Raw genomic sequence first — 72089 nt, forward strand, 5'->3', positions numbered from 1 at the left:
TTGCGGATAGATGACATGTTCCAAAGTTACTCCTCAAAAGTAGCTACTTGCCCTGATAATTCCTCACACTCAATGATTGATTCTGTGGTCCTGTAGAACACAGCTTCTACCTATGTACAGAGCACTAACCAACTGAGGGTGGATCTCCTAGCTCACCTTTCAAAAAACCATCCATTTGATTCAACCTTTTTTAATGCCTATCAGAGAAGATCTGTCTTAGGTCCCTCTGTTCTTAGCCTATTGTACTACCAACAAATGGCTCATCGCTATGATACCTATCTTTCCCTTTATCAAACCAATTCAACAACAATCTTACCTCTTCTTTTCCAACCTCAATTTTTTCCTCAAATTCCCATATTTACCTATTGTTCTTTTATTGAAGATAGAGTATTTTCTCCTTCTCCACCATGCCCTTCTCCATCTATCCATATACCTTCTACTTTTCCTATTTATCAATCAACACCTTTCCTAACTGATTCCCTTAAATTTTCAGTCACTCCTTCTTTAACTTATTCTTCCTTTTATGATTTTGCCTACCCATCTCTTCATCCTCTTTTACTTATTCCACTTCCATCTCCTACCACTTCTATTTCTCAACCCCCTCAATTGGTTAGTGAATACGAAGGGTTTGATCAGCAAATTCCCAGAAGAAGAGGATGGAGCTCGATTGATTCTCTTACAGGACCTCATATAAACTGGCCAATAATTCCAGGGGATTGAACAACTGCCAGTTAAGCATACCAAAACTACCTTCATTTTGCTCACCATTATTCACAATCTCTAGATCCTTTAGTGAGATTGACAGCTCATTTTGCTTGGTAGCTAGCATACATGCATAGGCATTTCCATAATGATCAAAAGGCCATTCCAAAACTTTATATGAATGTCAATGTGAACATTGACTCCCACCAGTTGGATGTCCTGTATTTTCATGCCCTATGTCTACCTAGCAGATACCTTGTTTTGCTAGAAAGGATGTGCTACCTGCTTCAAAATCCTCCAAAGACATTTGTAGAAGAATCCTTCTCTATGGATCGTTTTTGAAACCACCAAGCCTTCAAAAGGGATCATCTTCATTTATGCCTTTGTAATGTATTTTGGATGATTCTTAATGATATATATCTCTTTTTGGAGGTGTCATTCAGATGCTTGTGTTAGTGTTTGTGTATGTGTAGTAATAATTGTATGTGATGAGTTCGTGCTGATTGAGAATACTTTGTTCGAGAGCTCTTTTCAAGCTATTGATGGTGGATGGAAAGCCTATGGTGGAAAGCTGACGAAAACCTCTCATATCCTTTACAAATTTGTTATGGCTTTTAAATGATTAATCATATGAGTTAATGAATAATGAAGTTTTCCTTTAGTAGTATTTTTCTATCAGATACAAGTGATAAGTTGGGGTCGTGGTTTAGCGAGATTATTGAAGATTTGACGGAAGATAAAATTGAGCTCTTTAGTGAACTTATATTATTCTTTTCCTTAGCTCGCGAGGACGCTTCCTTTCTAAGTGTGGGGATATGTTGAGAGTGGAAAAAGACTGAATTTTTGACTTATTTTTGTTGTTTTTGAGGTCTGAATGATTGATTTTTGATGGATTTAGAGTGGTATATGGTTGTTCATGGAAGTGTTTGAGAGTGTTTTGGATGATATTGATTATGCTTTGGAAGTTCATGATGATTCTCAATGGAGATATGAAGCTCTATGATGTTCTATGATGTTTTGATTGGTTCTGTATACCTTCTGTATAGCTTCTATTTTGTTCTTATTTTCTTCTGTATGAAGCATGGATTGATGATTGATGAAGATTGAGATCTTTTGAAAGCTTATTGAATGATTTTTTATATTATGGAATGGTTTGAGTATGAGTCATGAAGTTCTGATAACCCTTTATAGACCTTCTGTAGAGCCTCTGTCTCTGTACTGTAATTGTACTGTAGCTGCTCTGATACTGTACTATACCTGTTTTGTAGACCTTCTGTAAGTGTTCTGTAGAATGTATGTGTGACGTTGGAAAAGTTTTCTAACCTTTGGAAAGGATGAATCTAAGTTCAAAAGAGCTAAAACAAGTGGAAGAAGCAGCTGTTGAAGACTGAAGAGAAGACTAAGTGACATTGACAGTAGTGAGCTGTGAAAAGACATTGTAGTGGCTCTGGTGATTCTTCATATCAAACATACCTCTTGGGAGGTGCACCCACGACCTAAGAAGGATTATTGAGGGTTATTATGAGAGTATTGTAGTGAGGATATGATGTACTATTGATAGAGAGAGAGAGCTAGAGATAGCCAAATTCTATCAAAACAATGTAACTATATATGAGAGATTGAGAGAGAGAACTATGAAGACATTGAAGATGAATAATATGTGATTGATTTCCATTCAAAGATGGTGTATCCTTTTGTGTTCATTCTTCTATTGATGGATTCTATGAAGATGTTGAAGATTATGGTTGATTCTATCAAATCCATGGGAGAAATCTACTATGATGCTGCGTGAAGAATTGTTGTTTTCTTTGTTTTGATGATCAAAAGAATGAAATAAAAGCTTGTTGATGTTACAAGATAGATTTTCTTGCAAGAGAATTCCCTTTTCCTTGGTGTTCCTCTTGGGGCTCCAGCTATTATTGCAACTCCTCTTATAGATAGACTAAAGAAAGAAGCTTTCTTCCGTGATGATGTAGCTTATCAAAGTTTTAGTTAGTTAAAAGATTTGCTTACCTCACCTCCTATCCTTGTTTGTCCCTGACTTTTCTTAAGAGTTCACTATCCAATATGATACTAGTGGTCGAGGCATTGAGCAATTTTCTTGCAAGAGCATGGGATAATAGCCTTTGAGAGCCACAAGCTAAATGATAAGGAGATAACAATTAATATTTATGATCAAGAAATGCTTGCCATTCTTCATTCAATCAAGAAAGGGCATCACTATTTGTGTGGCAATCGATTCAAGGTGAAAAGTGATCATAGGGTCCTCAAATATTTCCTATCTCAATCAAGTTTCACTCCAAAGCAATGCAAAAAATTATGACTTTGATATCATATATATTAGGGGCAAAGGTAACATAGTTGCTAATTTCTTATCCAAGATGTGGGCATGCGAGGTTTTAGCCATTTCAAAACTTCATAATGATTGGATAGAGGAGATCCAGGAGGCTTATCTTTTAGATCATGACTTTAGCTCCATATGTAAAAAAATTACAACAAGGCATTATGGAAGAGAATTCCCAATCCTAGTTGAGAAATGGTCTCATATGGCATCATAGTAAGATTGACATTCCACATACTTTCCCATTCACACAAAAAACTATCCATCTAGGAGATGCATTCCTTGCCTACAATTGGTCATTTTGGTGTCTTTAATACCTATGATAGGATTGCTAAGAGTTTTCATCAGAAGGGCCTTTGGAAGGATGTTAAAATTTTCATTTCTAGTAATATACCTTGCTAGAAAAACAAGGACAACACATTGAAGCCAAGTAGTTTATTACAACCATTGCATATCCTTGAAGCCAAATGTATGCATATTACTATGGATTTTATCATTGTTTTATCTATCACTAAGAAATAGTGAAATAGCATTTATGTGGTGTTGAATAAACTTACCAAGGTAGTCATCCCACAAAAGTTCAATATATTGCTTCTCAAGTGGCCAATCAATTCATGGAGCATGTCTTCAAGTTACATGGATTATTGTAGGTCATAGTGCATCACAGATATACCAACTTTATGAGGAAATTTTGGCAAGTGGTATTCAACTCTATGGGAACCAAATTAGCTCCTTCTATAGCCTACCATTCTCAAATAGATGGACAAATAGAGAGGGTTAATAAGTTGTTGGAGACTTACTTGAAATACTTTTACCATGATGTACAGAATGCATGGAATTCATGGTTGCATTTGGTAGAGTTTTGATATAACACCTTCACTCATTCCAACATAGGAGTTTCACCTTTTGAGGCTTTATATAGCTACAAGGTACCCCTTCCCATGGTCATTTTCAATGACAAGATAAACCCTCATAGCAAGGAAGAATTGGATCGCATGCAAGCTCTCCTTCAACAATGTAAAGTGCATCTAAAGAAGGCTTGAGATTAAATGAAGCTTTATGCTGATGAGAAAATGTGAAATCTAAAGTTCGAAGAAGGGGATTGAGTGCTCTCGAATGCGCCCGAGTCTCATTATGGTACGCTCACAAATGGTTCTAACACCGAACTAGCTCATAGATTTTATGATTCTTATAGGATTTTGAAGCAAGTGGGTGGCTTGGCATATTGGTTGGCAATTCCCTCATCCACTAGGATTCATAATGTCTTCCATGTGACTTAGTTAAAGCCTTTCATTGGATCTACTGTGGATTATGTTGAGGAGCTTTCACCCATGGATGAGGAGAGCATCATTCAATATGTACCTAAGGAGGTCACTGGTCGGTGAGACAAGAATCTTAAATCTAGAATGATCAAAGAATATTTGGTCAAATGGAGAGGATCACCTTTGGAAGAAGATTCTTGGAGACCAGCATCGATTATGGAGGAGTTTCCTTATCCCAAGCAAGCAATCTTGGCTAAAGTCTAGTCATTTATGGCCCTCTTCTAGCTATATAGACAGAAAAATACAATCGATATGGGCTAAAAGCATTCAAAAAGAGCTTTGTTCTAATGCCTAATATGCCCCAATCGGAGATTTCTATCAAAAGTTATGTGAAATTTACTATAGCAAGGTACTGATAAACAACATGTTATTTCATGTCTGCAACCTTCATTTGGCCACAAACTTATGATCAAGTGATGGATTTTCACATTCCCACTAATGTACATGTAATAAACTTGATCATGGGTCCTTTATTCTTTCCACATTCTTGGAATATTCATTAATTCATCCATGAAACAAAGTAGTACTCTATTTTGCTCTATCCCATACTTTGTAATAAGTTCCAATTTTGTTTTTGGGGACAAAAACATTTGGCTAGGGATAGAATGCAAGGAACTAAGAATCATAATGTGGGGAAATACTAGCTACACTAGCTAGTATATAAGGTGTAAGAGACTCTTATTTTCCACCATTCAAATGAATACAAAAGTCTCTTCCTCTAAACTTCTTTCTCTCTTTACTTCCATGGCTTCCATCTCTTCTTTCTTATCTTTCTCTGTCTACTTTCAATCTTTCTCTCCTTGAATAGTCTTTCTCTATCCTATGCACTCTTCTTCTCTCTCTTTTGTAGTCATCTCTCTCCTCTTTCTCTCTCTTGATTCACTTCTTTACAATTATATTACATAATATTTTAATATCTGAGGAGAGTATAGATTATAAATCTAAATGTTGATTTAGCACCATGCAAAGATAATAACCCTTTAGGTATATTAAAAGATTTCAATTGTGAAGAATTACAATTTTCAACTCTTTTTTATGGCAAACAAAGATTGAAATTTAAATTAAGATATACATATTATGAACAAGCTAAATGAGAAAATCCATATTATAATCGAGGATTTGGATAACATATACCAAATTTTTCATTCTAAAATAAACTAACAAAAAAATTTATTGACTCAATATGGGTAAGAATGTGTAAATGCACACTTAACACAGTTCAAAATGTTAAAAAAAATATCAAATTGATACAAACTCATAAACATAGTTATACTTGTAACTTTAAAAAAGAAAATAAATGTAGATTTCACTTTCCACATTTACCTATGGAAAAAACTACTATATTGAAGAAACTTTCAATCACAAATAAATTAAAAATATGTCATTGCAAATTAAAATATCAAAAAATAATACATAAATTGAAAAAATTAAGTACAAATATTGAACTATGTTTCAAACAATAGAATGTGATAAAAAAGAATATTTTGTTAGCTATTAGAGCTTTTTTTTTAAGATGCTATATTTTTAAAACAATCAATTACATACACACACATACAAGTTTATTTGATTCAAAATAAATTTACTTTGGTATGCAAATATTGATATATAATATATTTTGAATATATATTGTGTTGCTTATTATTGAGGCTTCTTATTTAACAAAAAATGATAATACATTAAGCATGGCACTTTTAAAGCCTATTTCAAAATATACAAATCAAGAAAGTAATGTTTACTAAAGAACTAAAGATGTAGGAATTTCTTTTCTAAATACCCAAAAGATTAGCTCCTAACTAGTTAGTTAAATAATCTTAAGCTTATCCTTATCTTACACAAGTAAAAATTCCATTTTTATAAACACATCTCTCTATGACCAATAAGCTTACATTTTAAAATGTTAACAAGATTTTGAAATCTTACCGCCCTATTTTATGAATATAATGCATCATTTTATTATAGAGAAATATATTGACTATCCAATAAAATTAGAAAAAATATGAATTTGCAACTACATATAAAGTAATAAATAATTTTTATACAAATTTTAAATACATGATAATAATATTTTTAATATAATAAATAAAAATATTTTTAAAAAATTTATCATACATAGGTATTATTATATGTACCTTTTTACAACCATTAATATGAATAATTAAAAGATTAAAAAACTTCGTAAATGCATAACAAAAAAACATATATATTATTGTTGTTGGTAGAAGCTCTAACACATTTTTACGTCCATACATTTAAAGAACATTATGATATCAATCTTCCATTTAGTTCACTTATGGCTTATATAGAAAAATGCACTTATAACATTGGTAGACTACAATACATTCAGCATTACGCATCTTGATAAATAATAAAGAATTTACCTCCTTGAAAAGAAACTTTAAAGAAGTTATCCCAAATATGTAAACAAAGTAAGATGATTATATTTAATGAAATTTAATCATTTGGAAAAAAATATTTGATTATGCAAAGAATAGAATGAGATATATTAAACATAATTACAAAGAACATTTTGGAGATACAAATATTATTAAAGGGTGAGTTTTATCAACTTGGACTTGTAAAAGAAAAATGGATATTTGAACAAAATGATAATAATATAATCACTAAAATTCTCCACATATATAAAATGAAATACTATGAATTAACCTAAATTTTATGTTAAAAATATGTATCATTTATTAATATTTCAAATTGAATATGAATAAGAAACCATACAAAAGAAAATATACAAATCTTAAGCAATACACATTTACAAAAAAAGTATTTTAATATTCACATACAAGCACTTTTCTTTTTACTAACCTCACTACAAACAATCATAACAAAAAAGTTTATGAATCCTTAAGAATTTGTATTAGAAAGCTCAAGATATTTTAGCTTCTAATATACTTGAAAATATTACACTTACAGATGCTAACAAAAAATAAGTGATTTACTAAAACTATTCTTATTTTTCCAAAATGCTCATTGAAATATATACCACAAACACAAATATAGATGATGGTCTTCTTAATGGAAAAGACGAAAATCTCAAAAATGTGAGTAATTATGAAAAGATGAAAATAATAAATTTAGAAAATTAACCGAAGAAAGTAAATAAAAACTTATACACAAATGAAATCAACAAAAATTGAACCCCCATTTCCACTTAAACCATGTGCAAGTCAAACAATGCGCTTATTTATTACAAGGTTTCACACTAAATTTTGAAAATTCACAATTCTAGTAGCAAGGAACTTAATAGATTAAATAGCACCAAAAAATCAAATCTTGTCGTTTCAAATTTTATCATACAAAATACATATTTAAATTTATGTTATATAAATACATGCATATTAGATAAATATATACTAGATATTAGCTATTATCTTTATTTAATAAATAATAATTTATTTTTGAAGAAATAAAGACTTCAATAAATATAGATTATGTGAATACTTTTTCTAAGGAATTACCAAAAGTGATACTAATATGGCACTCTTTGTAAAAAAAAATATAACAGTTTCCCTAATGTGTCATTTGAAATGTTTCTTAAATTGAAATGTTGAACCTTAGAAATCAAGTTTGACCAATGAGCAGCTCACTTAGGTTGATAAGCAGCCCTAGGGCTATGTTTGGTCCAGTGAACAGCTATTTATGACAAGCACAGCCCAGTGGAGCAACTGGTGAGTTTTCAACATTTGGAGAGCTTTTGGAATGAGGGAATTGCTATTATTCAGCTTTATCTCACAAGTTGGCTGTAGCAGAAATTGGAAGTTCTGTAACTAGTTTTTTTCATTTTCAACTATGGAGAATTCTTGAACAGCAGCCATGTGCTGGGCTGGAAAACACCTGGCAGGTAGATGAAGTTTGTGAGAATAGTAGATCAAGAGAATGCATAGTGATCAGCTTGTGTAATGCTGTTCGCACCTTCCTATTGTGATGATTGACTGATTATATAAGGAGCTTTACAATCAACATGATATAAGTCAAATATATGTCTCTAATTATACAACAAAGATTACTATCTATATACTGATAAATAAGTATTTAAAAACCAAATGCAAATATATCTATTTTTTAAAGTTTTTGACATTATCTTTAGGAAGATTTTGCTATCAAAATACTTTTGTTATGAGACTTTAATATAATATTTAAATAAATCATTAATAATTTCTTTTTTAAAATAATGGAAAAGCATGACCTACTAAATCGTCTGCATTCAAAAACAACTATTTATTTCAACAAAAATATATAATTTATGGAAAACCATAAACAATGATTATATAAAAATAGATTCAATTCTAAGATATTGATTCGATCACTCAATAGTGTATGCAATAACTTAAAATCATAATAAGATTTAACATTCTATAGTAAGTCATATCTAAATATATGTGTATATTTAGACATTTAAATCTTCTAAAACAAAATATAAAAATTATATATTTTATAAGTCAAAGAGCATTGAAATTTCATATGATTTTATTAAAACATTAAATTATAACAATTTTTTAGATTTATATTCTACAATAAAATATAAAATTTATATATCTTATAATTCAAAAAGCATTTGAATTTTATACATTTTTATAAAAACATCAAATTATAATAATTTTTTAGATGTGTTTGTGTGTTACTTTATTTCAATAAAATTATTTTATTTGTAACCACTATCTTTAAAAAAGTTTAGATTTATATACATAAACACATTAGGAGATTGTAAAATAATCTTTAAAAATCAAATAAGTGTTATATGTATCATTTAAAAAATAATTTAAAAAACTCATTGATTTCAAATTTTATATTAATAAACTTTTGAAATGTTTAATACTTTGCAAAAGAAAAATTATTCATTAAACTTGTATTATTTCATTATAAGATTGTACATCTTATTTTACAAATAAAATAATAATATGAAACTTAAATGCTCTATTTTATAACCTACTAAGAATATTTCACTTCAAAAAAATTCAATTGTCAAACTTATAGAATCCCAAAAATGAATAGTAATATTTTAAAAGTTTGTTATTTAACTTTCAATAAACCTAAATATACATACTCTTCCAATACAATTGCTCAACTGATACACTATTTTTTAGGATCAAAAACAATGACAATCAATAATGGAATATCTAGCGTTTATTGAAGAATTAGAGAGAATGTAGAATTTATATTAATAAATTTTTGAAATATTTTATACTTTGTAAAAGAAAAATCATTCACTAAAATTTTTATTATTTTATTATAAGATTGCACATCTTAATAATAATAATAATAATAATAATAAACTAAAATACTCTAATTTATAAACCACTAAGCATATTTCACTTCAAAGAAATTTCAATTGTGAAACTTATAGAATCCCAAAAAGGAATAATAATATTTTGAAAGTTTGTTATTTAACTTTCAATAAACCTAATACATACTCTTCCAATACAATTGTTCAATTGATACACTATTTTAAAAGATTAAAAACATTGACATAATAAGCAATAATGAAATATTTAGCATTTATTGAATAATTACAAAGAATGTAAGGTGGTATATTATTGTAAAAATTTAAGAGTCTTGATCAATAGAAGATCGGTTTAAGAGTCTTGGTCAACAGAGAATAGAAGTCGAGATCTCTACATCAATGCTTTACAACAACATACATGGGACGCTTGTTGGTGCACAAATAATCTACTATTCATGCAATAAGCAATTTGTCGGAAGCTAGTGGACCATATTACATTCACAACCTCCATCACTAAAATTGTTAAAAGCTCTTACTACTATAATGATAGCACAACAAAAATCTTGAAAGAAGGAGATGAATTTAGAAGAAGCTCTCTATTGTAAAATAAAAGTCAAATTTAATGACTTGGATATACAAGAAGTGGAAAGACTGGCAAAAGCATATTTCTAGTACTTTTAAAAAAATAATATCTCTTCTGGTCATTTACATTTAATATTTGCATTTTAAATGAAGTAGAATCAAGGGGGGAGAGAGAAAGACAGAGAGAGAGAGAGAGAGAACTATTTAAAACTATATTAATTCAATAAATTCATTTGTACATAAAGCAAGAGCATATTCATTGTAAGATGATCTTCTCTTCTATTATATGGTATTTAACATTATATAAAATGTGTCCATATTTATTATACTATGGATTATATTGCATGCATCTATTTTATATTTATATATTATTATTCAATATGTTTGTTATATTATTGTTGTTTTATTATATGATATGATCATTTTACAAAAAAGGTTTCAGTGCGTGCGTGCGTGCGTGCGTGCGTGCGTGTGTGTGTGTGTGTGTGTGTGTGTGTGTGTGTGTGTGTGTGTGTGCGTGCGTGTGTGTGCGTGTGTGTGTGAGAGAGAAATAACATTTAGCTATTATATATTACATACGAGATACACAAACACACACACATGCATACACATACACACACTTTTTGCTATTATCTATGTCATTTTTTTTTTTTAATCTATCTTACTATTCCTTATTATGCCTTTCACAATTGGTTTCTTTGTGGCTCAACTAACATTAGCCCTCTTGCCACATGAAACATGCCTTAGGATGGGAACTACCCTAAGTGTTACTAACATCAATGCTTTGAATCCCAGTATAAAATACCAGTATGAAGCACTGGGAGAATCATGGCACAAAGCACTTGTTTGTATGTTTTCATTGTATATTTTAGGGACACCATCAAAATGGTACATGTATAATTGTGACCTATAATTTAAATTCAAATTTGTATTAAGGTAAGAAGCTTAACAGCAAAACCATAGTCTAGCTAGCTTTCACTACTTAACAAAGAATCAATAGTTATTAGGGTAGCAGTTATGCTACAAATATCGGCACATAAATGGAATCTCTCCCACATGAAGCGATCTATTGCACCTCTGCTAATCACAAATTTTCACTATCTAGAAGCTAATCATAACAATTTTTAGTACCACCTATGATCGTACAAGACAGTCCTACCATGAGAAAGATCATTGTATTGAGGCTCAAAAGGTCCAATGGAGCACCAAGTGAGTTATTAATGGAGATGCTCATTAGTTCTTCTTCTCTACAGAATAGTATCTCATTGATTCCAGATGAAGACCATGGCATAGTAAGGTCGAATGAGGATATTGCAAAGTTTTCTAAAAGCATTTGGTGTCTATTGTTGGGACTAACTACAATGGTGCAAAGAACCTAGAGATGCAAACTTAGATTTCTTTGAAGGTTCTTCTTCACACAGTTACTCCCTCTATTGTATTGCACTTGGATTATCCCCTTTCTCATGTTGAATGCATGGAGAGTATGAAGGAGGGGAAGCCAGTTTGTCTTGATGCACTCCCTACTAAGTTTTTCTTAGCTATGTCCAGCAAGAATGTGGAGATGCATCGACAATTTTAGATCATCTAGATCTTTGTCTAGCTTATGTCCAATTTGTTAAGCTTATTCCAAAGTCTTTGGACGCGGGGCAATGGAGACTATTGGCCATTGCTCCACATCTTCTACAAAGTGATGTCAAAGGCCTCATGCAATATGGACCAAGACAAAGCTTATGATAAAGTTAGCTGGCAATACATTTGAAGCATTCTCCAAAAACTTTGTTCTGGCAAGTACTTTTGCAACATGGCTCTACCCCTCTTTACCGATGTCTCTACTAAAGTTAAGATTAACGGATACTCCATAAAGGAGTTCCAACTAAACAAGTCCATTTGGTATGGATGCTCTATGGCTCTTCTCCTTGCAATGGTTATTGAACCTTTGTTGAGAAATCTTGCTTTGAGGATAAAGGCCAATCTATCCACGGACTTGTCATCCCTTATGGTAAGTCTCTTTTCCACTCGACTAATTGTTGATAACAACAATGTTATCAAACATGACCAACCCTCTGTTGGGGTCCTAGTATTAAGGGTTTATGAGCAAACTTCCCTATTTTCAAGTTCTATTATCGGCAAACAGAAGATTGAGATTTTCTATCCCATTTTGAATGGCATTCCACATTGGTTGGAGGATTTTAATCGAGGTAACTCAATCGACTACCACTTTGTACTACTTGGGACGTTCGTTGGGAATTTGAATCACCATGAAACAAGGTTTCGATGGTTTTTTTATTATCTTCAAAAGAAGTTGAGGAAGTGGCCTTATCTAACTTACGCTCTTGCAGGCACGATTTCTATTGTTGACGCCATCTTGGCTAAGCCACTTTCTTTGGATATATAGTAATCCAAACAATGGTATGAGATTCCAAAGCTTGATGATAGACTAGGTTTGGAACTTATCTCTTGACAAACTTGTTAGGCTCAACTTTTCTTGGTTCTAAAGACATGATTCTAACCAATCATGGGTTGTCACCTTAAAGCACCAGACTTCTGCAATTGGGGTTCCCTCTATGAAGTTAAGAGGCTTATCTTGGAGGGATATCATTTTCTTTCTAATCCCACTAAGATTAGACTGAACAACTCGATCACCCTTAAAAATCTTCATTGAAAGGTGTTCATGAAACTGATTCTGGTCTAGAAGGGTACATGTCTTTGAGGATAATTTTGTGCCTTACTTCTCTAAGCTCATCTTATCTCTAGAGTGGATACAATGAGGGGCTATAGAGGTGAAGAGAATGTTTGGAATCCAAAGGCTATGGACCTTAAGCATGTTGTGTCTCAAAAACCTCACTTGTGCTCACGGGTACATAGGTTGAAGCAAAATTCTTAAGGGGATGGTTTATTTCTCCTTGAATTAGAGTTTCTTGCGTGCAACACATGTGATTTCTAATAAGTGGTGTGCAACCGATGGGATGCGTCTGTGTTTGACGATGTGTGTTTATGTGGGGCTTGCTATTGCCATGCATAGAGCAAAGACGTAAATGTCAAGCGCACAGTTTTAGAGCCGATCCGAGTACAATAATAACAAGATCTACTTCTTAGTAAGTTGATCTACTGGCTTAATTTGTTCCTACAAATCTCACCGAGTGATCAATACATTAAGCAATTCAATTTTCATTGCTCTAACCAATGTCCTTCCTTTGTACAAAACTAACAAAGCACAGGAATAAAATAAGTTTAGTATATTTTTCTGTATAATACTAGACAACAAACTCGAGATTAAGTACTCTACTTTCTCCGCACGGGAAAAGGTAAATCACCAGTGAACAAAAGTTCTTGGTTGCCATCTCATTCACCAGTTTATAATTCATTTTTGTGCAATTTGTAGTTCCTAAGGATTCTTGTGATGAGCTTTACTAGGTCATATGGATTCTTGTGATAAGTTTCCTACATGCAGACCCAAATGGAATACTAAGGGAGGCATAATCTTGAGAGTGGTTTGGGATTACGTAAATTAAGGGGCTCTCGTGTACATCTTGACCTTAAGAAACAACACACCCCAACCCCAACCCAACAACAACATCAACCACCACCAAAAAAAAAAAAAAGGATATTGAGTGGGTTCCTCGTATATATCTTGGTACGAGGTTAAAAATGCATACGAGTGTTCTTTCCAGCACTACTGAGCTGAATCGCCTGAGTGACAAAGGGACTCACATGTGAGCTAAACTATCAATTCTCACAATTCTTGAGAGTGCATGCCACGCAGAGTGTTCCCACTTGGTCTTCAGCATTTGTGTTTTTAGAGAGTACCAGGTTGGTTTAATTCTGCATAGTGGGAAGGACCTATGCGAACTCGATCCTCAAGCTTAAGATTGCTCACAAATACCTACCTAACCTTACACCTTCTAAACAATTTACGACGCCTATACTGCCCCATGAATTTGCACATAGCTACTAACCCCTTTGCTTCTTTATGACGCTGCGAACAGCTAATCATTCCTCTTTGTTGCCACTGGTAGTTGTGTTGGGTTTACTTGGAGTTAAGCTATGTGGCGTTCGATTAACCGGATTATTGTGTGACGACTTTGTTGAGTGACCACCTGGTTAAAGGTGGAACTAGCTTTTTTGAACCCAAAAATCCATAATTTGCCGACTTATGCTGTTTGCTATGACATTTTTTAATGAAATTGAAGTGGAATTGATTATACAAGCTTTCAGTGGTGTGCTTGAGGGTGTGTGATTTCACTTGTGAGATTAAGAGTAACACTTTCTATTGTAATAAATATTCTAGCCAAATCTAATTACACTTTAATATCTAGTATCGTTAACTATGTGGCTTGTAGAGCCACTCATGAAGAACGTGCATTGTTTTTTAATACCGATATTAGACAATCAAGAATGCTTTTTGGACGCGCAAAAATAGTGTTAGTAATATAATAAATAAATAATCGCTTACAAGCTTGAGGCAGGTATTACTCACTTAACTTGGGACAGCTTGAGCATTGCCCTACCATCAAGTTTCCCTACATATCATACAGGACAATTTCCAAAATGGCTTGGCCCTGTGCAATACAGACATCCAAGGAAAGCCTTCCATTGGACCTGATATCCCAAATAGCCTACAAAGTTAATAGTCTGATATTTGAAGTCCTTAACATTTTAACACTGTCCTGAGAGTTAAGCCAAAGATACAAAATTGCAAACTATCCAGAGCTCCTGGTTGCAAATGCATACACGGCAGGATGAAGTTACAAGCCTCTCGGGCAATGCACCCATCCCAAAAAAGATGTCTAATTGACTCCAGCTCACCACAACAGCATTTACCATCAGATGTACTTCTGCTTTTGAGCTTCTCCACGGAGCTTTCAGGCTCCCACCCTATTACTCCATGCAATAACTCTCCATGCCTTTGAGATTCTCCGCGGTGATCAAGGATGCTTTTTGGAAGTATTAACACCTCAACAATTCGTGAGTCTTACATTTCTTAAACCATGAAACCATTAGTTACAGAGCACTCAAATGAGCACATAAAGTCAAGGTTTCGATGAGAACATATGCATTACTCCTGACACAAGTTGAGAGAATAATTTGTACCTAATGACTAGGTTATAAAAGGGATGCCTCCTAATTAGGGTTGAGAGTAGCCCCATTTTAATCATTCTCCGAACTCTTATACGTGAAAAAGAAGATCATGCTTGAATAGCCTACATAAATGAGGCTTCAGTAACAAAAAAATATCAATCAATCTCTAGTTCTACTAAAGCTTAATAAAATAGTGAATCAAATGTGTCCTGAATGAGACTTCACTACCAGTGATATTCGCGAACCAAAAGAATAACAAGAATAATTATCTTTACGCGTCAACACATGATCCAATAATAACGTTCAATCATGACACTTTTTAAGTTTACTATAATTTCTGAATGGCCTTTTATGCCTTTGGCAAGCCAAGAGATACAAAGCATTTAGCGAACGAGAGAGAGAGAGAGAGAGAGAGAGAGAGAGAGAGAATCCACCTCTGGATTTGCTAGTCCATTGCAAGGTTACAGATGTTATTCAGTAGATATGGCCATCATTTTAAAATACACTCAACGATGTCCCTCTTCTAAGAAAGCCTGCTCTCTTCAGCGCTGGCTTTTTGTCTACACGAGAAGCCGATGGCCTATAATTGCAGCTTATAAGTCTAAATTAACCATGGGGTAATCAGCTTGATTAAACCAACCAAACAGTTCGATGGTTCCATCTTCGTAAGGTAAAAAATTGAACCCAAGAAAGGGCACTCTTGACATATTGCGCATGCCCAAAACCTTCAATATAGTAAAGACCAATTGCTCCATGAGAACATGCTGGTTGACAGCAAATATGCTTCAAAGCTTGGCTGCCACAGGGCCTGCAAATAAATCCACTTGCTGGTCAATAAAGAAAATCACCCGAAAAATGAAGAGGCTGAGAACTGATGGCTTTATCAAATCTCACTTGTATACCTTCTGTGCATGTCTCATCGAAACGGTGTAAGTTATGAAGAGCTCCCATCTTATATAACAGTGTTGAATTGAGAAAGTGGGATGCCGGTGGTATTTAAGAAAAGAATTTTGGAAATGTCCACATCAAAAACTTCAAGAATGCATCTGTTTCCAGGAATTCTATGTGTGCAGTGCGACCGATGAGATTGTTCAGAGACCGAGCTTGAGCAGATGTATTAAAATTTACATCACAGCGTAAGAAAGCCCTGTCAACTGCAGAGGCCCTCAGGATTTGTTCCATACAGTTTTGGTGCATTGTAGAGTAAGTAGGCCCTTTCCTAGAGTCGCGGATGGCTGCTTGGCACATCTCAATCCGTGCTGAATGGTAAGGCACATACCGATCCTATGAAGTTTCACAGTAGAACATCATGTTCTTGAGATTTGTACAAAACACAACATGACTTTGAAAATTTGTTTCCTTACCTGAGGAGAGGACAGTAAAATGACGTTCTGAAAATGCTCAAAGGTCCTCTCCTGGAACAGCCCACAGGCAAGGTTATTCTTGAAAATGAGCAAGGTTCTAACAAACGAAGCAATGTGATTACAGCAGGCTCACACCTCACTGAGCTTGAAAAGAAAGCAATCTTGAATGCTAGCACCATCTGTGAATGTAAGTTGATGCATACAGGGAGAAGCCTTGAGCTTCTTAAGCAGCCATAAACCAGAATTGAACAAAGTATTTGAGCTGTACAAGTAGCCCAAATGAGGGCCTGAGATTGACAGGAAAGTATACAAGAACTGCAGATACGGTCTCATAAGAGGATCTGCATCATGATAGGATAAAATAAAGATCATGAATCGTTCTGTTCCTCTAACCAATGAAGGCTAAAAGAAGCTATTCATTGCTTACCAGCTAGAGCTGCTCTGATGATTATATTTCCCATAGAATGCCCAACAAAGCTCAGTCTGCAATGACCCAAAGAGGCTTTTCTCAAGAAAGAACCAAATTTAGTCTTCATGAAGGTTGCTACTTCTTCTGCAAGTCTATGCCCTAGCTCTCTGAAGTCACTAGTTGTACGGTCTTCATTTATCTCTGACATCAAGCACTCTGCAGTTGGATCGATGAGAAGCCACTGATTTCGAACCAACCGCAAATCCAAGTGGTGACCCTAAAAGTAGGAAAGATTGTTAAATGTTGAAAGTAAGCTTCAGCAAGTACTCGTAACTTCATTACAAAAACTGTGAGAAACCCACCTGGAATCCATGAACAAAAACCACCACACGTAGGACCTTTCCACGACTCTTCGAAGACATTGTTAGAAGACTTCCAGGATTCTCCAACAGACGTAACTCTGATCCCATGTTCTTGTTGGACAGTGTGGGATCAGAACCAACTGGTTCACATGGCACAGTATGACTTTCAACATAAATGATGGGCAAATGTGATGGGCTTGCAAAAACATGCATATCTTGAAGTGTATGACTGTCCATCTGGATGCAGACAAGCAAACCTGTGAGCTTGGAGAGCTGGTAGCTTGATGAGAAAAAGTATTAAGTTTATCTATCTACAATGCACACAGAGCTCTCACATTGATCTGCTCCAGAGTTTTACGATGCAGCTCTGCCCGCGAAGCTGACACTACAGATGCCTGCAAATCGATCTTACTTCGATTAGTAGCCAAGCAGACTTCGACCAGTCAAACAGTGACGATACAAAGATCTATTGCATCTGACAGAAAGATCATGCTTGCCACAAGCCCCAGAGGCAGATGTAATACAATTACCTCTTCTGTTATTTTTTTTGAGGGTTGCTTATTAGAAAGCTGCATGCCAGGAGAGAGCCCATATTCCTGGTTAGCACCATTAAGCTGTAAGTCCATCTTACAATGAGTGATCCATAATGACCATTCTGTGCTTCTCTCGTCAACCCATGCACCTCTTAAATATTCCCACAGCAATGATCGGTTTGATCTGGAACATTGTTTTGCTTTTACAATGATATCAGAGAGCAAAGACAAATTTAGAAGCATGATTAACAGCGCCAAATTTAGATTAGACAAACTTCGTTTACCTGTGAAATTTCAGGAAGGTGTTCCAAAGAAGAGAAAGTTCACTGCCTAATGCTTGAAATGCCTCCACTAACTCCAACTTAGTAAATGAAAAAGATGTGGCAAGCTGGTTGTTCCCGCCAGATTGGTTTAACTAGCGCCAGAAGCAACATATTTGCTCAGTCACTGCACTACAATAAAAAGATTGCCTTAAAAGGGCAACACAGTGATGAAATTTATATAACATACCTTTAAAGAATCGGCCACCTCCTGACTCCATTTTTGATTCTTTGGATGCCTTTTTCTATCTCCACTGTTGTTCCCTCCATTCTCAGTTGAAGTAAGATTCAATTGTTTTGCAATCGTTGCCACAGCATTATTCTCTATGGTTTGAAAAGGCACTTGTTGGTGAATTGATGTAACAAATACATCCAATTCATGCCTCAAAATATCACGAGAGGTATGAAGTGCCTTCCACAATGCAATATCTCTTGGATCTACTGCTGAACTATTAATAGCCTGCTACAATAACAAAAGGAAACAAATAAAAATGTAAAACTGCTGGCAGAAGTAAAGTTTGGTGAAGTTGCAAGCATAAAAACAAGTTTTGCAAACTAGGGACTTTGGAGTCCAACCAGAATTTACAAACATATTGCACAAGGTGGGGCAATCAGAATTACGAGTTTTTGGACCGTCTACAAAAAGTCAAGTCCTAGCATGCACAGGCTGACTGATTATTGTGTGCTATGATCACTTATGGCCTGCATATACAAACCAATGCTAAAGAAAATGTAATAGACAAACTTACACTAGTATATAATGGATGTTTGAGGAAAAGTTCTAAATAGAAATAGGGACGGCAGAAACCAAAATGGAAAACAAATGGAAAAGACAAATGAAGATGGTGCAATATCGAACATATTTCTTGCACCTTTCTAGGATGATGGAATCATCATGCACTGAGGATATGTGGGCATGCATCTTTTACACAGACTCAAATGCACCATTGGTCAAATCAGGACCTCATCATGCCATCTGTGGATGCAAACAAGGAGAGATGACTTCCAGTGGATAACTCAGTTTGTGGTGCAGCCAGCCCTTGCCTAGTCATTCTTGGGTGGATACCTCGTTTTTGGAGAATAATGACTAGTCATTCTTGGGTGGCCACGAGCCTTAGGCCTAAAGTGGCATGGATAAATCATGGGGCGTTGAGGCATGACTATTATTGGGAAAAATGCATGGATGTAGCAAAAATGTTACTTTGAAGGCTTCTCATAAGGAAGAAAGGGATTTTCTATTACAAGATAGTTTGGAGACTTTGCAGGCAGCATGTATGTATCTTGTAGAATTGAGAAGAGGATGTTGATGGAGATTTCATGACCAACAAATCAGCCTGTTTTGTGCTGATTTTCAGCCTGCTTTGATGATAGATTTTCAGCCTGTTTTGTGCGAAGGTTTTGGTCCAATCTGTAGTTCATGTCTATGTGAATTTGTGCAAATCTGTAGAGCCAATTTAGCTTCATCTGTGTTGTGCTCTTTTAACTTATTCAAATTGTTGAATTAAAGCAACAATGTTGATTTCTACAACTCTTTATTTACTGAAGACTAGTTTCACTGCATTCCATTGTCAAGAGCATCATCAAATCTCTTAAGGGGGTGAGCATGTGTGTTGGCTAAGTGCAAACCATTAATTCAGCATGTCAAAGAGCAAAGATATTGTGAGCATAGAATATTATCATATATTGAGTACTTTAAGAAGTCCATGAATGTACCATTGGCAATGGATCCTTACAGATGGCAATATCAGCAACGAATAAAGCATCAAGAGAAACAGACAAGTTAAGTAAGAAGTGGATGCGAATTGGAGTACGTTGAGTTCTTTTATATGCTCATGTTTATCAAGCACAGGTTCCATGAGAAAATAGAAGCAAGGTTTTGAGAGGAAATGAGTTTCTGATTTCATGTGGAAATAAGTATCAGTTCTTGAAGAGATGGGTTACATGCAACTCATATTTATAGTAAAGGACTTACCGTTTGGTACAACCTATTGCTCTTTGGGGAAGGGTTTATGGATCCACATTTAAGATAGACAGAACCATTAGAAAGGAGGAAAGTGTGATAATTTTGCTGGAGGAACAAGAACATTAGATATATCAAGATGTGTGCTACTTGTATGGTGAGACTCTAGCTACTTGTAATGACCTTAATCAAGGGAGAAAAATTCATGTGTGGAAGATTCAAAAAAATTCTCAAGCAAGTCTACATACACTTTTTTACGTAGTGACACAAACAAGGACAGGGACAAGCAATTGGGATTTTCAACAATTTTGAAATCCAAAATGTGCATCATCAACATATCATATTAAGAAACAACAATGCATAAAATTACTTCATTGAATTACATACCAATAATAAGATAGAATTACAGCCCTAGGGCAAGCAAAATAATGATTACCAAAGTCCAATAAATCGCAATCAATTGAAGTACATGTGCCATGAGTCATGTAACAAGTCATTGCTAATGATCAATAGTTACAAAAAATGGAATAGAAAAGGCTAACAAGATTTGAGTAGCCGCTTAACCTAATACCAACATATGGGGCAAATGAAAATTAAAATGGCAAAGCGGAAAGCATCACTCTGAATCCTAATACACTGCATCATGATCAAGACTAGGATCCTTCTCCTTCTCCTCATTCTATTGTTTTTTTCCCACTCCACAAGAGGATCCACTTTTGCAACCATACACTTGCCAACCATGCACAAAAGTTGGCACTCTTAAAAGCCAAGTCATTCACCTTTAACAACCTCAACCAGCCGATTTTTGATAGTCCTCCTAGTATCAAGATCAAGCACCATCCAGCTCTATCACTTGATTGCTACCTTCAAGGCACTCAAGTACAATCCATCCAATCCGTGGACTTAGTATGGTACCGAACATACACAAAAAAATCTCAGATAAAATCCGGTGTTTCGTAAGGTCATTAAAAAATGCATAGAAAATTAAGGGTTAAGCTAGTAAATATTACTTGTTTTAACATGAGAGTGGCTACCCATGAGATAGAAATAAGATTGAAGACGTGTATAATGGATTTAAAAAAGAGCTAGTTGCAAGGATGGATCATGGTTCATGGATCACCATATAACAAGTCACAAGTGCCAAGTGGCAAGTACAAAAAGTAGTAGATAGTAGATACAAAAAGAAACTTAAAGCTAAGACTTAAGGTGAGCTATGTATAATAGGAAGGCTTCATGAAGCGGCTTAGGCATTGTAAGAGAAGCAAAGAATATAGAGATATAGGTAAAGGCAAGGGAAGGAAAAGATGAGGAGGTGAAGGAAGAGGAAATAGAAATAGAGTTGTAGGGGATGGGACACGAGGAAGAGGATGTGGAGGTAGAGTAGAGAAGCTTGTAAGAGAGGTAGAAGAAGAGGAGGTGGTAAGTGAGGTATAGGTAGAGGTCAATGAGGAGAAAAAGGAAAAGGGTAGAGCAAAAAACAACTTTTCTTTGAACACAAGTCATGGATAGTGTTATATCTATTGGTATCAAGCTCTAAAGTCTCTCTATTATTATGTCCATAAATTCATAGATCTTACTTGACACCCACAAGCCTTAAAAAAGGTAATATTTATTGTATACACCATAGCGTCGATACACTTCACATCCCCCCAAAACATAATTTTTTTTGCCAACTCTTTGAGCGCAAGTCAATGATGAAGTATTGAACTCATTACTAACACATAGTTGCTTTAAAGCACCATAGCATTAGCTCAATCCTAACTCCACACTATCTACTCAAAAGAAATACTCATATAATAAAAGAAAGATAAGGTAATGGATACAAAGTGGATGAAAGGTAATTCATAGATCTTACTTGACACTCACAAGCCTTAAAAGGTAATATTTGTTGTATACACCATAGCGTCAATACACTTCACATCCCCCCAAAACATAAGTTTTTTAGCCAACTCTTTCAGCGCAAGTCAATGATGAAGTATTGAACTCATTACTAACACATAGTTGCTTTAAAGCACCATAGCATTAGCTCAATCCTAACTCCACACTATCTACTCAAAACGAATACTCATATAAGAAAAGAAAGATAAGGTAATGGATACAAAGTGGATGAAAGGTAATTCATAGATCTTACTTGACACTCACAAGCCTTAAAAAAGGTAATATTTGTTGTATACACCATAGCGTCAATACACTTCACATCCCCCCAAAACATAAGTTTTTTAGCCAACTCTTTCAGCGCAAGTCAATGATGAAGTATTGAACTCGTCACTAACACATAGTTGCTTTAAAGCATCATAGCATTAGCTCAATCCTAACTCCGCACTATCTACTCAAAACAAATACTCATATATAAGAAAAAAAGATAAGGTAATGGCTACAAAGTGGATGAAAGAGAGTGACTTAGCAAATTTACCTCACATTTTGCATTAATGGATGCAAAATGGATGGAAGAAAGTGACTTTGCACATTTATTTTGAGTTCTGCAACCTTAATTTAAAGCTTTAATGTTGGAGCCTACCATTGAAAGTGCTCATTCAAGTGCAACAAAGACAAGGTTTGGCATATCTTACATACTCAAAAGTTGAAAGTTGCCTTCAAACACCCAAAGGGCAGTAAAACACAGCAAATACTTAATTCGGCAACTTTAATCCACACACTTGGAGCTAGAATGCTCCTATGCAACACATGACACATGTTGGCCCCAAGGTCTAGCGCCAATTTTAATATTTGTCTAGACAATTGAAGAATACACCAAATTAGATACAATTGGCTGGATTTCCAACAGTTTCTTGCAATAGAATTAATCCATATATGCTCAATGACTATTATTTCTATTCTTGGACTCTAACTTGTAAAGAAACAATAGACTTTGCAAGGTGGAATACACCGTTTATGACAAAGAACTCCGAAACACAAAAAGCAAATGAAATAATGAATCGTGTACAATGTTGAGACAATGAAGGGCCTCAAGGTTCCATGTCTCTAGGATTGGCACAGAGGTGAGGCAAGTGGAATCAATGACCTTGAACCACGCTCCTAGATGATTGTACTATCTTGAACTAACCAAGCAGCAGTACCTGTGGATGAGAATGCTCTGTGGTAGGAGTGAAATGTAGTCCTCTAGGTGTTAGGGAGTAAAACACGGTCCTCAAGGTGACAACGAATATGACTGCTCTCGATAAATACAACTGCAATCTGTTGATGAAGCTACACATGGTGAACCAAGATTTGCACTTATTGTTGAAATCTTCAACAAAACAGCCATTTACATTAAGGGTGGGATGGATGGGATTGGAAATTGAGGTGTAAATGGGATAGAAATAAATGGAGATTCATGATTTTGGTAGGAAAATTGAAATGAAGATGAAGCAGCACAAACATCAAACTTACTTAGAGATGCAAAACTTGAAGGAAAACTAAAAGGAGAATTATATGATTTCTTCTTATAAGCACCTCTTCTTGTGCTTATATATAAGAATTTATCTTCTTTATGACTTTGACTAGTATGAACAAACTAAAGAGTATCTTCTTCTTGGTTATTAAGAAAATATTGCATGAAAGTAAGAAGAGAAAACAAAAGCATAAACTTATGCATCTAATACCACAATAAGAGAGGTAGAGAATAAAGGTTTGTACTCGGTGTCTTGTTCTCCAACCGAATGATCAATCCCAATTGGAAGTTCCATCAAATCTGCAAGATCTTCAAATTTGTACATGGAATCTAAAGGGAGATAATCAAATTTATCTTCAATAGCTTATTGGGCTCAATTCATAAGAATCAAATCATATTCAGCCCATGAGATCTCGTATGGTCAATTAGAACCATGGTAGTTAGATATTTATCTGCTTGTGTTAGAATCTTTGAAAGTGAGTTGGAAGCACCACTCCTATTCAATTTTCGATACAGATTCTTCAAGAGATTTAAGTGGTATGGAAGAGTTTGAAGTCATCTGTTCTTATCTTCCATGTCAAGCTTTTAAATCAAGGTTTAGGTTTCGTCAAAGAGTACCTAGCTTTGATACGATGTAAAGATATACTCAAGCACCGAAGATAAACACAAGTATACAACAAAACACAAAGTAATAACAATAGCTATCTCTCAATCTACTTCCATAAGAGATGGTTGTGATTAACTCTCGGACTATCTTCAATTATTATACATGAGTTTATAACAACAAACTTTGATTTAAAATGAGAAAAAATAAGCTATTTTTCAATATAAGAAAGATAGACTTAGTGCAAAAAGAGAAAGTAAAGTGGCACTGTCCAGCAATATGTCATGAAGTGGGACAAGTGGTGGGATACTTAGAAGCTTAACTAATTAGAGACTTGACACTCATCTTCTTTATGGCTTTCCTTTGGCTTGAGAACTATCAAGAAATAGAGAGCCAAATTTTGTAAGAACTATCAAACACAAATAAACTATTTTTAGAATGTCATCTTATCTTTTAGAATAAGCATTTTTACATGAATCCAAGACTCCTAAAATGTAGAGATTCATCAATATAGGTATCATGTGAAAATTCTTTCAAAACCCATTACTAAAACCGTCTTAGAATCCCCATATGATTTTTTGATGCAAAGATATGTGCATTCTAAACTTTCGGTTTACATATACACATTGCATAAAAATTTTATGATCATGCTGTCTTGCTGATTGTAATTGTCTATTCTAGTGAATCTAGCCTACACTTCAAGGCATTAATCCTTTTATATATGAGTCTAATCCTAATAAACTTTGATGTGGATTACACACACCCAATCCAATCATACAATGAAAATGCATATTATATTTTTTCTAACCCCCTACATTGGTCCATCACAACCTATGACTACTCATCATGAAAGTGTGTATTATAAACCCACTACATGGATCCATCACAACATGTGACTACTCATCAATGGCCAGCTCTAATGCACTTTTCTAGATATCCTATTAATAACGAAGGGAACAAATTCAATAAGTAATTGACTATGCAAACTAATTGAAAGAATACAAGTTCTTATCCTCTTGTATTGTGACAAAGTATTTAGGATTTCTTTGTTGTATCATGTCTCAATCCAAGGCTTCTACATCTGCTTCACTATTCTCTCAATTGTAGTATGGCATCATCCTACATCCTTGAAGAGAGGGAGACTAGGGACACTAGTACTCAACATCATTGTGTCAATGCCCAATTGGTATCGTACTACACATCCTTTGCTTCATCTTATGGATCCCATTGTGCATTCATTTTGAGTTTTTTGTGTTTATGTATTCTTTCTTTTTGTCAATGTTCATGCTCTCTCTTTCACGCTTCCAATTATTTGCACATTTTCACATCATTTAGCATTCTATAGATTGTGTTCATTATGTTATCGTACATTCTATGTTTCTTTGTGTTTGCCCTAGCATTTTTTTTCACTCCATACTATCAAAAGTTGGCTTAAATCCTCATAGGTTTTATACTCTCTTTAGCTCTCTCTCTGCAAGTGTGAACCACTTTGTACCATGGTGCTTCAAAGCCACAAATGTCACCCAAGCACTATGCACCCATTCAATCCCCCCCCAAAAAAAAGAGCAAAATAAAATTAAAGTCCATTGGAGTGTTCACCATCCTTGCGATCATTGTAGGCCCCTGAACAATCCATTACAACACCCTTAGTCCAATGTCTTGATTTCACTAGGTTGACCTCTTGGTCAACTCAAACAAAGATATCCATTGCTTGTGTGACCTAGGTAGGTCCCTTGCCAATCCAAGATAACATGCTTGGCACAATGCCTTGGTCTATTTGGATGGGACCTTTTAGGTTAAAACTAAAACCTTCTTTTACTGTCTTCGATAACTCTTTTTGGACCTAAGAGGGAGTGTCAAGCCACAATAAGTTTCCATCTCTATCATTTTTCAAGCTCTTAAAATTACAAAAACTAATCAAATAAATTATGACAATACTTGAGAATATTCGATAATCAAATAAATTATGACAATACTTGAGAATATTTGATAAGACAACCAACTCAAAATTTTGATAAAAGGGGACACAATATGCACTACCACTATCATTCTTTGTGCTCACCAACTCCCCAACCTCTACCTATTGCCTCGGATGTTATCCCAGCTTCACTCTGCTCACATATTATCATCATCATAATCATCTTTCATCATCTGCTGCTCATCAGGCTCCCACCTTACTTCCCCTACACTGTCTAGGAGCTGCCGTCAGTTGCACCTCCATCCCCTTCAAACAATCATATCCACTCTCAGCCCCTGAATATTGCTGTGTTTTGATTACCAGCTGAGCTGCAGACAGCTATGTTTTGACTCTGCAGCCATCAGTCTTGTTGTGCTTGTCACTCCGGCCTGCTCCCCACTGTCTTCAGCCCTCTGTCATCATCTATCCTTTCCGAACCTGCTGCATGGAACACTCCTCTTCATCTACGCTGCTGCCAGGGTGGTCTACATCAGATTTTGGCATCAAGATTGCCAGTTTGCTGCACTTGGGATCCATTCACAGAGGACAACGCTCTCCAATACTTGACCTCAGCCAGATCCCATGAGGGACACTGGCTGTTGGACAGCCTCCACTCCTTGAGCCTACAGTCGTATCTCTTCTTCTTCACTCATTCATTGTTCATTCAGCATTCAACATTCATTCATCATCTTCTTCTTCATTGCATTTTGTTTGAACTATGTATTAATCACATTCGTACACACTATGTTTTCTTTCCAAACCCTAGTGTATCCTCACAGGAGCAACTAGGAAACTCAAGTGACCACTTCCAGCCTCAAGTTTATTTTCAAACTTTGGTTTTCTAGAGTACCGTTAAACTCGTCTTTTAATATTCCCCACTCTGCTCCCAAACATTTGACCATTCAGCAGCAGCCCTGCTAGAAATGAGGAAACCAGTCACAAGGACTGTCCTCACACTTCCAGTTCCTCAAAGGTCTAAAAACTTGAAGCAAGGCAGGCAAGTGTTTTATATGGGCGATTAACAACCCTATGGAAAAGGCTAGCCCCTAACCTCAGTAAGGAATCCCAAGAGAGAGAATATCCGGGTGATTTGTAGGAACCTTTCTAGGACTTAGGAACAATGACAGTGCATGTGTCATTTTTTGGCAGCACCTAGGTGGCCACTCACTTACTGTAGCGATGTCCGAAGAGACTCAAAGCTACTCAAATATTTTGAAATTAATTATCTGCATGAAGTAAAAATTAGCCATTCTCCAAGCAGGTGCAGTCCATAAGACATCTGAATTGAAAAAATGAATCCCAATTTTTTTTTAGCAGAGTATTCTAATGTGTTCATGTGATGTATTTAGGAAGATGCCACTCAACACCTGATATGGGTCATCCAAATGTTGAAAGCACCACTTGTTTGACGCTGGATCAAACCTTTTGCATGCAATTTGAGGTGTATAAGCTTGCCTAAGACTCCACTGACCTAAATAGGACGGTAAAACAGGTTTGGGAACTGGAATAGCAAGTATTGGCTCTACTGAGTTGGGTAATTCATTTCATGCGTTTCTGCCCCAGATATTGAAATGCACAAATTTTTGCATGTATGCAAAAAACTGATCCAAAAATAGGTCACCTTTGCTAAATGTTCCAAAGGGAACCATCACATAATGTAGCATATAGATTATTACCTGACTACCTTCTCCAGCTGCTGTGAGAGAACTATCATCAACAATTGGAGATCCTTCCCTGAGATGTTAAACAATAACATCAATACATTTGTATTATCATAACTAAAAAGAGGATTAGTGGAGTGAATTTACCTTCCTAATTCCTCTGGTTTAAAACTATTGGAATTGACCTTCAATAAAACCGAGTGCACAGTGACATCGATGAGAACCATATGCCATGTATCGAAGTGCAACGGACAGTAGGAGTGCAGCCCCAACATTGCCCTTGGTGGAATGCGGAAATCATGTTTTGAGCATGCAGAGTACTCCAGAGAACTGATGCTAGATGGCCTGCATTAAGAGCAGCCATGGTTTAGGTTCATTAGCAACTGTGCACTGTATAAGTGTGGAGCATGGAGAACAAAAAGAATAATTACGTACTTTGTTAAATCTGGTGGAGCAAAAAGAAGTTCAAACTGGATCGTGACAGCATTCAATAGAAGGCGCTGTTGCATAAAACACCTTTGGAACTTTAGTCAGACTACAGAAATAGGATACAAACACATAAACCTCAAATGTCAGAACAAGTTTTCAACCAGAATGCACAAGCCATGAGTTACATGTGATGTACTTCAATCACCTCAACTGCTCGTAAAGACAGGTTGAATGACACCATGACTGCCAAGAACACATCTTGTCGTGCATATTTGATTCGAAAAGGGCGTGTGCAGAAGCTGTGGTCAGCATCATTTATTTGCCATATAGATCCAGCATCATCTACACCATCTGGTGCTGCACTAAACAAGGTAAAACTTTTTTAAAAATGCCACTTCAATTCCAATAAGCATGCTACAAGTAACAAGTACCCTTGGGTGCCTTTAACACAAAAAAAAACACCACAAATGAGCTCACGAATAGTGACATTTTGTCTCTGTGAATGCTGAACTTCAGTATATCATGCAATCATCTAGCATTTATGGAACACAATTGTCCTCATGTTTTGCAATAATTATGAGGGGTATATTCGAAATTTGACCAAGATTTGAGAGGCATCAACTTTGGCCAAAATGGAGCAGTGTATTGGAAGTTTGAACATATATGAGGGTTTTCTAGTAATTTTAGATATTTGAGGAGATTTTGGAAATTTCCACAAAAATGGGACAAAAGTAAATTAAGATGCAGTTGTATTTGCTCCACTGAAATGTAAATTCAAAAGAGCAAACAATCATTCACTAATGTACAAGTACATATTTATCCATGTGGCCTATAAACAACATGCTATGGATGTCAAAAATAACAGGTATGCTCTGATACCATGTCAAAATAAGCAACGGTGTGAAGAGACAATAGGGTTTGCCAGGAGTAACACAGAGTGTGTACGGCACACACTGAGAGAGAAGAGAAACTCAGAAACACAAGAAGAACACGGTGATGATGCACTGAATTATGCTATGAGAAAAAAAGCTGATACAGCGGAGCCGAAGCTCAAAAGATAACTGCATTGTCCTGTCTAAATGAGGCGGCAGCACCTGTGGGAAATCTGCACAATGAAGGGAGTAAAATGCAGTCCTCTGAGTAGTGGGCTATCGAAGTAATCACTGGAAGGTGAAGGACAGCTGCCAAGGGAGCGGACCGCAGCCCTCTGATGCTGTCAAAGATGTGAAAGATGATCACCAGTTGTGGAGGGAGTAAACTGCAACCCTCTAATGCTGGGGAGTGACCTGGGCGGCAAGACCCAAATCCCGGAGTTCCGGAGCTGTCAAACACAAGGAGAGCAGCCCAGATGCTAACACCAAGTGGATAATTGAAAGGCGACTCAGAAGATGAAGAAGAAATCTAGAGGAAAACAGTTCGACACTCAAAGGGCACGAGATCCGTTTCTCCTCCCAGCCTTGCCTAGTTAATTGCTGGCAACTCCCATCGTGATCCGATTGCCAGCCGTCAATTCTTGGTGAGTCCTATTCTTGGACTCTCTTTAATTCTAGGCTCCCCTAAACCCCGTTCGGGCGCCCAAGGCCCCGGACGGTCATGCCTCGTGCCTGTTTCCCGTAATTTACCTTATAAATATAACATTTCCTTCCCCTTAAGAATCGGTTTCGTCCTCGAAAACGATATTTGGAAGGTCTAACTGTAAATTGGGAAACCTTTTCTTTAAGGTACTTACTCGCTCCCATGTTGAGCTTTCTTCTGAACAATCTTTCCACTTAAACAAACATTCTTGATAAATAGTATTCCTTGTTCGTCTATTACGAACATTTAATATTCTTTCTGGTTCATGTGGATTAGATTGGTCATTTAATAGCTCCTCAATATTATCTTCAAAAATTAAATTATCCAAATCACCCAGCTTCTTCCTTAACTTACTTACATGAAAAACTGGATGTATTTTACTACCAGCAGGTAGTTGGAGCTTGTAAGCCAATTCTCCCACCTTTTTAAGTATTGTGAAAGGACCACAATACCTGGGTGAAAGCTTTGGACATTGTCCGGTTTTCATGGTTTTAGTTTGTTCAGGCACCTTAAGATAGACCAATTCTCCTTCTTTAAAGGAGATGTCTCTTCGGTGAGGATTTGCATATGCTCTAGCTCGATTTTGAGCTTTTTTAATATTTTCTTGAGCAAATTTTAACATACTATTCATATCCTCCAAAAAATCCTTAGCTACCTGAACCTTTTCCTTATGCAGTCCTACTGCATAAGGAGCTCTGGGCTGAAACCCATACATCAACATAAATGGACTATATTCAGTGGAAGAGTGCTTGGCACTATTATATGCAAACTCTGCTATCGGTAGATACTCTTCCCAATTAGTTTGCCTTTTACTTACATATGCCCTAAGCATATCTTCAAGGATTTGGTTAACCCTTTCAGTTTGCGGGTGATCCGCCGTACTCATGCTAAGTTTAGTATCCAACTTCCTAAATACCGCTCACCAAAATTGACTATCAAATTTTCTATCCCGATCAGAAACTATATTTGCCGGAAGGCCATACAATCGGTATATGTTCTCTACGAACAATCTAGCCAATTCTGGTGTTTTAACATCAGTTGAAGTTGGAATGAACCTAGCCATTTTGGTTAACCTATCCACAATCACCCACACAGAGTCGTGCCCCCTCTGTGTTCTGGGTAAAGCAACAATAAAATCCATGGAAATACTCTCCCATTTTCTCGAAGGAATCTCTAGTGGATGAAGAAGTCCTCCCATTTTCAATCTTTCAGCTTTATTAACCTAGCATTTATTACATTTGACCACATAGTCAAGGACGTCCTTATTCATTCCAGGCCAATAGAACTGCCTTTTAATAAGACTACAAGTCTTATTAACTCCTGGATGTCCCGCGCTAGGGGTATCATGACACTCAAAGAGTATCTGGCGCCTTATTTCTATATCTTTCAGGACACATACCCTACCCTTGTAGAGTAAATAACCATTATCAATGGTAAAATTCTTCCACTTGAATCCGGTTTGAGCAACCCCTAATGCTCCATTTCCTTGTTGAACATCCTCAGATATTCCTTCCTCGGTAGAAGCACTTTCATTTGGATCCCCATTTTTTATTGCTTCCCATATGTTGGAATATGCTGAATCAACCTGGCATTTCCCTTTTAAAGATTCAAGAAAGTTGGAAGTGAACTGAGTAAAACTCAATTCATTTATGATGGGCATTCTACTGAGTGCATCAGCTACTATATTATACTTTCCTTTTCTATATCTTATCTCATAGTCGAACTCTTGGAGGAGTTCGGCCTATCTGGCTTTACGCCCGTGTAAATCCGGTTGATCATTAAGCCACTTAATGCTTTCATGATCCGATAAAATCAAACGTTTGGCACCGTACAGATAGTGCCTCCATTTCTTCATTGCATGTACTATTGCATACAGCTCCCTCTCATAAACAGAATAATTCTGTTTTGCACGGTCTAATTTCTTGCTTTCAAAAGCAACTGGTCAACCGTCTTGTAATAAGACCGCACCTATCGCCTTATCACTGGCATCAGCTTCAACCACAAATGGTTTATTGGGATCCACTATTAATAATACTGGAGCTGTAGCAATAGCTACTTTAAGTTTTTGAAAACTTTTATTTTGGTCTGTTCCCCAAATAAAACTCTTTCCTTTCCCTTTAAGTTGGTATGTCATTGGAACAACTATTTTGGCATAATCTCGAATGAATCTACGATAAAATCCAGATAAACCTAGGAAGATCTACAGCTCTTCCAGGTTCCTTGGAGATGGCCATTCAATAATTGCCCTAACTTTTTCTGGATCCATCTTGATTCCCTCTTTCGAGATAATATGCCCCAAATATTTGACCTCTTGTGCAAAGAATTCGCATTTAGTTTTCTTCGCATAAAGGGAATGTGTTCTTAACAGTTGGAATACTAATTGTAAATGTTTCAAATGTTCTTCTCTTGATTTACTAAAGATCAAGATATCATCCAAGAAGACTACTACAAAATGTCCTAGATAAGGCCGTAAGTCACTATTCATCAGCTTCATAAAGGTAGCTGGTGCATTAGTGAGGCCAAAAGGCATCACCAAAAAATCATAATGCCCGAATCTAGTACGAAATGTTGTCTTAGGAATATCCTGTGCCTTAATTCTTACTTGGTGATAGCCTGCTCTTAAATCTATCTTTGTGAAGAATTTTGCCCCTTGTAATTGATCAAAAAGATCTTCCATTCTGGGCATAGGAAATTTATTCTTCACCGTTATTTTATTAAGTGCTCTATAATCAACACAAAGTCGCATAGAACCATCTTTTTCCTTTACTAATAAAATTCGCAAAGCCCAAGGCGAATTACTGGGTTGAATAAACCCTTTATCAAGGTAATCCTTAATTTGTCTTTCAACTTCTTGATGTTGCGTTTCACTTAACTTATAAGGTGGTTTAGAAATAGGGTGAGTATCCTTATTTGCGTCAATTGGGTGATTTATATCACCCCTATCTGGTGGAAGGCCGCTTGGTAAATCAGAAGGAAACACATCTTTAAATCCATCTAACAGACTATTTAATTCATTATTTACATTCAACTCACAAACATAAGAAAATTGTTGCTTTATATTACAGAAAGTAAAAGTGGTTTGTATAGGAAGAGACCATAACATGTATACCTCACAAACTTCCTTCTTTATCAACTTCTGAACCTCAGTGGAACACAACAAAGGATTATCAGATACTTCATGTTCACCTTGAATGACAAAAGTCTTACCATCCCTTTCAAATTCCAGTGTATTATGATGGTAACTACGTTTTAAGGATGGTTCCAATCCCCATAGCCACTCCCTCCCTAAAGCAATATCAGCTCTTTCCATGTTCATAATTTGGAAATCAAGTTTATCTTTATATCCTTGAATCTCAATTTCCAAATTGGATACCATTGTATCCCATATTTTATTATCTTGACCTTGCATCATACGAACAACATATTGATGCCCACTCTTTTGTTGGGGAAGTTGCAATTTTTTAACAAGTGCATAATTTATAAAATTATGTGTAGCAGAGTCATCAATCATGACTCTAACCCTCTTTCCAGCTATCAATCCATGCACTCTAACTAAATCATGTGGACCAAAGGTAGACTGCCACATAGAAGTTGACATACAATACTTGTGTTGTACATCCATGTGCAAGACCTCTAAAGATTTATACCTTTCATGCCCCTTTAATTCTAAGGTCTGCACTACATGGATTTGTTTTTCTTTTTCCTTGCCCTTGTCATTATCCTTTCCTTTGTCTTCCCCCTTTTTCCTCTGAGGGTAATTCCAAGCAGCATGGTTAGGGAATAGGCAATTGAAACACAGTTTTCTTTTTTGGCCTTATCAAAGTCGTCTGGACTTAACTTTGGCCTTACATATTGTTTCTTTTCAAAAGGTTGTTTTTTACCCTTAAAAAATGGCATTTTCCTTTTAAATTTGCCCACAAATTTTGAGGTTTCCAATTCCTTAGACTTGGGCTCCGTATCAATGAGACTAGTGAGTGTACCTGGACGCATACTATCTTCATTGATTAATGCAAATTTAATTGCCTCTTCCAGCGTCTTAGGTGAACTCCTTTTTACTTCCTTTTTACAGGCTTTATCTAGTCTCCTAATGAATCCTCTTGTCTTTTGAAATTCATCTATTCCTTCCAATTTGAGGATTATCTCACGATATTCCTCCAAATATGTCAGCAGGGGTCTTCCCTTTTGTCTGACATAATCCCAATCTTCCCAATTTCTTTCCATTTCATTTTCAGGAAGGAATTCTTTCAAAAAGACGGATTCAAATTGAGCCCAAGTTTCAGGTATTTTATTTGCCTCCTTTAAAGTTCGCCACCATTTATACGCTTTGGGCCCCAAAGTTAAACTAGCCTCCAGTGCTTGGAGATGTGGTGGAGTATTTTTAAGTTTATGTAAATCTTCCGATTTTTGGAGAAAATTAAAGATTGTATCTTTATTTCTATCTTTTTCCTCCCCGTGAAACTGAGGGGGTTTCATATCTTTTAGAACTGGATTATCCCTCAACTTGTGGTGGGGTTCCTTAGAATCTCGCATAGTCACATCTAAATCTTTCGATGAAGATGGAATATCCGAGATTTCTATCTTATTTTTATCCCTTTCTAACAATAAAGTTAATTGAGATTTTATTTCAGTGAGTGTTTGAGTTAAAAATTCCATTTGAACCCCCTGAGCCTGCACACGAGCAATAAGATCATCAAATTGTTCTTGTGTAGCAAAAAATTCTTCCCACTGTTCTTCTTGCATCTCCGTTTCATGGGGATCTACCATAGAGCGGTCTCCGGAACTAGAACTTTCCATTACTCCCTCTTTCTTTTTTTCTGCCATTAATACACTGGAATTGGAAAGCAAAGATAAAAAATTTGCATACAAGGTAAAGTACTTCCCTGATTATAATGGCAGGGCAACTGTTGCTGATTTTGTTAATAAATAAACCCGAAGAGTAAGGAACAATTTTTGTCTTCCCGGACTAAACCAGTAAACCAGTCACGCTGGAAATGAAGTTCTTTGGCAGAAACGGAACAATCACGTGAACCACCGGTATATCTTCTATGTATAAAGCGGGTCTGACTGACTTCAGTCAGCTGGTAGTGATTTAACTCTGGCTTCAGTCGAGTGAAGACGATCCTGCTGTAAAACTGCTCTTCGAAAACAGCCATGTGACGTGTAGGACCTGAAGTCATCTGATGCTTTTCGTCACGGCTTACAACAGTCAAAAGTACCATCTGACGCTTTTCGTCACGGCTTACAGCAATCGCCTCACTCTTCGCCTCACGCCTTTCGTCTCCCTGCTGCGTGTCACACTTTCGTGACGTCACACGACCACGATTTACAACTTCGTGTGGTGACCTTAAACGACTAACAGACGACGGGCGGCGACCTTAAACGTCTGACGAATGACATGTCAGTCGAATCGTCTAGCCCTTGCGCTTGTAATCGCCTGAAAAAGGCTTCACGAATGACTAGCAAGATTAGGACCCAACGGCTCCAGCAAGATACAATGGCGGCCCTGATACCAATGAAAGGCGACTCAGAAGATGAAGAAGAAATCTAGAGGAAAACAGTTCGACACTCAAAGGGCACGAGATTCGTTTCTCCTCTAGCCTTGCCTAGTTAATTGCTGGCAACTCCCATCGTGATCCGATTGCCAGCCGTCAATTCTTGGTGAGTCCTACTATTCTTGGACTCTCTTTAATTCTAGGCTCCCCTAAACCCTGTTCGGGCGCCCAAGGCCCCGGACGGTCATGCCTCGTGCCTGTTTCCCGTAATTTACCTTATAAATATAACAATAATGATAACACTAGATGATGGAGGATGAGTCAAGCTGCAAAAACGTAGACCCCAGTAGCCTCTGTGACAGACAAGTAATGTTAGGTGATGGAGGAGAAGCCACGCTGCAAAAACGCAGCTCCTAGCAGTACCTATGATGCATGAGTGATGAAATTGATGCTCGATGATGGAGACTATCGCCAAAGGCTAGGATGCTAATGCCAACTTGGAGATAATGATGCCAAGCAAGGAGAAGGCCTCCAACCTGAAAAACGCACATGAAGGTGGAGCCTGATGGAGAAGGGTGGTGACGCCAAGTAGAGGATGGTGACGCCATGTGGAAGATGCTCTAAATGCAAGGCCTGATGAAGGATCAGGGCGCCTGAAGCAAAAGAGGAAGGGTAAAGGCAGCCATGAGCCACAAACCACAATGTCCTCCCGAAGGGGTGCGAGGGCAGTGAAAGGGGCTAGCGAGAGAAGGAAAGGGTGTCTGATGACAGAGGAAGAGGGGTGAAGAATGACTAAAGAGGAGTGGGGTTGTGAAGAATGAATGAAGTAACTACCTATTTATAGGCGTAAGCTGTCTAGGGTGATGCCATAGAGACAAGGAACGCCCATTCCGGCACTTAGGAACGAATTAACGCATTCTGGGAGGACTAAACCCACAAAACGCTGGCAAAACGCTCTAGCCCGTTCGTTGCTCAGTTCCAGCCCCTTCAGCCCGTTCCTTGGCCATTCCCTGTCTGAAACAAGCGTTTCAGCGTGGCAAATTTTTTTTTGAATAAAAAAGTTAAAACGTACCTTTTCCTTGTCCATTGTGCGTTTGGCCCAATCTCCTACCTGCGCCAATCTCTCGCCTATCGTCCACCCATCGTCTCTCACCCGCAATCTCCCTGTCCACATGTCAATGTTGGTGGGCTATCACGGGCTAGTGCAGAGTGGGAGGTCCACACGTGACTTGGCGCATCATCAACAATCAATTACAGCTTTTCTAAATTCCAAGGTGTCTACGAACCATGCACACCACTTTCAATTTTATTTAAATGTTAAGAAATTTGTGTAAATTGTATCAATGTTGGGGCATTATGGACAAATTTTGCACATATGGAGCAATTTGGAACCCAAAATGTCCCCTTATTGATTGCCCCAAATCACTTTCAATGTCTCAAATTGAACGATTTCCCCAAATCGCCCCAATTATCCCAAATTTCTCAATTGTCCCAAATTTAAAGTGTTTACAATTGAGGCCTGAATTGCCCCCAAATTTGGGGCATTAGGAATCTAAAATTGCCCTCAAATTTGATGCATTTCGGATCAGTCTTTAGCCCAATTTAGGGGTGATTCAGCAAGGATTTGCCCCAATTTAAAGCATCTATAATCCATGCTGCAATCTCCCCCAAATTTGAGGCATTTTGGATTAGTTGTTGAACCAAAATTTGGGGCTTTCTCAACAAGGATTGGGGCCCAAATTTGGCTGCAATGTCCCCAAATTTGGGGCATTTGGATCCCATAATCTGAAAGAGCCCCCAAATTTGGGGCATTTTGAATCAATCATTGCCCCAAACTTCGGAGCTGAAAATGCCCCAAAATTTGGGGCATTTTCAATAAGGGAATGCAAGCTGGAATGCCCCAAATTTGGGGCATTTTCAGCCAAGGGGAATGCCCCAAACTTGGGGCATTTTCATTAAAAGGAATGCAAGCTGAAGTAGTACCAAAGTTCAAGCATTTTTAGCAAGCACATGCATGTTGAAATTTTGGCTGCAAATTTCTGCAATTTCATTGAACTTTACTGATTATTTGTCACTTTTATATAGATGGCAACATTAACATCTATGGGATCTTCATCATCCTCACCAGGTACTTTGTCAACAACTGAACGAATTCGAAGCACTACTTGGTCATGGTGGGATGAGGTAGATGCAAGGCTGCCATTGAGAGATGGAGGGGCTTGCCCTTGGAAATGCAACCTTTGCCCTTATGCTCGCACTAGTGGGGCCGATAAAGTCAAAGCCCATCTTTTACATGAGGAGGGGAAAGAGGTCCATTTTTGCACCAATGTATCAATTGAGAAAAGGCAGGAGTTACTTGATTGCATAGCCACTTCTATGGGGAATCCACATGCCAAGGGGACGCCAAACATAGCAATGGATCCAACAACATGGACTCCAAGGCCAACAAGGCATGGTGCTTCATGTAGAAGACCGCTAGGATTAGTGGCTATGCAGCCTTCTCGTGGGCCATTAGTGGCAATAAGTCATGGTGTTAGACAAAGTTCATTGCACACTTCATGGGAGCCAAAGAAAAAAGAGGAAACATATGCAACAGTGGCACGCTTTTTCTACCGTGACCATATTGCATTCAAATCAACCAGGTCACCTTATTTTTTAAATATGGTGACAAAGATTACAAAGTATGGACCCACATGCAAGCCACCTTCATCAGAAACTATAAGGACTACATTGATTCAAAAGGCGAAAGCAGCCATAGAGATTACAACAGCAAATATTCGCAATCAATGGGCAAGAAATGGAGTGACATTGATAGAAGAAGGATAGAGTGACATAGGCCATAGGTCCATACACAATGTTGTCGCATATTTTCATGGGGATGTATACTTCATTGGTAGTCATGATGCTTCAGAGACTAGAAAGAGTGCATATGTATTGGCATCCGAGTGCTGCGAGGCAGTGCGGGCTATTGGGGCAAAAAATATAGTGCAGTTTGTGGCAAATGGTGAATCTACAAATAGGGCAACAGGAAACATTTTAATGGCAATGTATCCACATATCACCTTCAGTCCTTGCATGGCGCATTATTGCTTGAATAACTTGTTGAAGGATATTGGGCACTTGCCATGGATTGCATCTCTTGCCTGCAAAAGGCAACAAGATTATCACATTTACAAGTAATCATCAATACTTGCATGCTGAGTTTCCCAAGAGAAGTGGCAAAGAACTTCTCAAATACTCGGAAACACGATTTGCATATAACTTTCTTATGCTTGCTCAATTGCACTATTGCAAAGGTGCAATTAGGGAGCTATTTGCTAGTAATGAGTATGAAATTTGGATTGGGGCTGCCACTGCTACTGTTGTATTATGTAATGCATATGTCTCTAATAGAGATTTTTGCAATGAAATCACACCAACCAAATGGTTGATCCTATCATGCACATGTTGAGGCTTGCAGATGGGATCCATGCATTGGGAAGATCTATGAAGGTTGTTGGGTGTAAAGGCCCTTTGCACGCTCTCCCGTGTATATATCATGTGAGCCCACCCTAACGAGTGTAAGTGTACCGTACCCAAAGTATAAATACATTCTTTTATTCTTTGTGTGTACCACACTGATACACACCTATTCGACGACTCACTCTCACTCTATCACTGTCAAACACTCTTCAGCTCTGTGTCATTGAACTCCTCGATCACCATGTCTGCTCTCAACTCACAGCTCAGCTCACAGCTCTCTCTCTCTCTCTCTCTCTCTCTCTCTCTCTCTCTCTCTCTCTCTCTCTCTCTCTGTGTGTGTGCTTTTGCTTCGACTCTGCAAACTGGTATCAGAGCCATATGGCTCACGCAAGTTGTTGAGGAGTAGATGAGTAGGCGTCAAGTCGAGTTACTGGTCGAGTGATTGGTCGGGTGTAACGTGCAAGCATAATGGGTGTCACACGGACTGACAACTGACAGGTGGCTGCTGCACGACGTTACTGATCGACAAGCGGCTGCACGACATTACTGATTGGCAAGCGGCTGCTGCACAACGTTACTGCCCAACAAGGCTAGAGGCGACACTGCTGCGCAACGGGGTTGCACAATGACCCCTGCGTGATAGGAACAGAAGACTTCCACGTGACGGGTGATAGGGCTTTTCAGCTGCACGAACGACGGGTAGAGACAGAAGGTCAATGGCCTACTTTTCTGTGATTTACTTCATCTAATTTTTCCCCTTATACCGGGTGTTCACACATACAAGCACAATGTGCAAATCTGTGTCTTAAAATTCGGGGCTTTTCCCAAATTTGGTGTCTGACACATATTGCATAGACCTCTAGACCATAAATTGCACACATTGAGTGCACAGGCCTCAAAATTTTTTGGGGATTCTCAAAAGCAAGTGAAATATTTGCTTGGATGAGCCAATTTCTTGGAAATTGTGCACTGTTGGACCCTGAAATTTGGGGCTTTTGCAAAAATTGTGAAATTTCTGCAACATTGGCCCGCACTTGATGCTGGGATGATATATTTATGCAATTGGAGCAGATTCACTGCAGAAATTTTGGGGCTTTTCACATTGGTGATATATTTTTAAGTAGTTTTAAGACTGGACAGTGAAACTTGCAGTAAATTCACTGCTAAGTGGGAGTCTTTAGATTTTTGGATGCTTCAAATGTTGAAAAAGAGCAGCTTCTCTTGGTATATGCATTGCTTAATACTCATTATGCAGTGAAACAATGATAAATATAGCATTTGGGTCATTGCATTTGGGAATTTTGGTGATATACTACTGAAGTGGGAGCTATCCTTAATGCAAATGTATCAGATTTGATTCGTGAGCATGCTGTAATCAGTACTTGAGACTAAAACTTGCAGCTAAACATCTGCTTCTTGGACACTTTGGAAGTACAAGAGTGTGTACTTGCTGTTACAATTCAAAAACCTTTATATTGGCTGAAAGCATTCAGCCCTTTATTGCAGTTGTGTATTGCTGAAGATGGTTGGCAGCAGTGCATCTACATCTGACACAAAGAATCTCTTTGAGATTCATAAATTTGATAGAAATGGTTTTGATCTTTGAAAAGATCGTATGCAGGTAATACTCTTTCTAAGGGATTGTGATGATGCTTTAGAAGAACATAAGCCTGTTGCTTTGTCAGATGAGAATTGGGCTAAAATGAATAAAAAGGCCATTACTTACATTAAAATGGCTGTCACTGATGATATCTTGGTTGATATAAAGGGGCTTGATACTACCTATGTAGTTTGGGAAAAGCTTTAAGCCGCTTAGGAGAATACAACTCCTTTCAATTAGGTACATCTCATGCGGAAGTTGGTCAACTTGAAGCTTGATGAATCCAGACCTACCTCAGAGCATTTGAGTGCTTTCACTGGTATTTCGAGTCAGTTACAAGATACAGGTTTGCCAAGTTTTGATCCTAAATTGAGGCCTATCTTCTTGCTCATGACCTTGCCCAATTCATGGAAAGCATTGGTTGTGTCATTGAGCAATAACCCCAACTTGACATTTGATGGTGTACGTGGTTCTATTCTAAATGAAGAGATTAGACGCAAGCCAAGTGAGGAAAACAGTGGATCAGCCTACAATGTAAGAAAAAGACCTTAAAAAATGTATAATGCTGCAAATAAAAACAAAAATCGCAACAAAAGCAAGGAAAAACAGCAAGATGCAACTTGTTATCAATGTGGTCACAAAGGGCATAAAAGGCCTAATTGCAGGTACTTTAAAAAGGAACAAGAACGTAAGAAGCAGGCTAATGCAAAAGGCAAAAAGAATGACAAGGATAGTAGCTCTACCCCTATAGAGATAGAAAAAGCAAATGTGGTATCTAGTGTTGTTATTGAGAAGATAGAAGATGATAAAGATGCTGATTTGCTTGTTGCATTTTCAGATCCGCTTGCTATGACAATGGAGGACATGTATATCACTAAAAGAGATGTGATAGATGCCTTGTTGTCAGCTCATGATGGTTTGTCACAATCGTGGATTGTTGACAGTGGTGCTTCTTTTCATGTAACTCCATCTCTGGAGTGTTTTTCTACTTATGCAGAAGATAATCTTGGAAAAGTCTACCTTGGCAACAATCATGCATGTGATATTGAAGGATGGGCACCATACACCTGGCTCTAGAAAATGGTCAGGAATTGATACTTCATGATGTTAGGTATGTTCCTAGCATCAAGAAGAGCTTGCTTTCTGTTGGGCAGCTAGATAGCAAAGGTTACTTCACTACTTTTAGTGGTGGTATGTGGAAAATACAGAAAGAATCTATGCTAGTCACTAGAGGTGGTAAAAAGGAAACTCTATATTATCTCTACCGCAAGGCACTTCCTGGAAAGTTTGTTGCAGTTACTAAAGTACAGTCACACATGGAGTTATGGCACAAGCGTCTTGGACATATGAGCCAAAAGGGTTTGCAGGCACTCTCTTCACTTGGAAGAGTTGATGTGAAAATCTCAGAGCTTGATTTTTGTGATGATTGTCTTTGGAAAACATGTAAAGAGTCCCTACTCTCATGGAGCCTCTAGGAAGGCATGTATTCTGGATTTAGTTCATTCTGATATTTGCACCATGCCAATAAAAACTCATAGTGGTTTCCATTATTTTGTATCTTTCATTGATGACCATTCTAGGAAGCTATGGGTCTACTTGCTTAAGCAGAAAAGTGAGGCGTTGGATGCTTTTAAAAGGTTTTATGCATTGGTTAATACTCAAAAATGCCTAAAGTTCAAATGCATAAGAACATATAATGGGGGAGAGTATGTATCTAAAGAATTCAATAAGTTTTGTGATGACAATGGAATTAAACGAGAGCTTACAGCTCCTTACAATCCATCTTCTAATGGTGTGGCTAAGCGAATGAATCGCACGTTATGTGAGAAGATTCCGTGCATGCTATCCACAACTAATCTCTCGCAATGGTTTTGGGGAGAGGCACTTAAAACCGCGGTGCATATTTGCAACCGATCTCCACATTGTGCACTTGAAAGTGCATCCCTGAAGAGGTTTGGACTAGCAAACCTGCTTCATATGACCACTTAAGAGTCTTTGGCTACGAATGCTATGTACATGTACCTATTGATAGCAGAACCAAACTTGACATGAAATCTCAGAGGCATCTTCATGGGTTATGGAGATGAAGGTGAAATGGGCTATAGAGTTTGGGTTCCAAGTATAAAAAAGGTGCTACGCAGCCGGGATGTGATATTCAATGAGTCAAAGCTGCTGAAAAATGTCACATCTGATGACTCTGACAAAAAGAAAGTTAAATTTCAACATGATCAGTTACTTGAGCAGCCATCAACCACTGAAAATCCAGCTCCTTTAGATGCTGATTATAACAATCAGCATATCATTATTCAGACAAATGAAAATGGGCAGCAAGGGGAGGTTGAACATCAGCTTGAGCACCAAAATCAGCATGCTGAAAATGAATTACAGTAGCCTGAAATTGTATGACAGCAACCTGCACATGCAATTCAATAGCCAAACAATGAGATCATTGACATTCCCTTGGATGTGAATCCACTACTTGATAACACAGATCATTGGGTAAGAAGATCTACATGTGTCAAAAGACCTATAGAAAGATTTGATCCTTCTTTGGACTGCATTTTGCTCACACATGAAGGTGAGCCTCTTACGTATAAAGAGGCCTTATCATGTGAGTTAAAGAAAAAGTGGGAGCTAGCTATGCACGAAGAAATGAAGTCACTGTATCAAAATGATACTTGGGATTTGGTTACATTGCCCAAGGATAGAAAAGCCATTCCTAACAAATGGGTCTATAAAATCAAATGTGTGGATGGCAAACCCAAATACAAAGCCACACTTGTGGCTAAGGGCAATACACAAAAGGAGGGCATTGATTATCAGGAAGTGTTTTCTCATGTTGTCAAAATGACCACTCTTCAAGTGTTATTTGCCATTGTAGCATCTATGGATCTTGAACTTGATCAGATGGATGTTAGAAATGCATTTCTACATGGTGATCTGGAAGAAGAGTTATACATGAAATAGCCCGAAGGCTTTGTTATACATGGAAAGGAGCATTTGGTATGTAAGCTTAAGAGAAGGTTGTATGGTTTGAAACAGGCTCCTAGACAATGGTATAAAAAGTTTGATGCCTTCATGCTCTCACATGGTTTTAAAAGTAGTGCAAATCACTGCTTATATATTAAGAAAGCTGATGATGGAAGCCTTATTATACTTGTGCTTTATATGGATGATATGCTTATTACTGGTAAGCATAAAAGCCAAATTAATGCATTGAAAAGGCAGCTGAATTCAGCCTTTTCTATGAAGGATTTGGATGCAGCTGATCATATTTTGGGCATGCGTGTCACAAGCGATAGAGAGCAACTCTTATTTCTCTCACAAGAAAAGTACATCAGCAAAGTACTTGATTGTTTTTCTATGTTTGATGCTAAGCCTCTTGGTGTGCCTTTCCACCCTATCTTAAGCTTAGCAAAGTAGATTGCCCAAAAGATGACAAGGGAGCCAGTACCATGAAGGGTGTTCCTTATGCTTCAGCTTGTGGTTTACTCATGTATGCTATGGTTGCTACTAGACCTGACATTGCTTATACACTGGGAGTTGTAAGCAAGTTCATATCAAATCTTAGCAAAGCACATTGGAAAGCAATGAAATGTATCTTACAGTACCTTAAGGGCACACAAAGAAAATGTATTTGCTATTGCAAGGGTACCTTGGATCTGCAAGGGTATTGTGATGCAGACATGGCAGGTGACTTAGATACTCGCAAATCTACTAGCGGGTATATCTTTACATTGACGGGTGGGGCGGTTTCTTGGGGCTCTAGATTGCAAAAATAGTAGCACTCTCTACCATTGAAGCTGAATATATTTCAGCCACTGAGACTTCCAAAGAAGCAGTTTGGCTTGGTCGTTTGGTCAAGGATTTTGGGCTGCCCACCAAAACACTTGTACTTAAATGTGATAGCCAAAGCGTTGTATGCCTGGCTAAGAATGCCATGTTTCATGCACATACCAAACATATTGATGTTCGGTATCATTTTATCAGACAGGTTCTCGATGATGGTCTAGTCACCCTCACTAAGATCAAATCACAGGATAACCCTGCAGATGTTCTCACTAAAAGTCTTGCAAAGGCTCCACATGAGTATTGCATTAGACTTGTGGGAGTTGGTTAAAGGCTCACTTAGGACCTTTAAGTGGAAGGTTGTTGGGTGTAAAGGCCCTTTACGCACTCTCCGTGTATATATCATGTGAACCCACCCTAACGAGTGTAAGTGTACCGTACCCTAAGTATAAATACATTCTTTTATTCTTTGTGTACCACACTGGTACACACCTATCCGACGACTCACTCTCACTCTATCACTGTCAAACACTCTTCAACTCTGTCATTGAGCTCCTTGATCACCGTGTCTGCTCTCAGCTCACATCTCTCTCTCTCTCTCTCTCTCTCTCTCTCTCTCTCTCTCTCTCTCTCTGTGCTTTCGCTTCAAGTCTGCAAAGGTATCAATCGCATGATTGAGAAGTTGAAGAGTTTGGAACCAAATGCAAACAGGTATGAGCAGATCAAGAAGTTATGCATCAACAGATGGAATGAGTATGACTCTCCTATGCATGTTACAACATATGTGCTTGATCCTAAGTTTCAAGGAAAGATGCAAGAAAGAGACCTTGAGGTGGTCAAGGCTTGGAACACATTGCTTGCAAGGCTTTATCCTAACCGTGAAATGCAATACAAAATTAAAAATAAGCTCTATGTATCGGCAAACATTAGGGATGTTTGGTACAGAGGATGCACTAGAGGATAGAACAAATATTGGGACTGCATTATGGTGGAAGGACTACGTCGCAGAAGCTCGAGAGTTGCAAAGTTTGGCTATTCATATTCTTAGCCAAAAAATTAGCTCTTCTTGTTCAAAGCAACTATGGAGCTCATTCAATCATATTCACTCAAAGAAGAGAAATCATCTTGGCACAATCGAGACGAATGACCTAGTTTACATGAGCTCCAATCTTCGCTCGCTAGCTCGTACATCAATTGCAAAGGTTGATTCTTTTATACATTGGGAAAAAGATGACAATGGTGATGCCAAATGGTGATGGTGATGGTGATGGTGATGGTGATGGTGATGGCCAGGATGTTGTTCACTAAGCTGAGCATTTAGGCGCAGTGGAGCCATCTTCCATGAATGAGAGCTAAGTGCTCTTGTAACTTGGATCTTTAGACTTTAAAGTTTAGTGCATATTTTGTGTCTTTGCAAATCTTTGCAATGTGCACTTGTTGGACTTATGCAACATTGTTGATTACAATGCAACAATCCATTGCTAATTACAATACAATATTTTGAATCTATCTACCTATCTACCTATTTGCCGTTCCCTTCGTTCCTGTTCCCTAACTTTGGGCGTCCCCCCATCCCGAGGGGTCTCGTTCTCCATTCCTGGTAACTATGGATGGCACACCACTATGTGGGTGCCCACTGAAAAAGTGGCCAAAATGTGAGCACAAGCCCTTTTTGGGATTGTCAATGCAAAACCCTAAATGAAGTGTGTAAACTAAAGAAGTGGTTTCTCAACACCCCCTCTCAGGCCCAAAAAGAGATGAAGAAAAAGGAGCGACAAGAGATATGATAATGAAGAAGAGGATCCAGGAGATCCAAGATTGCCACCTAAAAGGTAACCTGTAGTAAGGAATGGTAGACAGGATGAACTGTAGAACCCAACTCCATCTCGGAAGAGAAGCCACTAGCCCTATAACTCCATGCTAGAAGGAATTCAAAGGCCTTGTCACCAAGTCGCGAGGGCTGAACCTCTAAGGCCCTGATCTAGGCAGGCTCTAAAGATCTTGGGTATCAAGAGGAGAAAAGACTGCTCGAAAATAGCCATCCCAAAAGAGTAAATGGTAGGTGATGAACTTTACCATAAGTAGGTGTCCCCCACCCCCTTAGGGTGGAGGTGCAAGGACCCCCTCTAGGCAGCTGCACAGTCAGCAGCAGCAGTCGGACCAGCAGCTGCAGTCGGACTGCCACGTGGCAGTCGGATTGGCACGTGGCAGTCCGACTGCCTGCAGCCGTTTTTACCAGGCTGCGCCCTATTTCTGGCGCCCCGTTCTAGGTGGTTTTTCGCCTATTTATTGTCGACGACTTCAGCAGTCTACCCATTCTTCTCTGTCGCAGATTACAGACCGGTGCCGTGCAGATTTCTGTCTCTGTTCACAGATTTCAGACAGCAGACAGTGCAGACTGCAGCAGACTTCGAGGTGGACAGCAGGTCGCATCGTCGAGGTGGAGACACGCAGTCCAGCGCACTGCACCCGTGTATATCTTTGTATTCAGCATTCTTTATACAGCAGATCTTCATTGTACACTGTCTCTTTCTCTCCCTTTTTCTCTCTGCGTTCTCTCTCTCTCAGTCCTACGCTTCCGCACCGCTGCACTCTGACATGGTATCAAAGCAGTGTTTGAGGGCTGACTGAGCGCAGAATCAACCTGAAAAGGAGTTTCCATCGCGACACAAATTTGCGTTTTTTGCGTTTAAGGGCAGACAGGAGGGCTATGCCTTGGAACAAGGCTGAAACGAGTGTGGGCGCACAGGAAAGGAGTACAGGTGGTAGACTTGCTGCTGTTTACTGCTGTTTGACGCGGAGGAAGTTTGAGTTTTCAACCTAAAAGTGCAGGTTTTGCTTTTTCATCGCCTCCGGCGGGTGAAGAAGCTTCGGGACGCGGAAGAGCCTTAGCAGGCTGAGTTTACTCAGTCAGAGGGGGCTGCTTTTGCGTTTGAGAAGGCATTGCAAGTGAAGATGTCTACAGAGATGGACTTGGAGTTCCAGGCGATTATGGACCGGAAGGTGCCTGTCTTACCGGCTCTTCCTACAGATCAGAAGCTCGACGGCGACAACTACCGCATTTGGCGCGTTATGATGTTGGCCATTCTTGAGTCCTATGATTTGGCGGAGTTGGTACAGGAAGATATTGACCGGCCTTCGGTAAGAGATGAGTCCAAACTCTCTTCCAATGCTCGTGCGGAGTTGGCCAGGGCCCAGTCTCATTGGGACAAACTGAATGCCAGGATTCGATCCTTTCTCTTTCTATCATGCACTACAGCCGTGATCACTCACATCGAGCACTTGACGGTGGCTCGTGAGATATGGCTGGAGCTTGATCAAATGTACAATCGGATGACCCTGATGAAGAGGGTTTCTTTGGAGGTACAGATGCGGACCTTGTCCGTCAATAAGTCTTCTTCGCTAAGGGAACACATTAACAAGCTAAGGCAGCTACAGATACAGGTTCAGAATGCGGGGAAGCCAATTTCCTCCGAAGACATGGCGATCACACTCTTGTCCCAGTTGCCGCCACGATTCGGTACATTTTACTCTGCCCTTATTGCTTCGGAGCGAGAGTCTACTCTTCGGTGGGAAGAGTTGGTTCCTATGGTCTTGGACCAAGAGGAACAGTTAAAGGGACAGAATGCTTCCAAGACGGAGGCGTTGACAGGTCAAGCCTCTCAGAAGAAGGGGAAGGACCAAAAGAAGAAGAAGGGGGATATCAAGTCCAAGAAGGACAAGGAGAAGGACAAGGACAAAGACTCCACATGCCATAATTTGTGGAAAGACTGGCCATTGGAAGAAGGATTGCCCTGACAAAGACTCGAAGGACACCAAGAAGAAGGAAACCAAGGATTCTGGAGTGGTGGCTGCACCCTCATCAGCTGCATTTCTACATTTAGTTGTCATTGAGGACGCTTCATCGAATGCTTCTGATGCTGCGATGGCGGCTCCCCAATCTCGAGAGTGGATTATTGATAGTGGTGCCTCATGGCACATGACTCCTTCATCAGATGGTGTTGCCCAGCTGCGACCTTCGCGTGGGCAGGTTCTCATTGGAGACAGCTCTTCAATTTCTATTGCAGGTCGGGGTAAGATGCAGCTTATTCCGGATGGACGAGGTGGCACCCATACCTCAGAGGTTTTGCATGTACCAGGATTAGGGTACCATCTCCTTTCAGTTCATAAGATCTGCTCCCTTGGTCTTTTGGTGGAATTTGACAATTCTACTGTGCGAGTCCTTGATCGTGAATCGAGGAAGGTTCTATCATCTGGATATGAGGAGAACGGCATTTACAAACTGAAGTCTTCCACTGCCCTCTCTTCTCTTCTTCTTACCTCACAGTCACAGTCTAAATTATGGCATGCTCGGTTTGGTCACCTGAACTATGACTATCTTCGGAAGGCGTCACGTGGACAGCTTGTTCGAGGGTTGCCGGATATAGTGGTGAGCCAGCATCCATGTGTCTCCTGCATACGGGGGAAGCAGCATCGGGATGCCATTCCCCACACAGCTTCGCGGCGGTCTACTTCACCGATGGAGCTAGTATCTATGGATCTATGTGGCCCTATGAGGAATGAGTCCCTGCGTGGGAGCTCGTACTTCATGCTGATCGTGGATGACTATAGCAAGATGACATGGGCCTATTTTTTGACACTAAAATCAGAAGCTTTCTCGCACTTCAAGGATTGGCTTCTCTTTGAGGAGAACCGATCAGGCCGGAAGTTGAAGACCTTGCGATCCGACAAGGGAGGTGAATTTGTGTCTAATGAATTTGCTCGGTTTTGTGCAGATAGAGGAATTCACCAGGAGTTTGCCAATACCAATACTCCTCAAGAAAATGGTATTCTAGAACGGAAGAACCGCAGTGTGATCGAGATGGCGCGCACCATGATGGAGCACCAACAGACCCCTCAGGTTCTGTGGGCCGAGGCTGTGGCTACTGCAGTCCACATCCTTAATCGATCCCCTACTTCGGCCGTGGAAGGGATGACTCCATTTGAGGCTTATTTTGAAACGAAGCCAGATGTTTCTTACTTTCGGGTCTTTGGGTGTGATGCCTATGTTCACATTCCCAAGACTCACCGTGACAAATTTGAAGCGGCTTCCCGAAAACAAGTATTTGTTGGCTATAGCTCTCAGTCCCAAGGCTACCGACTGTATGATCCCGTCAAGCGGGATGTATATACTAGCCGTGATGTGCGGTTTGTGGAGGTTCTGGCTTCTTCAACGGGTGAGGATCATCCCGTTCTTGGAGATCCAGGGGAGAGTTTGGCTCCTTCTATAGTTCCACTGGAGCCTGTGCCGTTTGATTATGATTCTGTTTCTGACACAGAGTCTACTGTTTCACCGGATCCTTCTGAGGAGTTACCACCGGTGGACATTCCAGAGTCTTCTACTGATGGAGAACGACGAGGGGAGGTTCGGCCTCCTCCTCGCTGGGCCCGTGACACACTCCGTGATTCAGGGATCGAGGGGGTTCCTGAGGAGTAGGGACCGCAGGATGGTCCGCGGCGGTCACGGAGGCACCAGGCGCATTCTTCGGAGCTTGTTTGCTCCAATTATTGTTTGATGTCCCGAGTTATGCAGGATCGAGAGCCCACCTCCGTGAAGGAGGCTTTACAGTCCGCCCCATGGAAGAAAGCTATGGAAGCTGAGTTGGAGGCTATTGAGAGGAATGGCACTTGGTCACTTGTGCCACGCCCCCCGAAGAAGAAGGTGATTGGAGTCAAGTGGGTCTTCAAGACCAAATATCTCAGTGATGGTACTTTGGATAAGCACAAGGCTCGCCTTGTTGCTAAGGGTTTTGCCCAGCGCCCAGGGATTGACTGACATGACACCTTTGCCCCTACAGCTCGTATGGCAACCATTAGAGCTGTTCTTGCTTTGGCTGGCCATAGGAGATGGCATGTTTATCAGCTGGATGTGAAGTCGGCCTTCCTGAATGGTGATTTGAAGGAGGAGATCTACGTTGAGCAGCCTCCTGGCTTTGGTTCTTCAGATGGGAAAGTCTACAGGTTGAAGAAGGCCCTGTATGGTCTCAATCAGGCCCCGCGAGCTTGGAACGAGAATATTGATTCGTTCCTCCAGACTCAGTTGGGATATTGGCGGTCCAAGGCCGATCCGCAGCTGTATGTTCACACTTCCGAGGATGGTTGTGTGCTGTTTGTATTATATGTTGATGATTTGATTGTCACAGGTGATGATGCACAGCAGGTCAAGGAGACAAAGTCAGCTTTACATCGGACATTCGAGATGACGGATTTGGGGCTACTCCATTTCTTTTTAGGCCATGAGATTTATCAGTCTCAGAGGGGGATCTTTCTCTCCCAACAGAGATATGTACAGGAGCTCTTGGTGACTTTTGAGATGGAAGATTGTCGGGCCCTCTCTACTCCTATGGATCTCAACTGGAAGGCCACTTCCCATTCAGCTTCTCCTTTGGCGGATGCTTCCCGCTATCGACAGTTGATAGGGTCTTTGATTTGGCTTCTCAACACGAGGGTTGATCTATGTTTTGCTGTTGGGCTCTTGGCAGGGTTCATGAGTGAACCTCAGACGGTGCATTGGCACGCTGCTCAGAGGATACTTCGGTATCTAAGGGGGACGTCTGATTTGGGGATTCATTACCCCGCAGGGACAGATGGGTCAGATCTTGTACTTGCAAGTTGGAGCGACTCGAATTGGGCTAGTGACGTGGACCACAGACGGTCTACAACAGGTTACTGCTTTACTTTGGGTGCAGGTGTTATTTCATGGAGTAGCAAGAAGCAGCCCACGGTAGCCCTTTCGTCTACTGAGGTGGAGTATCGGACCGCATCTTCCACCACATGCGAGGTTGTGTGGCTTCGGAGATTGTTGGAGGAGCTTGGGTGCCCCCAGACTCGTCCTACATTGCTGCGATGTGACAATGAGAGTTGCATTGCCTTGGCAAGGAATCCTGTTTTTCATGCCCGGACGAAGCACATTGAGATCCAGTACCACTTCATCCGAGAAAAGCTTCTGGATGAGACCATCACTGTGGAGTATTGCAAGACGAAGGATAATCTTGCGGATTTGTTTACGAAGGCGCTTCCTCAGGCTCTACTTCGGCAACATTCCCGATCCCTCAGGCTTCTGCCCTGTCCAAGCTCTGAGAGGGGGTGTTAGAGATCATAGCCTGTTTAGGCAGCTGCACAGTCAGCAGCAGCAGTCGGACCAGCAGCTGCAGTCGGACTGTGCAGTCGGACTGCCACGTGGCAGTCTGACTGCCTGCAGCCGTTTTTACCATGCTGCGCCCTATTTCTGGCGCCCCGTTCTGGGTGGTTTTTCGCCTATTTATTGTCGACGACTTCAGCAGTCTACCCATTCTTCTCTGTCGCAGATTACAGACCGGTGCCGTGCAAATTTCTGTCTCTGTTCACAGATTTCAGACAGCAGACAGTGCAGACTGCAGCAGACTTCGAGGTGGACAGCAGGTCGCATCGTCGAGGTGGAGACACGCAGTCCAGCGCACTGCGCCCGTGTATATCTTTGTATTCAGCATTCTTTATACAGCAGATCTTCATTGTACACTGTCTCTTTCTCTCCCTTTTTCTCTCTGCGTTCTCTCTCTCTCAGTCCTACGCTTCCGCACCGCTGCACTCTGACACTCTGAAGCCAGAGTAGAAGTCTCCTCTAACGGCAAAGAGAGTACATCCCCCTCTATGAGAGAGAGGGAATCTAAAAACTCATGGATCACAAACTCCAAATCATTTGATGACAAAGAAAGTACCGTCGGTTGTGTCAAAGAAGGTATCTGGGGTATCGAAGATATCGAAGAACTCCCAAAGGTGGCCTCTCAAACTTGAGTAGTTGTGGGTGGGAAAAAGAGAGGCTCAGGTTGAGCCAAGGATGGAAAACAACCACTATCTCTCAATGGAGCAGACTGCGGAGCCGAAGTAATGGAGGGTATTGAACAATCACTCTCTCTCGAAGGAGAGAACTGCCAAGGGGACGATATCCAACAATCATTGTCTCTCCAGGGAGCAGATTGCAAAACCGCAGGTTGTTAAGATGGTATTCTTGAAACCCTAGAAGCTAGTCGATCCTCTTGTGGCTCGAAAGGGCTTACTGCACATCGGATGTGTCTTATTGCCTTGAGCATAAAAATTTGAAAGCCAGTGCAGAATAAACTCTGTGGCCCAGAAGGGAGAGGTGACACAACAAGTGCCTAGGGATAGACACATATACTCCGGCGCAGTAGGTGTTGAAATATTTGCAATCACACCTACTTTAGTCCCTTTGTGAGGAGCAATGAGGGCTCAAGACCAGAATCCCATATGCACAATAGGAGAAAGTACCACCACTCAAATCCTATAAAGCATCCATGTGGAAAAGATGCTGCCCATGATACCACATGGATAAAATGTGGAACGTGCTCCACTATTTGCAACGTGAACTAGCTAAATGAAGCAATGGATGAGATAATCAAGGTCTAGAAACCCTAATTTCCACCCTATATGCTTGTAATGAAGACATCAAATAAACAAGATAGATCGGCAAACTACAACAGTGATAAAGCTCCAAATGTCTTTGTTAGATTTAGACTAAGGCTTACAAGCATGAGATGTATATAGTACAAGATAATGAATAACATGTCTACTAGCACCCCTCTTAGATCTTGGGTGTCGTAAAAAACAAGAAGCAAAAAGTCTCATCAAAAATTGGACCATGAATATCAATGAAGCATGTTGAGGAAAATAATCAACCAAGAAGCACGAACCCCCATTCATATTGCACAATAGAAAAAGCAACAAATAGGGGGTCTCAACTCATTCATAGTACATACCAAATGGACTCTAATATCAAGCTTGTCTAAGATAAGGATGCTCGGTCGATAATTATCCCAAAAGTGGTGTATCCTCTAAGTGTAGAGATGGCCAACCTCACTAGCTGAATGCTTTAACTAATACACAACTCTTGTCAAAATGTAGAGGGAAGATTGTGGAATGTAGTTGAGCCACCTTTTATGCAATTTTTTTGTGAACTCCTCATCTATCATCCACTCAACATTTAACATACTGAAAGAAGATGAAGGGGAAGATGCATTGTTCTCCTCATTGAAAGAATAGTGCAACCTCAAGGCTTCCAATGAAGGAGAAGCCTACAGACACTACAGGCTCCCGAGAAATTTATAAATTAGATGCATGTCATTTGTGCAAACTCATAAAAACCAAGTTTTTCACAATAGATATGCTAGATACCTTTTAAGAAGCATCCACTCTAATACCTTGTGAACATATGCTAGGGTTTGCACAAAGAAAACACTCTATATGAATGCGACTAAGACACAATGAGCTCAAACAAGAATACAAAATGCAAAAAGAAAGAGAAGAGTATCTAATGAATAAATGCAATAATGAAATGAATGAAGAAGGTACAAATGTGTAGGTGCTCAAGGAGCAAAGTTATTCCACAACCACTGACTCTCATGGAAGCAAGACGGGGGGAGAGTGTCAAAGAGTGTCATCCTCCATGTACAAATCCTGAGTGCATGGTAATCACCAACATGATGTTGATGCAATAGACTAGAACTTAGGGTGATGAAAATGCAGCAACAAAGGGCCAATTGATGATGATGATGTTGCTGTTGGCGCCTCTGCAAATATGCTAGGGTTTGCACTAAGGAAAACTCAAAGATGATGATGATGATGTTGAATATGTTGTTGGCACTGTGCAAACATGCTAGGGTATGCATGTACGGCCAACACTGAAACACAAAGACTCATACAATGACAAGCAAAACTCAAACCCTAAATGCAAAATGCAAATGCAAAACTCAAAACTAAAACATAGAGACAAACACAAAGAGAGGAAACTCTAAAGTGAATGAATCCTGTAAATAAATGTAAGAGTGTACAGAATCCCCAAGGGCAAAGTAATGGAGTGTCGAAGAGTGATGTCCTCCACAGACGAATCCCAAGTGCAATGACCACTAGTTGGAGCGACAGAAGGCAAGGAAACACCAAATGTTGATCACCAAAGTGTCAAGAGATTGCGACTTAAGGATGATGCCTAATGGCTACAAACACAGCAATAGGAGAGCTACCAAAAGGAGGATATACACCAGCTGCCGCCTGCAGGAGTAGAAGACCAAACACAAGTAGTAGGAGATCGCCGAAAGATGTGAAAGGTCATTGCCAATTGTCACCTAGCTGGAGTGCCAAATGCAAGCTGGAGGAGGCAATCAATGAGTTGGTGATGGCTGGAGGGACCAAATGCAGCATGTGCAAATTGAGTCCATATCTATAGAACATGTTAGAGCTAGAAAAGGTCTCCTGTGTCATACAAAAAGCAAAACTTTCTCCAGAGGCTGTTTAATAAGCCAGAAAAATACCTGAAGTATATGATAATTTAGAAGGCAAGTTTAGGTAACTTGACACCAAATGGTTTGCTAAAGAATTTTTCTTTTTTTTCTCCTTGAGAAAATGCACTTTTACCACACTAGATTCTAGATATCTCTAGATTTTTGGCCTGTGTCAGTCTTTCCTATCTCAATGTGCTTCTTTTTTAACTTGGACACTCTTCTTGGCTCTCTAGACTTCCTAAAGTCTGAACAGCATGAAATCAGATTGATTATTCTCTTAGTGCACTGACAGGTATTTGTTGTCATTTTACTACAAAGCAGTCAATGGTAAATGGTGACTTGGCATCCAGATTTTTCTTGCATTGTCTCTAGTTGTAAATGTAGATGTTTCCTTTCATTGAAAAGTACATTAATGGAAAGAGAGAGTGCTTTTTTCTCAGTAACCATTGACTGTGTGTGTATGGAAGTATGTATGCATATGTGTATGTATCTGTGCATGCGTACATCTACCTAACATGCATGTTACACTATGAGCACACATGTCATAAATGTGTTCATTCGTACAAATATGTGTGTTTCTGTGCATATAAGGGCAATAGCTCAAGGTCATTACCCTCATATTGCACCACGCGAGATGGAACTCCCGGCAAGTCATCAGATCCTTCCCATTTTGAGGTGACTTTGACTTGATACCACCTGCATAAACGAGATCGTGGTTAGTTTTTTCTATATAAGCTACAGGCCTCCAATTTCTGCTTCTGCTTCAGTATTTGTTGCACGTGTCTCTTCTTCCACATCATCATTACACCAACTATAAGCCTCACCCTTGTTGGAAGAGGTCGAGGTTATGAAATCTGTGCATGTAGACTGCAACTTCCAGAATTGCCTCCGCTGCCATTGCATCCCGCTGCACATCCAAGAGGCAATCAGATGGAAAAGGTCGCTGAAGCTGTGTGTTTATGCTCCGGTTGAGGAGGAACAAGGGAAGATTCCAACTGATCTCGCTCCAGCAATCAACTGTCAGAGCAAGCAGGCAACACTGGCTGGATGCCAGAGAGGTGTTCCTGGAAAAGCTTCGGAACAGGAGGAACGGGGCGAGAAAGAACCACGGCTAGAAAAAAGGAAGCACGAAAGGAGTTGGCAGGTAAAGAAAGGAAGCTACAAATGAGACAGAAAAGGAAGCAAGGTGCGGCAAAACTGGACAGAAGGAGCCGTACCGTGGTCATCCGCCATTACACAAGGTCGATTCTCCTTCGTGTTGTCTGAGCGTCGAGGATCGACTCTCCTTCTGTCTTGTGGGGATTGTCAATACTGTTTCTGTCTTCTTTCTAAGCTGCAAAGACAGGCTCCTCTCCCTTGTTTCTCAGCTTCAAAGATGGACTCCTCTCCCTGGTTTCTCACCTATCGGCTCTACTACCTATTTTCGTTTTTTCTGAGCTTCGAGGATCGACTCTTCTTCTCTCTTCTAGTGATAGCTGGTACTGCTTCTTTCTTTCTGAGCTTCAGAGATCGACTATATGCCTTTGTCCTTGTGTTGATTGGTAAAAATGGAGACGAAAGAATGAAAACGCAAGCTGCTGCTCTTCTTCTTCTTCTTCTTCTTCTTCTTCTTCTTCCAGCTCCTGCTTGTGGAAATGGCGACCAAAAAATGAAAGTACAAGCGCCGAATTTGTGCTGTAACGTCGATGGATCGATTGCAGCAACAACAAAGTTAATACAATTCGACTGTATATTCCCGTCCGCTTTCTCGGCCGTCCGATCAGCAGTAATCGCTCGTCCCGTATTCGTTCTTGACGGCGAGTTTTCTTTTTTGTCCCGCAACGTTTTTTTAGAAGCCTAGATTTCTAACTAACAAGCGAGAGTGAACGGTAAGGCGAAACCGGTTGTTTCTCTAAATATGCGAATACATATCGATGTATGTTTTTTTTTTAAAGATAATTACAGCTACACAAAGGAAGATCACAAGGCACACTTTCACAATCGTATGTGAGAGAGATCTTTAGCAACTTGAATAAGAAGTGAATAAGAAGTGCACCAAAGCATTGACATAATAGCACAGTATGCTTATACTTTATTATGGCTAGGGTTTATGGAAATAGCTAGGGTTTCATGTTTGGACAAATAATAGGTGGTCCACATGGCGAATCCAAAAATTGCTAAAATGCATGAGATGGCTTTGTAAAGACCATGCCCAATCTCAATTCCAAATCTTAGTCAAAGCTAATTAGATATACTCAACAACTAAAAAAGTTAAATCCTTTAAAAATGTATCATATCAACAATAGTTGAACTAACTAGGAGAAAGAGAAACCTACTCACTTCCGAGAGAGAGAGAGAGAGAGAGAGAGGCAAGGGGGTGGAGAGAATAGACATGTAGGTAAATTTTACTTACACGAGTCCATATAATTGAGTCCAAAGACATGTAGGCAAGTGATTTGACCACTATTAACTAGTGTGTCGAAACTTTTGAAAGTTAATGGAGTGCCTTCAAAAATAAGGGTACTACATGAACTTACTAGAGTTCAAAGGACCTAGCAATTGTGGATTGGTAGATAACGTGTTCTCTGTCCTCAAATGGGATTTCTCTCTCTATAGAGGTTTCGTGGTGTGGGCTATAGATGGTGGGGTCCAAACAAACTTAGCCTACATGTGTGAATGTTGGAACTTAAGTCTTGATAGCACATGCATAGCTTTACCTCTACATGGTACAAGCCTTACAAAGCTTTCTTTAGCAACTTGATTACAATCCTCAAGGCAAAACAGTTGTTAAGGCTTTTGCAAAAGGGCAATAACTTCATCTAAGCACCTCCCAAACCTTGAGAAGAGCATATTACAATTATTCTTGACTCTCCCAAAAAGGATATCATTTTTTTACTTTCCAAGTGCATTGCAACATGATATCTCTGATTACATTCCAAATAGGATTCCAATGTGCTTGTGTATATACACAATTGTATTCCTTGAGAAAGTACAAAAAAGAGAATAAGAAGTGCATCAAAAGCAATGATACAATAGCACAACATGCTTATACATCATTATGGCTAGGGTTTATGGAAATAGCTAGGGTTTCATGTTTGGACCAATAAGAGGTGGTCCACATAGCGAATACAAGAATTACTAAAATGAATGAGATGGCTTTGTAAACACATGCCAAAGAGAGAGAGAGAGAGAGAGAGAGAGAGAGAGAGAAACATATTGTACCATTTTTAAATAATATTTTTTAGAAATGCCACATACGCTTGGCAAAAATCCTACTACTTCAAGATTCTCAAAGCAACTTTGAAAATCATTCCAATCGATTTGTTTTGTGTTTCTAGTAATGCAAGGAAATGGGCGAGTACTTGTGGACTTTTTTTAATGTTATTATTAAAGATAAAATTGTGTAGAGCTCTAATGACCTTGCAATGAGATCCATACCAAGTGTTGAGCCAAAACCAAATTCACCTTGATAAACTTGAAATTTATAATATTTTGTATTTTTGTATAAACCACAATTCTAAGAAAACCCCATGATATTTTCTCTATAAAAAGCCACTTGATATAATAAAAGCAAAGTCCAAGTCACTCACTTCAAATTTGTTCAACCCTTGAAACCACATTACTTTGTCAGAAATTGTTAAGCGATACAATAACCATGACAAATATAGCCATATGTGATCAAACCTTAAAGCCACTCCACCTGTATCTAAGTTTGAAAAAGATAAGTTGGTCAATTGAATGTCAAATTTTTGAATTCAGAATGAGTTGTATCATGGCAAAAAATGTTAGCAATTGGTGGACATTCACAAGTATTGCTAGTTTTCTTCAAGGAACTCTTCTTTTGAGGCCTCTGGCTAGGTGTATTTAATTCATCAACATCTTGTAATAATCCATAATGATTAAGTCTTGCCTTTTCAAGTATTCATTCTTGAACATACCTCCTCAAAAGCATGTCATCTTCATGAAATCCCATGAAGTCAAAGAAACCATGCACTCCAAAAATCCATGAATAAAATTCCTATTTTTCACACTAGTCTTGGCAATAAGCCCTAAAGTTATCATGGTTTGAAATCCCAAAGAACCACCTTATAGTAAAGAATTTTCAATGATGAATGTTTTCCATTTTATGAGGTGGAATAATTTGCCTTTTGAGAGTGTGATTTCTACATGTTGAAGCCAAGGACTTGTCATTTTGGAAGTTTTGATTATTTTCCACGTGCTATAAAAAATTACAAATTGCATGTAATAGATAGCACTTTACATCAATAATTTGCCTCTCAGAAAAAGTAGCATTTCTTGTTCTTTGTCGCATTTGCTTTTGTATAATGTATTTTGTTCTTGTGCATGTTCATCCAAAGTCTTTTTAAAATAATGCAATTCCATTGCAGCATTTTTATTAAAGTATGTGACATCGCCCAAAACCATTGACAACAAAGCCCCACAATTGAGTGGATTTGATCCAATGCCCATGTGGAACTCACATGCTCACCCTTACCCAATTGAGCTATTGCTTATTGACATGTTCATCCAAAGTTAGAGGGACTTGTTGCATGCTACAAGTTTATCATTTACATGGAAAGTTTTAGGGTTCTATAATCATCATCATCTGTTAATGAATTTCTTAACTACTATGCCATAACAAGATTGTAATCTTGAGAAATAGTATAGTCACTGTGAATACGCACATAACATTGCACCATTAGCAATGTTATATTAAATTTATAGTATACAATCGGGAACTACTACACAACTTCCTATCATCATCTCGTAATGAATGTATCAACTCCTATGCTAGAGTCAAATGGTAGTCTCAAGTAATAATAGGGTCACTTCAATCACATACATTATTGCACCATCAAGTTCGACTTCTACTCCATTTTATGGTATGGTTTTGAGAATTGCTACACAAATACTTCACTTCTCATATTGAAAGCTTGCAATTGTCTTTCATGTATTTGCCTCCATTAAGATTTCATGGTTTCTTACTTGTATGAATACTTCAAGAATCATGATGTCATGGCACTTACTTTAGATTTATAATCAACTATTAAAATATCAATGTTATAAGATCACATGCAAGCAAATAAAGCATATAGTTGCATTTTTTCCATATGTAATAGGGACACTTTAAGAATCGCAAGGAATTGTCATGCAACAAAAAATGATTAGCTTAAATATAGTACATTATGGACATTAGCAAGTAATACTTGAGAAACTTTTAAAGGAACATGATGATGAGGAAAGTCAAATTTTCCTCATGTGGGAATGCAAACTCACATCTTGATGACTTGATTGTACTATGGTTAAACAAAAGAGGTGATGGTAGAGTAGCTAATTATGTAACTTTTCACACTTGTCAACAATATTATTTGAGCTTGTGTCTATAGTGGTTTCATATTCACACAAGGCATGCAGTTTTGATGCTTTTATTTATAAAGCGAGGGTGGTTAGTAAAGCTTTTAAATAGATTTTGATATAGCTTAGCAAAGTGCAACTCAGAAGCTCCATTCAAATAGTTTTATGTGTCAATGGTTGATAAGCACATTCCAATAAAGTATGGCTTGTTTTTGCTACCTACTTTTGCATGTACTTATGAAGCACATAGTATTTCCAATTCATGTTCTCTCTAATGGCCTTTTGGGGGTTTCTATGTATAACTTGCAAGAATTGAGAGTAAAAAGGTTGATTATGTGAAGTGCATTGAACACAAAACAAATACTTCAATGTCATTTGCTAACTATGTTTTATGATTTCTCTTCACTCACATATTTTATATATAACATGTTGTCATGTGCTTTTATACGATGTTCCTTCCCACCCCTCCTGATCCATAAGCTATGGTGTGATTCTACTTTCATGTCATGCTCCACTAGTTCTTGAAACTCCATGAGATTGCAAAAATATTAGGTTATTCCAAAGACCTACTTATTTCATGTGTCGAGTTCCATGTGAAGCTTAGTCTTTTGTGCATTGCCAAAATAAAAAAGAAGAAAAACCTAACATCAAATTGACATTTACTAAGGAGGATCAAACTAAGTTTTGATGTTCATGTGAGGCTTTAGGTTTTATATTCAATCTTTGAAGATTAAGATTCATGGAATGACAATCTTGCCTCACTCCTTTGAGGGTGGCCAAAAGCCTTTGTCCATTTTTTCTTTGATGGGGAGATTTGATATCCCGTAAGAGCGTAAGGCATCTTGAGGCTAAGTGATTGTCTTTAACATGCTTGTCATCCAAAGCTTTAAAAAAGAAAATATTTCCAAATCATGAATGAAACCTCGTGTTTAAAGCAAGATTATAGCTCAATAGATGGTTTCTAAAGGAATTATGTTTTGGGTTGTTGATACTCCTAGTTAGTTAGTCATTTTAAAGGGTGGACATATGGGCTATTTCTAATTGTGTTGTTTTGTGGAAACTTTAAGCCATGTATTAATGACACTTCATACATGTTTTGTCAATTGGCTTGGCCTATCCATCAATGTTTGTGATGAGTGGGAGGGAGGCGCGCACGCACGCACGCATGCATGCACACACACGCGCGCGCGTGTTGTAAATTTATTTTAAGTGTTGAATCAATGGTGCACCACATCATTGTGTAAGTATATGTCCTTATGAGGAATGCTAATAAGGGAAGAAACACATATCAAACCTAAATCATTAATAATGATGATAGGAGAAGGGAGGTGTGGTTTCCTTATGAATCACAATCCACACAAGCACCCCCAAAAATTCAAACTAAGGTTACTAAATCCAATCATTGGTGGATTGTTAGGCCCTATTGTAGGTAGAAGTAAACCCCATCAACTAGTATATAATCCTTTTTTGTTGAAACAAACTAGCACACACTAGTTAAAATAGTTGACAAAGTGCATGAAGAACCCAAAATCATAAGATAAATTTCTTAAGAAATGGTGAGCTATCAGAGGAGAAAATGAATGATACAAAGGGGAAGAAATATGTTTTCTAACGGAGCAACAAAGATGGTATTAGATAATGAAACATTCATAACCCAAATTTAAGTGAGAGCTTTGTATATTAGCTTATCAACCCTTTTCGAGTTTAAAGAGGAAAGATCTATCCTTCAAGATTGTAAGTAGAAGGCTCAATGCTTATACTTTCATACTCTTTGGATTGCTGATGCTGATATGATATATTGAACTTTATAGCTTGACTCATCATTCATATTGCCTCTATCTTGTAGAATTTCCTAGTTCCAAGTAATACTACTATGACAATGCATAGCTTGTTCTACATTGGTTTGATTGTCATATAATCCCAAAATAAATGCTTATTTTTGAAGTATAACTACTATGACCAACCAAAGAGCCCATTATGTGCATTAGCTTCTTCTAGATCGGTTTGAGTATTGTATAATCCCAAAATAAATTCTTAATAAATTCACATTTCCTTTGACAAAAGGGGCAAAGAGGAGAAATCTGCGATATTTTATTTATCAAATCCTTTGAGGGGAGCTTGCATGCCATAGCCGTTTGTGGCAAGACATTATATTAAACAAGGGGTTATCTTCCAAGTTCTCTTGGGCTTCTTTGACAATTCGTAAAATATGTTGTAGAATGAAGGTTGTTACCACTTTTGCATGGCATCCACAATCCAAACACTATTAATTTGCATGGATCTTTCTCTTCTTCAACTTCTCAAGAGGTATCTTTTTGCCATTATTCCAATATTTAAGGTGATCCTATACTTTAAGAATCATTAATGTCGATCAATAATCCTCCACATTGCACATAACTTCTTCTACAACTTCAACATTATCAAGGTGAAACCCTCCTTGATCACATTCAACTATTGAGCTAAAATTAACAACTTTTTGCATATCACACCACCTACACAAGCCCTCGTTATATTCTTCAAAGGAAAGCTTTGGATTGACTAGCACAAGTAAGATCATCATTTAAAAAATCAACGTGTAGCCAAATAGATATTTAATGAGGAATTGCATCTACCGGGATGAACATACCATGAACATGATTTAATAATCTTCTTCCAATGATCAACTAGTTGTAGAGCCATTGTAGATTACTAAATCATGACCTTAACATGCTTTGTAGAGTAAAGCATCTTCCCAAGTTAAATATAGCTAAATACCACTAATGTAAGCTAGCTAATCCACAAGCAAGAAAACCAATGGTACTTAAAAACAAATTTTTGAGCATACCCATGTTTAATCTCCTAAACTTTTCTTAGAGAAATTCAAGACCCACATTCCATCCCTCTTGGAATGTCCAAAACATCCTCAGGCATACCATGCCACTTGAGCCTTGTCAATGTGGGACCAAACAAACCTTATTAAAGAGATTCCAAAATTTTTGAATAAAAGGAAAATCCATGCCAACAACAACCATAAGAGAGGTTAAAACATAGTCAATTTGGTAGCCGAACTAGAATTGAATTGCATTTCTTGAGCACCTTGAGTTTCTCCAATAGCGTCATTTTAATCTTGAGGCCCAAGCAACAACCTAGATGTCTAGAGATAACACCTTTCTTAATCTCCTTATACCCAAGTTCAATGACCTAATCAAGAGTGTCCCCGTTTTTCCATTGAACTCCTCTCGTCAACCAACATATTGGAGTCATCATCCATAAAGAGAAATGAACAAAAAGCACTGCTATTTGGAAAAGATAATTCTTTCATGCTACCATGTTGAATTTTGTAGTCCATGTTTCACATAAAGGGGATGACTCAATAACAAATAGAGGAGAACCCAAGAGGTGTCCTTTGTAGGATTAACCTTTTTAGTATAAATTTGCCAATGTGGTATTTATTATTAAAATGAAAGATAAAACATTCACAATCAAAGTTCTAGCCATGTTACAAAACATTAGTCCAATCCACAAGCCTTTAATACATCTAGAATGTACTCCCAACTACTAGGATAATATACATTATCAAGGTCCATGTTGACTAGTAAAGAATTACTTACTAAAGGACATAACATCATCCACTGCAGTATCAACCATTATAACATCATGCATCCAAAAGTCATAAACAAATCCATATTATCTGCACTCTCTTGACTCCCTTTAGGATCAACTTTATCACCCCTTTATTGCTCACTCTGATATCCTATCTATCATTTGCAAGTGACTGGGAAGTTTGCATAGATTTGAGGCACATATATCCCATAGCGTAGGAAAAAACTCAATGAGAAAGCTATCATGCCTCAAGCCTTTCCACTCTTCACTTTCTTTACCAACAAATTCAATATCTGCTACTATAAAGGGATAGTTAAGTAACAAAGTGACCTCAATATCAATTTCTTCTACATCTAGCCCAAAAATGGTTGGTTCTCCTTCATATTAGCAAAATTGTCCACTTCATTACCCATAATAACAAATACATGATTCTTAGACATGCTAGCTATATCATCTTCAAAATTAATTATATGGCCATCCTCATCTTGAGTGACCATATTGTATCTGCCCTGCTTAACATTAAGCATAGAAAAGAAAAAAAAATGGGGACCTTCATCATACATCTCACCCTTCATTCTCAATTGGATCTTAACACTTGCAACTCAATTATCCTACCAAGATAGAGATGAAAAGGACCAAGAACAATAGCTCCAAATTGTGAAGCTTATATGTGTTTGTCTCCCCACTTGAGCATTAATTTTCCATGTTGCTTAGATGACATTTTGCAACTCCAAAATTAATAGATGGTTCAACAAGAGCATTGGAAGTGCTACTCTAGGAAGCCTTCATCTAAGTATTACTTATCCTTAAGAAAGGATACATATAAATTGAAGGGGTGAGGATCTTGATAGGTCTTCTCATATAAACAACTTTTAAAGATGCCAACTTTCTTTAAGTTTTTTATTAAATAAATATTCCCTTTTAAAAGTCATGAATTATCTCTAATTTTGGATGAATTTCCTTATACTTTACTTAACCAACCATTTCATCATCACAATATTAACATCCAATTATGTAGAAAGTTCTAAGCATGGACTAGGTACCATCATAGGAGGGGTTATTCTTATTGGAATTTTCCTCCTTAGAGCCCATATTTTTATCCATCTACTTGACTCTCAAGATGTCCACAAGGATCTTGGGACTTAAGTATTTGTGACCTAAGTTGTTATAGGGTGTCAAAACATGCTTTTCAAAACACAAGGAGGACAACAGGACTTGGTGTAATGCGAATGTTGTTTGTACTCTAACATTCCTTTGTTTTTGGGCCATCTTATGCACACAAATTCTCCTAGCATGTCCCTCATCTTGCTTCTCCTTTGGGTCATTGTCAAACTTCTAGGGCTCACGTGTCTTGAAGTCCAAGCTTGGCAAGGTAGAAGGATAATATATAAGGAAAGTATAGAGTGTGGTTCAGTAAGAAGAAAGTTTCAGCTTGTAAAGAGTGAGCTTTGATAGTAAGATAAAGGAGGTGATATAATGCTTCTAGATGTCAGATTTGAGAGTTTTGATATATTCCTGGGTGGGTTTCAAATGGAGAGTAGGGAATGTGACAAGGGTGAAGGTGGTAATGGGCAAAATAATGATAGGGAATGCAAAGGGGATTAGTATAGATAGTTGGAAAGTGAGTAGGATTGATTTGAGAGTATATGGATGGAGTAAGGAGAGTGATTTGTAGAGGGTGAGGAGATCCCCAAGTAGCTTGATCATTTGACCTTGGCATGATCCTCTTCTCCTTCTTTCTCTCTTTCTCTCCCTGTCCCCCTCTCTCTCTTTTCTTACTATTACCTCATCTTCTTCAATATCTTTTCCAATGGATAAGAGTTATACCTTTAGGCTTTTGAATTTGTAGATAAGTGAGCTAGCTTGGGGTAGCCTAGCGTGACCTTTCCTTTTATCTCGTTTGTCAATGTTTTTAATTAGAGATCTAGATTCTAGCAAACACAAACAGTCCTTTCAAACGTATATCAAATGATGCAATGACAATCGCACCATCGTCATGCAGCTCATGATTTCCATAGCCAAGGTAGACCTTATCCTAAGGTAGCCTTACATTCTAATGAGGATTCTCCTCCCTATAAAGAAGTGTTGAGTACATCTCTTACAACATGTTAAGCAAGGCATGAATTTCCCGTTTGGGCTATCTTACCCAACATAAGGGAAATTCCTTAAAGAAATATATTATACCAATAACTTAACGAGATAACTCACAGATCCTTTAAATAGAGGTTCACTTTTTAAGCATTGGTCAACGCTTAACCTTGTCACGTTTGACAATAATTATATCGAGTTATTTTACTAATCTCGATTGCGCATAAAGCTACTTAAGTCCAATTCAAAAAAGCCCATCAAAAGGTTAATTTTTTTCTTTTTTCCTTGTGAACCAAAAAACTATGATCTTCTTATTCCCATGCTTCTTTTTTCCCTTTTATACTTAAAATGTGGCAGAGTACATCATCTGAAAGGTCCCATACAATAATTCTTAATGTCTTGTTTTTTTTCTTCTCCATTGTGGATCATTAGGATATTCAACTTCTTTAAACAACTCCCATGTCTTTACGGATGAGATGGTACATAGTCTTCTAAGATAATCAATGTCGATGAAGCAATACATGCCATTTTGCATTTAATGGCTTTCATGATACAATGAAGAAGGATCATAAAGTTGGTCTAAGGTGTGTAGAAATCAACCCCTCCATTTAAAATCTAAAGAGTGCATGGTTGGAGTAAACATAGCCTTGATTACTAAGAAATGCTTCCAAGCTTCATCATTCTAGTGCAAATATATTAAACATTAATGGTAAAATAAATCATAAGGAAAATTTTCTTGATTGAATATTATCTAATTTTAACAATTTGCAAATAATATCTAGCTTCACATCTAAATTTCTTTTTCACTCTGACACCAAGTGTAACATGCCTATCTAATGAACCTCGATGGCACAACTTTTTTTTGTAGTCCATAAAGAGGTAATTGGGTTTTTTCATGCGAAACCCCCTTGGAATAACCAAAATTCATAACATCAAACTTCTTAAGTCTACTTCGTAGGGGAAGCTCCACCTCAACTCTGCAAGGAGGATCAGCCCAAAACAAGGGCTAAATTATAACTATATTCTCTTATTGGCATAATCTAGCATCAACTTGAGGTGGCCGCTTTGCTATCATCCCCCTAAACTGAAGTTGACCAATGCCACACTTGGTTAAAGGGAGTGATAAATGAGGGAGAGAAATATGTGTCAACCCCTCTACACATAAGGTATAGTCTCAAGTATAGTCCCCTATAATGGTATTGGTTGGGATCTAGGACAACATACTAGGAGAGTCAGCATTGGGATGCTCCTAACATATCCTAATCTAGCATCTAATTAACCTATCACATTTTAGTTTGATAAAATTTTCTAATTAACCCGACGTATTTAGTTTAACAAATAAAGCCAGCTTCTTTAATTAACCTATTAAATAGTATTCATTTACATACTTTGAGCATGAATAAGAATATAAGGAAAAAAATCCCTTTTGATTTTTTTTAAAACTTTATTATCTTTATACTTATTACAATAAATTTTTAAGTATATACTTGAATTCAGCTCAAATGCAAAAAAAAAACCACCAAATGCACCATTAGTTAGCATTGTGACCTTAGTGAAGTTCCATCCTAGGCTCGTAGGGGTTAAGCTAGTCGTAGAATGCCTAAGGAATTATAGTCAAAGTCCCCCTAGCTCCTTAGTATCCCCTAGGTGATGATAAGTCTCTATGGAGAGACCTCTCGTGTCCAATGCTAGTCCTAGCATCCGAAGCTTTAACCAGCTACTTGGTAATAAAGAGCTAATGCAACTAACCTTAGGGGAGGTCTAGTATACACATCCAAGAGTTGACACATATAGGATAAATTGTTTCTTAGAACCCACAAAATTTCAAACATTCCTTTCAATGTGACAAGTAGTATGATAACTATACTTATGTATATGTGTTGTTTTCTAAGACTTGAGCCTATAAGCATAAATTTTTTTAAATTTATGTCATGGTTTTGATATTGGGACTTAAGCTTTGCTGATGGGATGCCTTTCATTGATTTATTTCTTTTTGTTTCCTTAAATGTGGCTATCTTTGATTCCTTTTGGAACTTGATGCCCAATCTAAGCAATGAGAATGAGATGACGCTTCTATTCCATACATTGAAGGATTTCCTTCTTCGAAAGATCTAAGTATAACTAAGTCATCTTTTGTCTCAAATTTATGGTCTTTAATCGAGATTTATTTTCTATTCAATAATGAAATCATCGAGATATTTTTAAAAGCAAAGAGTTGGTGTTTTTCTAACCCTCACTAGCTTGAGAGATCAAAATCTCTCTGATCTCTCCAACCCTTACTAGCTTGAGAGATCAAAATCTCTCAACCTAGTAAGGGTTGGTGTTTTTCTAACCCTTACTAGCTTGAAAGATCAAAATCTCTCTGATCTCTTTACTAGTTAATTTCATGAGATAATTAGGATAGTACCTAGCCAATACCCCTAGTTATCTTAACTTTCTATGAGTTTTTATTACGCAAAGATTTCCTTGCAAAAGACGAGAGAGTTAACTCTAATTTTCAATGATTTTTCTTGTACTTTACTTAGCCAATCATTTCATCATCGCAATACAGACATCAAATTGTCTAGAAAGTTCTAAGCATGTACTATGCTATTGGAATTTTCCTCCTCAGCACTGATGTTTTTTTTCCATCCACTTGATTCTAAAGGTGTTCACAAGGATCTTGGACTCAAGTAGATGAGATCAAAGTTGTTATCATTATTGAATTACTATTTGTATTATTGCTATATCAAAAAATATATTTCAGAATACAAGGAGAATACATGGACTTGAATTGTTGTGATAGGAACATCATTTGTATGTGTTATTTCTCTCACCTCGTTTCTCAAACCCTGGCAGTCAAGCCACATGCATTTTTTGCTTGAGATCACCATTTAAGAATTCTAACTTAACATCCATTTAGTAGATTGGCCACTGCTCATGTGAGTGGCCCTAGTTAGAGAGAATGATTCATGAAAATAAAACCCTTAAACATGTGGAAACCTGGTGCAACTAATTTAGCTCTTTGTATTTTTTGGAGGTCCCATCCACCTTGTGCTTTACCTTTTTGACCCATGTGGTGCCAATAATCTCTCTTTTTGGACTAATCCACTAGCTCCTAAGTGTCAATCTTTATTATGCTCTCGTACTTAGCTTGTGTAGCTGATTTCTGTACTAGATCTACAAGTTCTTCCTTCAAATTAGTAGGCTCATTTACTTTTCATATAATTTTAGACATTAAATACATGTTGACTATGTGAGTAAAAGCCTTTATTTGCTCCTCTATTCTCCGAGACCACCTTGGTCTGACTACCTTTATGCTTAGAGAAATAGACATAGAACTATTGTGATCATAGAGCTGCTTCACCCATTGTAGGAATGGCTTTTTTGGTATGTGATGGTAGGTTGGTGAACTTCTCCATCCTCAAAAGCCAATGGTTCTTACTTCTTTAGAGAAGGGATAACTCTTGGAATGGGTTTATGGTGGAGAATTTCTTTATTTGATGATAGATTGGAAGGGCTTTTCTTTACCTCCATTATGTGTGGTTCCTCCCTAAATACCATAAAATAACTTCTATGATCTTGTGCACCACCTGGCTATATAATTTGTAAGTCTTTAGCTCATCACTATACCCCAAGAGGATACAATTGATGAATTTCCCTAGTAACCCATTTCTCTCCCCATTTGGTACATATGCATAAAATTCACATAAAAAGGTTTTCAAATGAGAAACAAATGGTTTCTTTCCACTATAGACCTCATTTTTGTTTTTCCCTTTATATTTGTTTTGTAGTTTCAATTTAAAATGTACTTTGCAATGCTGAAAGTCTTAGTCCAAATTTTCTTGGGCAATCCCTTATCCTTTAGATTTACCTTACAATTTCCATAATGGTTTGAAACATTAACATCCATCTATAAAGTGTATGAAGTGTCATAAGCTAATACTTGATTTCTTTGATCTTGCAAAAGGTCTTCAAAATCCTTTGATTTGAACTCTCCATCACCATTTGTTTTGAATCTTTTCCTTATCTTAGTTTTAAGAAGTTGTAGCCACTCTTTAAACTCATAATTGATGATCAGCATGAAATATCAAGTTTCCATCGAGGCTTGTATTGGCATCCTACCACCCAAGTTAGCATGTACTAAATTCGAAGGAGCCTTTGCTTTTTTTCTCTCCCATTATACAAGATTTACATGTTTCTTCATTCCTATCACTATAAGCAAATGGGAAACTATACCTTGCTTATGTATCTCCTTTAGTATTACAAATCAAATATGACCAAATCTTTCATACTAACATTTCCTTGTTTCCATTCTCGTAGTTATAAAAACACTTACCTCACAAATGTTCTTCCTCTTTTCTCTTTTGCCAACAAGCTTGTTGACATAGTTGAGAATCACTTCCTCATTACCAAGGTTAGTTATAGATATAGTTGATAACAAATTACTCTTAACCTTTGAAATGTACTATATATGTGGAAGCTTTTTGACTTCAATATTTGTATTAACAAAGAAAATAGTAGCTATGCTCTCAAAATGGCATTTTTCATGATTTCCAATCATCAAGTGATGGGTTCTTATAGAGGTTGTGAAGGGAAGGAGAAAGCACCATAGGTGTGAGCTATGGCAGATGGAGCGAGAGAGAGAGAGAGAGAGAGAGAGAGAGAGAGAGAGAGAGAGAGAGAGAGAGAGAGAGAGAGAGAGAGAGAGAGAGAGAGAGAGAGAGAGAGAGAGAGAGAGAGAGAGGCATTGTATGTGGGAACTCCAACAGTCACACTATGTGACTGAATTATCTTATTTTATTAGCCACTGAAAGAATAAAGAATGAAGTGATAGTGATGGACACTCACCACTTGCAATGTATAAAGTGTGTAGGTATTGCCAATGTAGTGAATACACGGGTGGCATAGGCACATGTGCCTTTATCCCCGACAACATCCCACTTAAAGATGAATGTGTCCCTAGTGAGGAGAGAACAAGAAAAAAGTAACAAAGTACAAATATACATAAAGTGCATAAAATATAGCAAGATGAGGAAAGATGGCATCTCATCCAATGCCTATTAAGGAAGACAAAACACTTTGTTGAGAGACTTTTAGTAAGGAGATATGCAGGATTTTGGTTAGTTGAGATCTTAACACGCTTGATGGACTTGTCCTCAATGACCAATCTGATAAAGTGGTAATGCACCTCAATGTGCTTTGTCTTTGCATATGGAAGACTGAATTCTTGGCCAATTGAAGAGCACTCATAGAATCCAAACATAGTGTAGAAACCACATTAGTAATACCAAGGTCTACGATCAAATGACCTAACTAGAGAGCCTCCTTGCAAGTCTCAATGGATGCAACATACTATGCCTCTATAGTAGATAGGGCCATGTATTTATGCACCCTAGACATATAAGAAACAACATCTCCTCCAACAAAGGTGAAGACATAGCCAGAGGTGGATTCCCTAGTGTCTACATGTCTTGCATAATCAAAGTCAATGTACCTCATAACTCTCCTATATCCTGGCCACCATAGCCCTTAAGGTACCTCAAGATACCCTTCATAGCATCCCAATACTGCCTGCCAAGTGTAGCCATATAGTGTGCCACAACTCCCACTCTAAATGCTATGTTAGGAAGAGTGGCTATCATGACATACATCAAATAGTGTACTATGGATGCATAAGGAATCTTGGCCAACTTGGCCTTTTGCTTATTAAATTGTGGACAATTGGTTTGATTGCCTTTACATGAGAAGGCAAAGGACATCCAAGAGACTTAATATCTTGCATATGAAACCACTCAAGGACCTTTTGGATGTACTCCTTTCTGTGAAAAGTGAAGGACCCCCTTAGGCATGATGCATATCCCAAGAATATGTGAGGCCTATCCCATGTCCTTCATGTCAAAGTCCTTCTTGAGTTGACTTTTCAAGGAATCTACTCATCATGAGTGCTTTGAACAATCGACATATCATCCACATAGAGTACCAAAATCATAAGACTATCATCATGGGCCTTCTTTATGTATAAACATAGATCCATATCACTATGGTTATATCCCTGTGAATGCATGAAAGAATCAAACTTGTGGTACCATTCCCTACATGCTTGCTTAAGGCCATAAAGGCTCTTTCTTAACTTACATACTAGGCATTCTTGCCTTTTTTCTCATAGCCCTTAGGCTGTTGCATATAAATCTCATCATGCAAGTCTTCATGTAAGAAAAATTGTCTTGATATCCATTTGATAGAGGTCCAGATCTAGTTGTACCGAAACCAAGCATAGGGTAGTAAGGTTGACTACAAGAGGGAAGACTTCATCAAAGTCAATACCATGCTCTTGCTTAATGAGAACTACAAGAAGCATCGACATTCTTTCTATTAACCTCTTCATTCAATAGTGTACCTTTTCTTCTACATCCTACAATTTTAGCCCATCAACATGCCTATTTATACAAATGGCAATATGGAATGTATCCCATGATTCAGACAATATAATCAATAAGAACAAGGGAGGAAGATGATCATTAAAGTCAATCCCCTTGCAAATACAAGTGGTTGAAAATAGAATGAAACTCAATTAAGTGGGTCGACATGGAAGTCCCCTCCTCTATACAAAGATCCACGAGTTG

At 38.3% G+C, this 72089-nt stretch overlaps 1 protein-coding gene across 7 annotated transcripts; it reads right to left on the minus strand.

The window, feature by feature from the left end:
• Positions 1 to 15526: 15526 nt before the first annotated feature.
• Positions 15527 to 56289, minus strand: LOC148012577 (uncharacterized). Of its 7 annotated transcripts, none has more exons than XM_087668909.1 (17): positions 55698 to 56289; positions 55305 to 55387; positions 55094 to 55176; positions 28449 to 28609; positions 28259 to 28323; positions 27971 to 28168; positions 27839 to 27896; positions 18441 to 18713; positions 18215 to 18345; positions 17928 to 18114; positions 17733 to 17792; positions 17398 to 17634; positions 17054 to 17312; positions 16762 to 16967; positions 16627 to 16677; positions 16165 to 16546; positions 15527 to 16070 (listed from the first exon to the last, which is right to left on the minus strand). In XM_087668909.1, exons 1-16 carry the CDS (start codon positions 55704 to 55706, stop codon positions 16259 to 16261), a joined length of 2349 nt encoding a protein of 782 aa, XP_087525035.1. In that variant the 5' UTR covers positions 55707 to 56289; the 3' UTR covers positions 15527 to 16070; positions 16165 to 16258. The 7 variants fall into 7 exon arrangements, with proteins under 7 accessions (XP_087525035.1, XP_087525032.1, XP_087525033.1 ...); XM_087668906.1 differs by having other exon boundaries at positions 55305 to 55591; XM_087668907.1 differs by having other exon boundaries at positions 18441 to 18710; positions 55305 to 55591; positions 55698 to 56288.
• Positions 56290 to 72089: the final 15800 nt, after the last annotated feature.

This window comes from Lygodium microphyllum, chromosome 27 (assembly GCF_053477565.2).
Source record: "Lygodium microphyllum isolate KBCC chromosome 27, Lygodium_microphyllum_v1.1.10, whole genome shotgun sequence".
Lineage (NCBI taxonomy): Eukaryota > Viridiplantae > Streptophyta > Polypodiopsida > Schizaeales > Lygodiaceae > Lygodium > Lygodium microphyllum.

Coding starts and splice junctions, on each gene's coding strand:
- LOC148012577 (XM_087668906.1), bottom strand. Junction 28,169..28,258: donor GCTCCACCAGATTTAACAAA/GTACGTAATTAT, acceptor CTCTTAATGCAG/GCCATCTAGCATCAGTTCTC. Junction 18,346..18,440: donor AGGTGGCCGATTCTTTAAAG/GTATGTTATATA, acceptor TTCTGGCGCTAG/TTAAACCAATCTGGCGGGAA.